Below are 72089 nucleotides of genomic sequence, written 5' to 3'. Positions count from 1 at the left end.
TCATGAGAATATGATGCTGCCTAAATTGGATACATTTGTTTTGCTTACCAATGAAGGGCCTAGCTTGGAGAAGGATGAACATTGGAGCGAGAACAAGCATGGAGTTGATGGCATGCGCACGGGAGACAAGAACAGAGTTTCAAGTGATGATTTCAGGACTTTGAAGCCACCATAATGAGTACATGAAGCCTTGGACGAAATATACAAGATGCCACTTCATAGTTTTCGTCCAGAGGCTATTCTAGGTGCCGCGTCACCTTATTTTGGGCTAGGCCTGGGAGATGTTTATGGGCTAAGTTGGGGACTAAACTGCTTTTTAGTACTACTTGTCACCCCCAAACTGATGGTCAAACTGAAGTAGTCAATAGAAGATTGTCTACTATGCTTAGGGCTGTTTTGAAGAATAATAAGAAAATGTGGGAAGAATGCTTGCCTCATATTGAATTTGCTTATAATCGTTCGTTGTATTCTACTACTAAGATGTGCCCTTTTGAAATTGTGTATGGTTTCCTACCTCGTGCACCCATTGATTTGTTGCCTCTTCCATCTTCGGAGAAGGTTAATTTTGATGCTAAACAACATGCTGAATTGATCTAAAAAATGCATGAGTTAACTAAGGAAAACATTGAGCGTATGAATGCTAAATATAAACTTGCTGGAGACAAGGGTAGAAAACATGTTGTCTTTGCACCTGGAGATCTTGTTTGGTTACATTTGCGTAAGGATAGGTTTGCTAATTTGCGCAAATGAAAGCTAATTCCACGTGCTGATGGTCCTTTTAAGGTGTCAGAGAAAATAAATGATAATCCATATAAACTTGAGCTGCCTGCAGATTTTGGGGTTCGTCCCACTTTTAACATTGCAGATTTGAAGCCTTATTTGGGTGAGGAAGATGAGCTTCCGTCGAGGACGACTTCATTCCAAGAAGGGGAGGATGATGAGGACATCAATACCATTGTTACACCCCACAACCCCTGCTACTATACATACTGGACCGATTACTAGAGCTCGCGCACGCCAATTAAATTACCAGGTACTTTCGTTTCTTGGTAATGATTCTAATGTTCATGAGAATATGATGCTGCCTAAATTGGATACATTTGTTTTGCTTACAAATGAAGGGCCTAGCTTGGAGAAGGATGAACATTGGAGCGAGAACAAGCATGGAGTTGATGGCATGCGCTAGGGAGACAAGAACAGAGTTTCAAGTGATGATTTCAGGACTTTGAAGCCACCATAATGAGTGCATGAAGCCTTGGACGAAATATACAAGATGCCACTTCATAATTTTCGTCCAGAGGCTATTCTAGGTGCCGCGTCACCTTATTTTGGGCTAGGCCTGGGAGATGTTTATGGGCTAAGTTGGGGACTAAACTGCTTTTTAGTACTACTTGTCACCCCCAAACTGATGGTCAAACTGAAGTAGTCAATAGAAGATTGTCTACTATGCTTAGGGCTGTTTCGAAGAATAATAAGAAAATGTGGGAAGAATGCTTGCCTCATATTGAATTTGCTTATAATCGTTCGTTGTATTCTACTACTAAGATGTGCCCTTTTGAAATTGTGTATGGTTTCCTACCTCGTGCACCCATTGATTTGTTGCCTCTTCCATCTTCGGAGAAGGTTAATTTTGATGCTAAACAACGTGCTGAATTGATCTAAAAAATGCATGAGTTAACTAAGGAAACATTGAGCGTATGAATGCTAAATATAAACTTGCTGGAGATAAGGGTAGAAAACATGTTGTCTTTGCACCTGGAGATCTTGTTTGGTTACATTTGCGTAAGGATAGGTTTGCTAATTTGCGCAAATGAAAGCTAATTCCACATGCTGATGGTCCTTTTAAGGTGTCAGAGAAAATAAATGATAATCCATATAAACTTGAGCTGCCTGCAGATTTTGGGGTTCGTCCCACTTTTAACATTGCAGATTTGAAGCCTTATTTGGGTGAGGAAGATGAGCTTCCGTCGAGGACGACTTCATTCCAAGAAGGGGAGGATGATGAGGACATCAATACCATTGTTACACCCCACAACCCCTGCTACTATACATACTGGACCGATTACTAGAGCTCGCGCACGCCAATTAAATTACCAGGTACTTTCGTTTCTTGGTAATGATTCTAATGTTCATGAGAATATGATGCTGCCTAAATTGGATACATTTGTTTTGCTTACCAATGAAGGGCCTAGCTTGGAGAAGGATGAACATTGGAGCGAGAACAAGCATGGAGTTGATGGCATGCGCAAGGGAGACAAGAACAGAGTTTCAAGTGATGATTTCAGGACTTTGAAGCCACCATAATGAGTGCATGAAGCCTTGGACGAAATATACAAGATGCCACTTCATAATTTTCGTCCAGAGGCTATTCTAGGTGCCGCGTCACCTTATTTTGGGCTAGGCCTGGGAGATGTTTATGGGCTAAGTTGGGGACTAAACTGCTTTTTAGTACTACTTGTCACCCCCAAACTGATGGTCAAACTGAAGTAGTCAATAGAAGATTGTCTACTATGCTTAGGGCTGTTTTGAAGAATAATAAGAAAATGTGGGAAGAATGCTTGCCTCATATTGAATTTGCTTATAATCGTTCGTTGTATTCTACTACTAATATGTGCCCTTTTGAAATTGTGTATGGTTTCCTACCTCGTGCACCCATTGATTTGTTGCCTCTTCCATCTTCGGAGAAGGTTAATTTTGATGCTAAACAACGTGCTGAATTGATCTTAAAAATGCATGAGTTAACTAAGGAAAACATTGAGCGTATGAATGCTAAATATAAACTTGCTGGAGACAAGGGTAGAAAACATGTTGTCTTTGCACCTGGAGATCTTGTTTGGTTACATTTGCGTAAGGATAGGTTTGCTAATTTGCGCAAATCAAAGCTAATGCCACGTGCTGATGGTCCTTTTAAGGTGTTAGAGAAAATAAATGATAATCCATATAAACTTGAGCTGCCTGCAGATTTTGGGGTTAGTCCCACTTTTAACATTGCAGATTTGAAGCCTTATTTGGGTGAGGAAGATGAGCTTCCGTCGAGGACGACTTCATTCCAAGAAGGGGAGGATGATGAGGACATCAATACCATTGTTACACCCCACAACCCCTGCTAATATACATACTGGACCGATTACTAGAGCTCGCGCACGCCAATTAAATTACCAGGTACTTTCGTTTCTTGGTAATGATTCTAATGTTCATGAGAATATGATGCTGCCTAAATTGGATACATTTGTTTTGCTTACAAATGAAGGGCCTAGCTTGGAGAAGGATGAACATTGGAGCGAGAACAAGCATGGAGTTGATGGCATGCGCAAGGGAGACAAGAACAGAGTTTCAATTGATGATTTCAGGACTTTGAAGCCACCATAATGAGTGCATGAAGCCTTGGACGAAATATACAGGATGCCACTTCATAATTTTCGTCCAGAGGCTATTCTAGGTGCCGCGTCACCTTATTTTGGGCTAGGCCATGGAGATGTTTATGGGCTAAGTTGGGGACTAAACTGCTTTTTAGTACTACTTGTCACCCCCAAACTGATGGTCAAACTGAAGTAGTCAATAGAAGATTGTCTACTATGCTTAGGGCTGTTTTGAAGAATAATAAGAAAATGTGGGAAGAATGCTTGCCTCATATTGAATTTGCTTATAATCGTTCGGTGTATTCTACTACTAAGATGTGCCCTTTTGAAATTGTGTATGGTTTCCTACCTCGTGCACCCATTGATTTGTTGCCTCTTCCATCTTCGGAGAAGGTTAATTTTGATGCTAAACAACGTGCTGAATTGATCTTAAAAATGCATGAGTTAACTAAGGAAAACATTGAGCGTATGAATGCTAAATATAAACTTGCTAGAGATAAGGGTAGAAAACATGTTGTCTTTGCACCTGGAGATCTTGTTTGGTTACATTTGCGTAAGGATAGGTTTGCTAATTTGCGCACATCAAAGCTAATTCCACGTGCTGATGGTCCTTTTAAGGTGTTAGAGAAAATAAATGATAATCCATGTAAACTTGAGCTGCCTGCAGATTTTGGGGTTAGTCCCACTTTTAACATTGCAGATTTGAAGCCTTGTTTGGGTGAGGAAGATGAGCTTCCGTCGAGGACGACTTCATTCCAAGAAGGGGAGGATGATGAGGACATCAATACCATTGTTACACCCCACAACCCCTGCTAATAGACATACTGGACCGATTACTAGAGCTCGCGCACGCCAATTAAATTACCAGGTACTTTCGTTTCTTGGTAATGATTCTAATGTTCATGAGAATATGATGCTGCCTAAATTGGATACATTTGTTTTGCTTACAAATGAAGGGCCTAGCTGGGAGAAGGATGAACATTGGAGCGAGAACAAGCATGGAGTTGATGGCATGCGCAAGGGAGACAAGAACAGAGTTTCAAGTGATGATTTCAGGACTTTGAAGCCACCATAATGAGTGCATGAAGCCTTGGACGAAATATACAAGATGCCACTTCATAATTTTCGTCCAGAGGCTATTCTAGGTGCCGCGTCACCTTATTTTGGGCTAGGCCTGGGAGATGTTTATGGGCTAAGTTGGGGACTAAACTGCTTTTTAGTACTACTTGTCACCCCCAAACTGATGGTCAAACTGAAGTAGTCAATAGAAGATTGTCTACTATGCTTAGGGGTGTTTTGAAAAATAATAAGAAAATATGGGAAGAATGCTTGCCTCATATTGAATTTGCTTATAATCGTTCATTGTATTCTACTACTAAGATGTGCCCTTTTCAAATTGTGTATGGTTTCCTACCTCGTGCACCCATTGATTTGTTGCCTCTTCCATCTTCGGAGAAGGTTAATTTTGATGCTAAACAACGTGCTGAATTGATCTTAAAAATGCATGAGTTAACTAAGGAAAACATTGAGCGTATGAATGCTAAATATAAACTTGCTGGAGATAAGGGTAGAAAACATGTTGTCTTTGCACCTGGAGATCTTGTTTGGTTACATTTGCGTAAGGATAGGTTTGCTAATTTGCGCAAATCAAAGCTAATTCCACGTGCTCATGGTCCTTTTAAGGTGTTAGAGAAAATAAACGATAATCCATGTAAACTTGAGCTGCCTGCAGATTTTGGGGTTAGTCCCACTTTTAACATTGCAGATTTGAAGCCTTATTTGGGTGAGGAAGATGAGCTTCCGTCGAGGACGACTTCATTCCAAGAAGGGGAGGATGATGAGGACATCAATACCATTGTTACACCCCACAACCCCTGCTAATATACATACTGGACCGATTACTAGAGCTCGCGCACGCCAATTAAATTACCAGGTACTTTCGTTTCTTGGTAATGATTCTAATGTTCATGAGAATATGATGCTGCCTAAATTGGATACATTTGTTTTGCTTACAAATGAAGGGCCTAGCTTGGAGAAGGATGAACATTGGAGCGAGAACAAGCATGGAGTTGATGGCATGCGCAAGGGAGACAAGAACAGAGTTTCAAGTGATGATTTCAGGACTTTGAAGCCACCATAATGAGTGCATGAAGCCTTGGACGAAATATACAAGATGCCACTTCATAATTTTCGTCCAGAGGCTATTCTAGGTGCCGCGTCACCTTATTTTGGGCTAGGCCTGGGAGATGTTTATGGGCTAAGTTGGGGACTAAACTGCTTTTTAGTACTACTTGTCACCCCCAAACTGATGGTCAAACTGAAGTAGTCAATAGAAGATTGTCTACTATGCTTAGGGCTGTTTTGAAGAATAATAAGAAAATGTGGGAAGAATGCTTGCCTCATATTGAATTTGCTTATAATCGTTCGTTGTATTCTACTACTAATATGTGCCCTTTTGAAATTGTGTATGGTTTCCTACCTCGTGCACCCATTGATTTGTTGCCTCTTCCATCTTCGGAGAAGGTTAATTTTGATGCTAAACAACGTGCTGAATTGATCTTAAAAATGCATGAGTTAACTAAGGAAAACATTGAGCGTATGAATGCTAAATATAAACTTGCTGGAGATAAGGGTAGAAAACATGTTGTCTTTGCACCTGGAGATCTTGTTTGGTTACATTTGCGTAAGGATAGGTTTGCTAATTTGCGCAAATCAAAGCTAATGCCACGTGCTGATGGTCCTTTTAAGGTGTTAGAGAAAATAAATGATAATCCATGTAAACTTGAGCTGCCTGCAGATTTTGGGGTTAGTCCGACTTTTAACATTGCAGATTTGAAGCCTTGTTTGGGTGAGGAAGATGAGCTTCCGTCGAGGACGACTTCATTCCAAGAAGGGGAGGATGATGAGGACATCAATACCATTGTTACACCCCACAACCCCTGCTAATATACATACTGGACCGATTACTAGAGCTCGCGCACGCCAATTAAATTACCAGGTACTTTCGTTTCTTGGTAATGATTCTAATGTTCATGAGAATATGATGCTGCCTAAATTGGATACATTTGTTTTGCTTACAAATGAAGGGCCTAGCTTGGAGAAGGATGAACATTGGAGCGAGAACAAGCATGGAGTTGATGGCATGCGCAAGGGAGACAAGAACAGAGTTTCAAGTGATGATTTCAGGACTTTGAAGCCACCATAATGAGTGCATGAAGCCTTGGACGAAATATACAAGATGCCACTTCATAATTTTCGTCCAGAGGCTATTCTAGGTGCCGCGTCACCTTATTTTGGGCTAGGCCTGGGAGATGTTTATGGGCTAAGTTGGGGACTAAACTGCTTTTTAGTACTACTTGTCACCCCCAAACTGATGGTCAAACTGAAGTAGTCAATAGAAGATTGTCTACTATGCTTAGGGCTGTTTTGAAGATTAATAAGAAAATGTGGGAAGAATGCTTGCCTCATATTGAATTTGCTTATAATCGTTCGTTGTATTCTACTACTAATATGTGCCCTTTTGAAATTGTGTATGGTTTCCTACCTCGTGCACCCATTGATTTGTTGCCTCTTCCATCTTCGGAGAAGGTTAATTTTGATGCTAAACAACGTGCTGAATTGATCTTAAAAATGCATGAGTTAACTAAGGAAAACATTGAGCGTATGAATGCTAAATATAAACTTGCTGGAGATAAGGGTAGAAAACATGTTGTCTTTGCACCTGGAGATCTTGTTTGGTTACATTTGCGTAAGGATAGGTTTGCTAATTTGCGCAAATCAAAGCTAATGCCACGTGCTGATGGTCCTTTTAAGGTGTTAGAGAAAATAAATGATAATCCATATAAACTTGAGCTGCCTGCAGATTTTGGGGTTAGTCCCACTTTTAACATTGCAGATTTGAAGCCTTATTTGGGTGAGGAAGATGAGCTTCCGTCGAGGACGACTTCATTCCAAGAAGGGGAGGATGATGAGGACATCAATACCATTGTTACACCCCACAACCCCTGCTAATATACATACTGGACCGATTACTAGAGCTCGCGCACGCCAATTAAATTACCAGGTACTTTCGTTTCTTGGTAATGATTCTAATGTTCATGAGAATATGATGCTGCCTAAATTGGATACATTTGTTTTGCTTACAAATGAAGGGCCTAGCTTGGAGAAGGATGAACATTGGAGCGAGAACAAGCATGGAGTTGATGGCATGCGCAAGGGAGACAAGAACAGAGTTTCAAGTGATGATTTCAGGACTTTGAAGCCACCATAATGAGTGCATGAAGCCTTGGACGAAATATACAAGATGCCACTTCATAATTTTCGTCCAGAGGCTATTCTAGGTGCCGCGTCACCTTATTTTGGGCTAGGCCTGGGAGATGTTTATGGGCTAAGTTGGGGACTAAACTGCTTTTTAGTACTACTTGTCACCCCCAAACTGATGGTCAAACTGAAGTAGTCAATAGAAGATTGTCTACTATGCTTAGGGCTGTTTTGAAGAATAATAAGAAAATGTGGGAAGAATGCTTGCCTCATATTGAATTTGCTTATAATCGTTCGTTGTATTCTACTACTAATATGTGCCCTTTTGAAATTGTGTATGGTTTCCTACCTCGTGCACCCATTGATTTGTTGCCTCTTCCATCTTCGGAGAAGGTTAATTTTGATGCTAAACAACGTGCTGAATTGATCTTAAAAATGCATGAGTTAACTAAGGAAAACATTGAGCGTATGAATGCTAAATATAAACTTGCTGGAGATAAGGGTAGAAAACATGTTGTCTTTGCACCTGGAGATCTTGTTTGGTTACATTTGCGTAAGGATAGGTTTGCTAATTTGCGCAAATCAAAGCTAATGCCACGTGCTGATGGTCCTTTTAAGGTGTTAGAGAAAATAAATGATAATCCATGTAAACTTGAGCTGCCTGCAGATTTTGGGGTTAGTCCCACTTTTAACATTGCAGATTTGAAGCCTTGTTTGGGTGAGGAAGATGAGCTTCCGTCTAGGACGACTCATTTCAAGAAGGGGAGGATGATGAGGACATCAATACCATTGTTACACCCCACAACCCCTGCTAATATACATACTGGACCGATTACTAGAGCTCGCGCACGCCAATTAAATTACCAGGTACTTTCGTTTCTTGGTAATGATTCTAATGTTCATGAGAATATGATGCTGCCTAAATTGGATACATTTGTTTTGCTTACAAATGAAGGGCCTAGCTTGGAGAAGGATGAACATTGGAGCGAGAACAAGCATGGAGTTGATGGCATGCGCAAGGGAGACAAGAACAGAGTTTCAAGTGATGATTTCAGGACTTTGAAGCCACCATAATGAGTGCATGAAGCCTTGGACGAAATATACAAGATGCCACTTCATAATTTTCGTCCAGAGGCTATTCTAGGTGCCGCGTCACCTTATTTTGGGCTAGGCCTGGGAGATGTTTATGGGCTAAGTTGGGGACTAAACTGCTTTTTAGTACTACTTGTCACCCCCAAACTGATGGTCAAACTGAAGTAGTCAATAGAAGATTGTCTACTATGCTTAGGGCTGTTTTGAAGATTAATAAGAAAATGTGGGAAGAATGCTTGCCTCATATTGAATTTGCTTATAATCGTTCGTTGTATTCTACTACTAATATGTGCCCTTTTGAAATTGTGTATGGTTTCCTACCTCGTGCACCCATTGATTTGTTGCCTCTTCCATCTTCGGAGAAGGTTAATTTTGATGCTAAACAACGTGCTGAATTGATCTTAAAAATGCATGAGTTAACTAAGGAAAACATTGAGCGTATGAATGCTAAATATAAACTTGCTGGAGATAAGGGTAGAAAACATGTTGTCTTTGCACCTGGAGATCTTGTTTGGTTACATTTGCGTAAGGATAGGTTTGCTAATTTGCGCAAATCAAAGCTAATGCCACGTGCTGATGGTCCTTTTAAGGTGTTAGAGAAAATAAATGATAATCCATGTAAACTTGAGCTGCCTGCAGATTTTGGGGTTAGTCCGACTTTTAACATTGCAGATTTGAAGCCTTGTTTGGGTGAGGAAGATGAGCTTCCGTCGAGGACGACTTCATTCCAAGAAGGGGAGGATGATGAGGACATCAATACCATTGTTACACCCCACAACCCCTGCTAATATACATACTGGACCGATTACTAGAGCTCGCGCACGCCAATTAAATTACCAGGTACTTTCGTTTCTTGGTAATGATTCTAATGTTCATGAGAATATGATGCTGCCTAAATTGGATACATTTGTTTTGCTTACAAATGAAGGGCCTAGCTTGGAGAAGGATGAACATTGGAGCGAGAACAAGCATGGAGTTGATGGCATGCGCAAGGGAGACAAGAACAGAGTTTCAAGTGATGATTTCAGGACTTTGAAGCCACCATAATGAGTGCATGAAGCCTTGGACGAAATATACAAGATGCCACTTCATAATTTTCGTCCAGAGGCTATTCTAGGTGCCGCGTCACCTTATTTTGGGCTAGGCCTGGGAGATGTTTATGGGCTAAGTTGGGGACTAAACTGCTTTTTAGTACTACTTGTCACCCCCAAACTGATGGTCAAACTGAAGTAGTCAATAGAAGATTGTCTACTATGCTTAGGGCTGTTTTGAAGAATAATAAGAAAATGTGGGAAGAATGCTTGCCTCATATTGAATTTGCTTATAATCGTTCGTTGTATTCTACTACTAATATGTGCCCTTTTGAAATTGTGTATGGTTTCCTACCTCGTGCACCCATTGATTTGTTGCCTCTTCCATCTTCGGGGAAGGTTAATTTTGATGCTAAACAACGTGCTGAATTGATCTTAAAAATGCATGAGTTAACTAAGGAAAACATTGAGCGTATGAATGCTAAATATAAACTTGCTGGAGATAAGGGTAGAAAACATGTTGTCTTTGCACCTGGAGATCTTGTTTGGTTACATTTGCGTAAGGATAGGTTTGCTAATTTGCGCAAATCAAAGCTAATGCCACGTGCTGATGGTCCTTTTAAGGTGTTAGAGAAAATAAATGATAATCCATGTAAACTTGAGCTGCCTGCAGATTTTGGGGTTAGTCCGACTTTTAACATTGCAGATTTGAAGCCTTGTTTGGGTGAGGAAGATGAGCTTCCGTCGAGGACGACTTCATTCCAAGAAGGGGAGGATGATGAGGACATCAATACCATTGTTACACCCCACAACCCCTGCTAATATACATACTGGACCGATTACTAGAGCTCGCGCACGCCAATTAAATTACCAGGTACTTTCGTTTCTTGGTAATGATTCTAATGTTCATGAGAATATGATGCTGCCTAAATTGGATACATTTGTTTTGCTTACAAATGAAGGGCCTAGCTTGGAGAAGGATGAACATTGGAGCGAGAACAAGCATGGAGTTGATGGCATGCGCAAGGGAGACAAGAACAGAGTTTCAAGTGATGATTTCAGGACTTTGAAGCCACCATAATGAGTGCATGAAGCCTTGGACGAAATATACAAGATGCCACTTCATAATTTTCGTCCAGAGGCTATTCTAGGTGCCGCGTCACCTTATTTTGGGCTAGGCCTGGGAGATGTTTATGGGCTAAGTTGGGGACTAAACTGCTTTTTAGTACTACTTGTCACCCCCAAACTGATGGTCAAACTGAAGTAGTCAATAGAAGATTGTCTACTATGCTTAGGGCTGTTTTGAAGATTAATAAGAAAATGTGGGAAGAATGCTTGCCTCATATTGAATTTGCTTATAATCGTTCGTTGTATTCTACTACTAATATGTGCCCTTTTGAAATTGTGTATGGTTTCCTACCTCGTGCACCCATTGATTTGTTGCCTCTTCCATCTTCGGAGAAGGTTAATTTTGATGCTAAACAACGTGCTGAATTGATCTTAAAAATGCATGAGTTAACTAAGGAAAACATTGAGCGTATGAATGCTAAATATAAACTTGCTGGAGATAAGGGTAGAAAACATGTTGTCTTTGCACCTGGAGATCTTGTTTGGTTACATTTGCGTAAGGATAGGTTTGCTAATTTGCGCAAATCAAAGCTAATGCCACGTGCTGATGGTCCTTTTAAGGTGTTAGAGAAAATAAATGATAATCCATATAAACTTGAGCTGCCTGCAGATTTTGGGGTTAGTCCCACTTTTAACATTGCAGATTTGAAGCCTTATTTGGGTGAGGAAGATGAGCTTCCGTCGAGGACGACTTCATTCCAAGAAGGGGAGGATGATGAGGACATCAATACCATTGTTACACCCCACAACCCCTGCTAATATACATACTGGACCGATTACTAGAGCTCGCGCACGCCAATTAAATTACCAGGTACTTTCGTTTCTTGGTAATGATTCTAATGTTCATGAGGGGTCCGAAGATGGAAGAGGCAACGTGCTGAATTGATGGTAGCATTATAAGATGATCTCTCACTATGAGATTATGCAACTCCCGTTTACCGGAGGAACACTTTGTGTGCTACCAAACGTCACAACGTAAATGGGTGATTATAAAGGTGCTCTACAGGTGTCTCCAAAGGTACTTGTTGGGTTGGCGTATTTCGATATTAGGATTTGTCACTCTAATTATCGGAGAGGTATCTCTGGGCCCACTCGGTAATGCACATCACTATAAGCCTTGCAAGCATTGTGACTAATGAGTTAGTTGCGGGATGATGTATTACGGAACGAGTAAATAGACTTGCCGGTAACGAGATTGAACTAGGTATCGAGATACCGACGATTGAATCTCGGGCATACCGATGACAAAGGGAACAACGTATGTTGTTATGCGGTTTGACCGATAAAGTTCTTCGTAGAATATGTGGGAGCCAATATGAGCATCCAGGTTCCGCTATTGGTTATTGACCGGAGAGGTGTCTCGGTCATGTCTACATAGTTCTCGAACCCGTAGGGTCCGCACGCTTAACATTACGATGACAGTTTTATTATGAGTTTATGTACCGAAGGAGTTCGGAGTCCCGGATGAGATCGGGGACATGACGGGGAGTCTCAAAATGGCCGAGATGTAAAGATCGATATATTGGACGACTATATTCGGACTTCGGAAAGGTTCCGAGTGATTCGGGTATTTTTCGGAGTACCGGAGAGTTACGGGAATTCGTATTGGGCCTTAATGGGCCATACGGGAAAGGAGAAAAAGGCCCCAAAGGGTGGCCGCACCCCTCCCCATGGGCTAGTCCGAATTGGACTAGGGAGGGGGGCGCCCCCTTCCTTCTTTCTCCTTCCCCCTTCCCTTCTCCTACTCCCACAAGGAAAGGAGGAGTCCTACTCCCGGTGGGAGTAGGACTCCCCCCTTGGGCGTGCCACCTCCCCTTGGCCGGCCCTCTCCTCCTTGCTCCTTTATATACGGGGGCAGGGGGCACCTCTAAACACGACAATTGATATACGATATTTTAGCCGTGTGCGGTGCCCCCCTCCACCATATTACACCTCGATAATATCGTTGCGTAGCTTAGGCGAAGCCCTGCGTCGGTAGAACATCATCATCGTCACCACGCCGTCGTGCTGACGAAACTCTCCCTCAACACTCGGCTGGATCGGAGTTCGTGGGACGTCATCGAGCTGAACGTGTGCTGAACTCAGAGGTGCCGTGCGTTCGGTACTTGATCGGTCGGATCGTGAAGACGTACGACTACATCAACCGCGTTGTGATAACGCTTCCGCTTTCGGTCTACGAGGGTACGTGGACAACACTCTCCCCTCTCGTTGCTATGCATCACCATGATCTTGCGTGTGCGTAGGAATTTTTTTGAAATTACTACGTTCCCCAACAGTGGCATCCGAGCCTGGTTTTATGCATTGATGCTATGCATGAGTAGAACACAAGTGAGTTGTGGGCGATATAAGTCATACTGCTTACCAGCATGTCATACTTTGGTTCAGCGGTATTGTGAGATGAAGCGGCCCGGACCGACATACGCGTACGCTTACGCGAGACTGGTTTCACCATTGCGAGCACTCGTTGCTTAAAGGTGACTGGCGGGTGTCTGTCTCTCTCACTTTAGTTGAACCGAGTGTGGCTACGCCCGGTCCTTGCGAAGGTTAAAACAACACCAACTTGACAAACTATCGTTGTGGTTTTGATGCGTAGGTAAGAACGGTTCTTGCTAAGCCCGTAGCAGCCACGTAAAACTTGCAACAACAAAGTAGAGGACGTCTAACTTGTTTTTGCAGGGCATGTTGTGATGTGATATGGTCAAGACATGATGTGATATAATTTGTTGTATGAGATGATCATGTTTTGTAACTGAGTTATCGGCAACTGGCAGGAGCCATATGGTTGTCGCTTTATTGTATGAACTGCAATCGCCATGTAATAGTTTTACTTTATCACTAAGCGGTAGCGATAATCGTAAAAGCAATAAGTTGGTGAGACGACAGCAATACTATGATGGAGATCAAGGTGTCGCGCCGGTGACGATGGTGATCATGACGGTGCTTCGGAGATGGAGATCACGAGCACGGTGCTTCGAAGATGGAGATCACAAGCACAAGATGATGATGGCCATATCATATCACTTATATTGATTGCATGTGATGTTAATCCTTTATGCATCTTATCTTGCTTTGATTGATGGTAGCATTATAAGATGATCTCTCACTAAAATTTCAAGATAAAAGTGTTCTCCCTGGGTATGCACCGTTGCGAAAGTTCTTCGTGCTGAGACACCACGTGATGATCGGGTGTGATAGGCTCTACGTTCAAATACAACGGGTGCAAAACAGTTGCACACGCGGAATACTCAGGTTAAACTTGACGAGCCTAGCATATGCAGATATGGCCTCGGAACACAGAGACCGAAAGGTCAAGCGTGAATCATATAGTAGATATGATCAACATAGTGATGTTCACCATTGAAACTACTCCATCTCACGTGATGATCGGACATGGTTTAGTTGATTTGGATCACGTAATCACTTAGATGATTAGAGGGATGTCTATCTAAGTGGGAGTTCTTAAGTAATATGATTAATTGAACTTAAATTTATCATGAACTTAGTCCTGATAGTATTTTGCAAATTATGTTGTAGATCAATAGCTCGCGTTGTTGCTTCCTTGTGTTTATTTTTGATATGTTCCTAGAGAAAAATTATGTTGAAAGATGTTAGTAGCAAAGATGCGGATTGGATCTGTGATCTGAGGATTATCCTCATTGCTGCACAGAAAAATTATGTCCTTGATGCACCGCTAGGTGACAGACCTGTTGCAGGAGCAGATGCAGACGTTATGAACGTTTGGCTAGCTCAATATGATGACTACTTGATAGTTTAGTGCACCATGCTTAACGGCTTAGAATCGGGACTTCAATGATGTTTTGAACGTCATGGACCATATGAGATGTTCCAGGAGTTGAAGTTAATATTTCAAGCAAATACCCGAGTTGAGAGATATGAAGTCTCCAACAAGTTCTATAGCTAAAAGATGGAGGAGAATCGCTCAACTAGTGAGCATGTGCTCAGATTGTCTGGGTACTACAATCGCTTGAATCAAGTGGGAGCTAATCTTCCAGATAAAATAGTGATTGATAGAATTCTCTAGTCACCATCACCAAGTTAGTAGAACTTCGTGATGAACTATAGTATGCAAGGGATGGCGAAAGTAATTCCCGAGCTCTTCGTGATGCTGAAATCGACGAAGGTAGAAAGCAAGTAAAACATCAAGTGTTGATGGTTGACGAGACCACTAGTTTCAAGAAAAGGGCAAAGGGAAGAAGGGGAACTTCAAGAAGAACGGCAAGCAAGTGGCTGCTCAAGTGAAGAAGCCTAAGTCTGGTCCTAAGCCTGAGACTAAGTGCTTCTACTACAAAGGGACTGGTCACTGGAAGCGGAACTACCCCAACTATTTGGTGCATAAGAAGGATGGCAAAGTGAACAAAGGTATATTGGATATACATGTTATTGATGAGTACTTTACTAGTGTTTATAGCAACCCCTCGGTATTTGATACTGGTTCAGTTGCTAAGAATAGTAACTCGAAACGGGAGTTGCAGAATAAATAGAGACTAGTAAAAGGCGAGGTGACGATGTGTGTTGGAAGTAGTTCCAAGATTGATATGATCATCATCGCACACTTCCTGTACTTTCGGGATTAGTGTTGATACTAAATAAGTGTTATTTGGTGTTTGCGTTGAGCATGAATATGATTTGATCATGTTTATTGCAAAATGGTTATTCATTTAAGTTAGAGAACAATTGTTGTTCTGTTTACATGAATAAAAACCTTCTATGGTCATACACACCAATGAAAATGGTTTGTTGGATCTCGATCGTAGTGATACACATAATCATAATATTGAAGCCAAAAGATACAAAGTTAATAATGATAGTGCAACTTATTTGTGGCACTGCCGTTTAGGTCATATTGGTGTAAAGCGCATGAAGAAACTCCATACTGATGGGATTTTGGAATCACTTGCTTATGAATCACTTGATGCTTGCGATCCGTGCCTCATGGGCAAGATGACTAAAACGCCGTTCTCCGGAACTATGGAGAGAGCAACAGATTTGTTGGAAATCATACATACAAATGTATGTGGCCCGATGAATATTGAGGCACGTAGCAGGTATCATTATTTTCTGACCTTCACAGATGATTTGAGCAGATATGGGTATATCTACTTAATGAAACAGAAGTCTGAAACATTTGAAAAGTTCATATAATTTCAGAGTGAAGTAGAAAATCATCGTAACGAGAAAATAAAGTTTCTACGATCTGATCGCGGAGAAAAATATTTGAGTTACGAGTTTGGTCTTCAATTAAAACAATGTGGAATAGTTTCACAAATTCATGCCACCTGGAACACCACAGCATAATGGTGTGTCCGAACGTCATAACCGTACTTTATTGGATATAGTGCAATCTATGATGTGTCTTACCAATTTACCACTATCGTTTTGGGGTTATGCATTAGAGACAGCTACATTCACGTTAAATAGGGCACCATCAAAATCCGTTGAGACGACGCCTTATGAACTGTGGTTTGGCAAGAAACCAAAGTTGTCGTTTCTCAAAGTTTGGGGTTGTGATGCTTATGTGAAAAAGTTTCATCCTGATAAGCTCAAACCCAAATCAGAGAAATGTGTCTTCATAGGATACCCAAAGGAGACAGTTGGGTACACCTTCTATCACAGATCCGAAGGCAAGACATTCGTTGCTTAGTATGGATCCTTTCTAGAGAAGGAGTTTCTCTCGAAAGAAGTGAGTGGGAGGAAAGTAGAACTTGATGAGGTAACTGTACCTGCTCCCTTATTGGAAAGTAGTTCATCACAGAAATTTGTTCCTGTGACTCCTACACCAATTAGTGAGGAAGTTAATGATGATGATCATGGAACTTCAGATCAAGTTATTACTGGACCTCGTAGGTCAGCCAGAGTAAGATCCGCACCAGAGTGGTATGGTAATCCTGTTCTGGAGGTTATGTTACTAGACCATGACGAACCTACGAACTATGAAGAAGCGATGGTGAGCCCAGATTCCGCGAAATGGCTTGAGGCCATGAAATCCGAGATGGGATCCATGTATGAGAACAAAGTATGGACTTTGGTTGACTTGCCCGATGGTCGGCAAGCCATTGATTAAATGGATCTTCAAGAGGAAGACGGACGCTGATAGTAGTGTCACTATCTACAAAGCTAGAATTGTCGCAAAAAGGTTTTCGACAAGTTCAAGATGTTGACTACGATGAGAGTTTCTCACTCGTATCTATGCTTAAATCTATCCGAATCATGTTAGCAATTGCCGCATTTTATGAAATCTGGCAAATGGATAAACAAAACTGCATTCCTTAATGGATTTATTAAAGAAGAGTTGTATATGATGCAACCAGAAGGTTTTGTCAATCCTAAAGGTGCTAACAAAATATGCAAGCTCCAGAGATCCATCTATGGACTGGTGCAAGCATCTCGGAGTTGGAATATACACTTTGATAAGTTGATCAAAGGATATAGTGTTATACAGACTTGCGTTGAAGCATGTATTTACAAGAAAGTGAGTGGGAGCACTACAGCATTTTTGATAAGTATATGTGAATGACATATTGTTGATCGGAAATAATGTAGAATTATTCTGCAAAGCATAAAAGAGTGTTTGAAAGGAGTTTTTCAAAGAAAGACCTCGGTGAAGCTGCTTACATATTGAGCATCAAGATCTATAGAGATAGATCAAGACGCTTGATAAGTTTTTTCAATGAGTACATACCTTAACAAGATTTTGAAGTAGTTCAAAATAGAACAGTCAAAGAAAGAGTTCTTGCCTGTGTTACAAGGTGTGAAATTGAGTAAGACTCAAAGCCCGACCACGGCAGAAGATAGAAAGAAAATGAAAGTCATTCCCTATGCCTTGGCCATAGGTTCTATAAAGTATGCCATGCTGTGTACCAGATCTATTGTATACCCTACACCGATTTTGGCAAGGGAGTGCAATAGTGATCTAGGAGTAGATCACTGGACAGCGGTCAAAATTATCCTTAGTGGAATAAGGATATGTTTCTCGATTATGGAAGTGACAAAAGGTTTGTCGTAAAGGGTTACGTCGATGCAAGTTTTGGCACTAAATCTAGATGACTCTAAGTCTCGGTCTAGATACATATTGAAAGTGGGAGCAATTAGCTAGAGTAGCTCCGAGCAGAGCATTGTAGACATAGAAATTTGCAAAATACTTACGGATCTGAATGTGACAGATCCGTTGACTAAAATTATCTCACAATCAAAACATGATCACACCTTAGTACTCTTTGGGTGTTAATCACATAGCGATGTGAACTAGATTATTGACTCTAGTAAACCTTTTGAGTGTTGGTCACATAGAGATGTGAAATATGGGTGTTAATCACATGGTGATGTGAATTATTGATGTTAAATCACATGGCGATGTGAACTAGATTATTGACTCTAGTGCAAGTGCGAGACTTAAGAAAATATGCCCTAGAGGCAATAATAAAGTATTATATATTTCCTTATATCATGATAAGTGTTTATTATTCATGCTAGAATTGTATTAACCGGAAACATAATACATGTGTGAATACATAGACAAACAGAGTGTCACTAGTATGCCTCTACTTGACTAGCTCGTTAATCAAAGATGGTTATGTTTCCTAGCCATAGACATGAGTTGTCATTTGATTAACGGGATCACCTCATTAGGAGAATGACGTGATTGACTTGACCCATTTCGTTAGCTTAGCACTCGATCGTTTAGTATGTTGCTATTGCTTTCTTCATGACTTATACATGTTCCTATGACTATGAGATTATGAAACTCCCGTTTACCGGAGGAACACTTTGTGTGCTACCAAACGTCACAACGTAAATGGGTGATTATAAAGGTGCTCTACAGGTGTCTCCAAAGGTACTTGTTGGGTTGGCGTATTTTGATATTAGGATTTGTCACTCCGATTATCGGAGAGGTATCTCTGGGCCCACTCGGTAATGCACATCACTATAAGCCTTGCAAGCATTGTGACTAATGAGTTAGTTGCGGGATGATGTATTACGGAACGAGTAAAGAGACTTGCCGGTAATGAGATTGAACTAGGTATCGAGATAAATGGTTAGAAAATCACTTAATTGTCTTTGAAAGGTCAAATGGCCCATAGAATTTTCCAAAATTTCACATTACAGTTGTAGTAGTGCACGTTAGACGTAGAAAAAATTTGAAGGCCATAAGAGGAAGCTATCTCCCGTTCGTCATCAAACATGGATTGTTCCCTCTCGAAACCACGAACCTTCTAGAGAGTTGCTCCGGTTTGCGAGGGGTGTATGTCCAAACTTTCGTCAAACATGCCAATTTCTTTACCACATCATCTTGGTGGCATGACTTTAAATCAAGCAAGGTTTCATGTTTTTTGATCATTTTTAAACTTTTTGGAATTAAAATGCCATGGCATGCACTCCTTGCATGTGCCCATGCCTTGACACCAATATGTTTGAAAATTCCTTCTAATTTACTGCACATGGAATTAACTCGCACACAAGTACACGAAAATATTATTTTTCAAACATTTATGGTTAGGCGTTGCATGTAGATGTAGTTCAAATTTGAATTACGGTCATTAAATGGCTAGAAAATCACTTAATAGTCTTTGAAAGGTCAAATGGCCCCTAGAATTTTCCAAAATTTCACATTACAGTTGTAGTAGTGCACGTTAGACGTAGAAAAAATTTGAAGGCCGTAAGAGGAAGCTATCTCCCGTTCGTCATCAAACATGCATTGTTCCCTCTCGGAACCACGAACCATCTAGGGAGTTGCTCTGGTTTGTGAGGGGTGTGTGTCCAAACGTTTGTCAAACATGCCAATTTCTTTACCACATCATCTTGGTGGCATGACATTACATCAACCAAGGTTTCATGTGTTTCTGATCATTTTTCTATTTTTTGAATTAAAATGCCATGTCACTCCATGCATACGTATGCATGTGTCCATGTCATGAGACCAATATGTTTGAAAATTCCTTCTAATTTACTGCACATGGAATTAACTCGCACACAAGTACACAGATATGATTTTTCAAACCGTTCTGGTTACGCGTTGCATGTAGATGTAGTTCAAATTTGAATTACGGTCATTAGATGGTTAGGAAATCACTTAAATGTCTTTAAATGGTCAAATGACCCCTAGAATTTTCCAAAATATCACATTACTGTTGTAGTAGTGCACGTTAGACGTAGAAAAATTTGAAGGCCGTAAGAGGAAGCTATCTCCCGTTCGTCATCAAACATGCATTGTTCCCTCTCGGAACCATGAACCTTCTAGCGAGTTGCTCCGGTTTGTGAGGGGTGTGTGTCCAAACTTTCATCAAACATGCCAATTTCTTTACAACATCATCTTGGTGGCATGACATTACATCAACCAAGGTTTCATGTGTTTCTGATTTTTTTGGAATTAAAATGCCGTGCCACTCCATGCATACGTATTCATGCATATGTGTCCATGTCGTGATACAAATATGTTTGAAAATTCCATCTAGTTTACTGCACATGGAATTAACTCGCACACAGGTACACAAATATGATTTTTCAAACCGTTTCAGTTACGCGTTGCAAGTAGATGTAGTTCAAATTTGAATTACGGTCATTAAATGGCTAGAAAATCACTTAATTGTCTTTGAAAGGTCAAATGGCCCCTAGAATTTTCCAAAATTTCACATTACAGTTGTAGTAGTGCACGTTAGACGTAGAAAAAATTTGAAGGCCGTAAGAGGAAGCTATCTCCCGTTCGTCATCAAACATGCATTGTTCCCTCTCGAAACCACGAACCTTCAAGCGAGTTGCTCCGGTTTCGAGGGGTGTGTGTCCAAACTTTCGTCAAACATGCCAATTTCTTTACCACATCATCTTGGTGGCATGACTTTAAATCAAGGAAGGTTTCAAGTTTTTTGATTGTTTTTTAATTTTTTGGAATTAAAATGCCATGGCATGCACTCCATGCATGTGCCCATGCCTTGACACCAATATGTTTTAAAATTCCTTCTAATTTACTGGACATGGAATTAACTCGCAAACAAGTACACGAAAATATTATTTTTCAAACATTTATGGTTAGGCGTTGCATGTAGATGTAGTTCAAATTTGAATTACGGTCATTAAATGGATAGAAAATCACTCAAATGCCTTTAAAAGGTCAAATGACCCCTGAAATTTACCAAATTTTGACATGACAGTTGTATTAGTGCACGTTAAAAGTAGGAAAAAATTTGAAGGCCGTAAGAGGAAGCTATCTCCCGTTCGTCATCAAACATGCATTGTTCCCTCTCGGAACCACGAACCTTCTAGGGAGTTGCTCCGGTTTGTGAGGGGTGTGTGTCCAAACGTTTGTCAAACATGCCAATTTCTTTACCACACCATCTTGGTGGCATGACATTACATCAACCAAGGTTTCATGTGTTTCTGATCATTTTTCTATTTTTTGAATTAAAATGCCATGTCACTCCATGCATACGTATGCATGTGTCCATGTCATGAGACCAATATGTTTGAAAATTCCTTCTGCACATGGAATTAACTCGCACACAAGTACACAGATATGATTTTTCAAACCGTTCTGGTTACGCGTTGCATGTAGATGTAGTTCAAATTTGAATTACGGTCATTAGATGGTTAGGAAATCACTTAAATGTCTTTAAATGGTCAAATGACCCCTAGAATTTTCCAAAATTTCACATTACTGTTGTAGTAGTGCACGTTAGACGTAGAAAAATTTGAAGGCCGTAAGAGGAAGCTATCTCCCGTTCGTCATCAAACATGCATTGTTTCCTCTCGGAACCATGAACCTTCTAGCAAGTTGCTCCGGTTTGTGAGGGGTGTGTGTCCAAACTTTCATCAAACATGCCAATTTCTTTACAACATCATCTTGGTGGCATGACATTACATCAACCAAGGTTTCATGTGTTTCTGATTTTTTTGGAATTAAAATGCCATGCCAATCCATGCATACGTATTCATGCATATGTGTCCATGTCGTGATACAAATATGTTTGAAAATTCCATCTAGGTTACTGCACATGGAATTAACTCGCACACAAGTACACAAATATGATTTTTCAAACCGTTTCAGTTACGCGTCGCAAGTAGATGTAGTTCAAATTTGAATTACGGTCATTAAATGGCTAGAAAATCACTTAATTGTCTTTGAAAGGTCAAATGGCCCCTAGAATTTTCCAAAATTTCACATTACAGTTGTAGTAGTGCACGTTAGACGTAGAAAAAATTTGAAGGCCGTAAGAGGAAGCTATCTCCCGTTCGTCATCAAACATGCATTGTTCCCTCTCGAAACCACGAACCTTCTAGCGAGTTGCTCCGGTTTCGAGGGGTGTGTGTCCAAACTTTCGTCAAACATGCCAATTTCTTTACCACATCATCTTGGTGGCATGACTTTAAGTCAAGGAAGGTTTCAAGTTTTTTGATCGTTTTTTAATTTTTTAGAATTAAAATGCCATGGCATGCACTCCATGCATGTGCCCATGCCTTGACACCAATATGTTTTAAAATTCCTTCTAATTTACTGCACATGGAATTAACTCGCAAACAAGTACACGAAAATATTATTTTTCAAACATTTATGGTTAGGCGTTGCATGTAGATGTAGTTCAAATTTGAATTACGGTCATTAAATGGATAGAAAATCACTCAAATGTCTTTAAAATGTCAAATGGCCCCTGAAATTTACCAAATTTTGACATGACAGTTGTATTAGTGCACGTTAAAAGTAGGAAAAAATTTGAAGGCCGTAAGAGGAAGCTATCTCCCGTTCGTCATCAAACATGCATTGTTCCCTCTCGGAACCACGAACCTTCTAGGGAGTTGCTCCGGTTTGTGAGGGGTGTGTTTCCAAACGTTTGTCAAACATGGCAGTTTCTTTACCACACCATCTTGGTGGCATGACATTACATCAACCAAGGTTTCATGTGTTTCTGATCATTTTTCTATTTTTTGAATTAAAATGCCATGTCACTCCATGCATACGTATGCATGTGTCCATGTCATGAGACCAATATGTTTGAAAATTCCTTCTAATTTACTGCACATGGAATTAACTCGCACACAAGTACACAGATATGATTTTTGAAACCGTTCTGGTTACGCGTTGCATGTAGATGTAGTTCAAATTTGAATTACGGTCATTAGATGGTTAGGAAATCACTTAAATGTCTTTAAATGGTCAAATGACCCCTAGAATTTTCCAAAATTTCACATTACTGTTGTAGTAGTGCACGTTAGACGTAGAAAAATTTGAAGGCCGTAAGAGGAAGCTATCTCCCGTTCGTCATCAAACATGCATTGTTCCCTCTCGGAACCATGAACCTTCTAGCGAGTTGCTCCGGTTTGTGAGGGGTGTGTGTCCAAACTTTCATCAAACATGCCAATTTCTATACAACATCATCTTGGTGGCATGACATTACATCAACCAAGGTTTCATGTGTTTCTGATTTTTTTGGAATTAAAATGCCATGCCACTCCATGCATACGTATTCATGCATATGTGTCCATGTCGTGATACAAATATGTTTGAAAATTCCATCTAGTTTACTGCACATGGAATTAACTCGCACACAAGTACACAAATATGATTTTTCAAACCGTTTCAGTTACGCGTTGCAAGTAGATGTAGTTCAAATTTGAATTACGGTCATTAAATGGCTAGAAAATCACTTAATTGTCTTTGAAAGGTCAAATGGCCCCTAGAATTTTCCAAAATTTCACATTACAGTTGTAGTAGTGCACGTTAGACGTAGAAAAAATTTGAAGGCCGTAAGAGGAAGCTATCTCCCGTTCGTCATCAAACATGCATTGTTCCCTCTCGAAACCATGAACCTTCTAGCGAGTTGCTCCGGTTTGTGGGGGGTGTGTGTCCAAACTTTCGTCAAACATGCCAATTTGTTTACCACATCATCTTGGTGGCATGACTTTAAATCAAGGAAGGTTTCATGTTTTCTGATCGTTTTTTAATTTTTTGGAATTAAAATGCCATGGCATGCACTCCATGCATGTGCCCATGGCTTGACACCAATATGTTTGAAAATTCCTTCTAATTTACTGCACATGGAATTAACTCGCAAACAAGTCCACGAAAATATTATTTTTCAAATATTTATGGTTAGGCGTTGCATGTAGATGTAGTTCAAATTTGAATTACGGTCATTAAATGGTTAGAAAATCACTCAAATGTCTTTAAAAGGTCAAATGACCCCTGAAATTTACCAAATTTTGACATGACAGTTGTATTAGTGCACGTTAAACTTAGGAAAAAATTTGAAGGCCGTAAGAGGAAGCTATCTCCCGTTCGTCATCAAACATGCATTGTTCCCTCTCGGAACCACGAACCTTCTAGGGAGTTGCTCCGGTTTGTGAGGGGTGTGTGTCCAAACGTTTGTCAAACATGCCAATTTCTAGATCATCTTGGTGGCATGACATTACATCAACCAAGGTTTCATGTGTTTCTGATCATTTTTCTATTTTTTGAATTAAAATGCCATGTCACTCCATGCATACGTATGCATGTGTCCATGTCATGAGCCCAATATGTTTGAAAATTCCTTCTAATTTACTGCACATGGAATTAACTCGCACACAAGTACACAGATATGATTTTTCAAACCGTTTTGGTTACGCGTTGCATGTAGATGTAATTCAAATTTGAATTACGGTCATTAGATGGTTAGGAAATCACTTAAATGTCTTTAAATGGTCAAATGACGCCTAGAATTTTCCAAAATTTCACATTACTTTTGTAGTAGTGCACGTTAGACGTAGAAAAATTTGAAGGCCGTAAGAGGAAGCTATCTCCCTTTCGTCATCAAACATGCATTGTTCCCTCTCGGAACCACGAACCTTCTAGCGAGTTGCTCCGGTTTGTGAGGGGTGTGTGTCCAAACTTTCATCAAACATGCCAATATCTTTACAACATTAACTTGGTGGCATGACATTACATCAACCAAGGTTTCATGTGTTTCTGATTTTTTTGGAATTAAAATGCCATGCGAGTCCATGCATACGTATTCATGCATATGTGTCCATGTCGTGATACAAATATGTTTGAAAATTCCTTCTAGTTTACTGCACATGGAATTAACTCGCACACAAGTACACAAATATGATTTTTCAAACCGTTTCAGTTACGCGTTGCATGTAGATGTAGTTCAAATTTGAATTACGGTCATTAAATGGCTAGAAAATCACTTAAATGTCTTTAAAAGGTCAAATGACCCCTAGAATTTTCAAAAATTTCACATGACAGTTGTAGTAGTGCACGTTAGACGTAGAAAAAAATATGAAGGCCGTAAGAGGAAGCTGTCTCCCGTTCGTCATCAAACATACATTGTTCCCACTCGGAACCACGAGCCTTCTAGTGAGTTGCTCCGGTTTGTGAGGGGTGTGTGTCCAAACGTTCGTCAAACATGTCAATTTCTTTACCACGTCATCTTGGTGGCATGACATTACATCAACCAAGGTTTCATGTGTTTCTGATCATTTTTCTATTTTTGAATTAAAATTCCATGTCACTCCATGCATACGTATGCATGTGTCCAAGTCGAGACCAATATGTTCGAAAATTGCTTCTAATTTACTGCACATGGAATTAACTCGCACACAAGTACACAGATATGATTTTTCAAACCGTTTTAGTTACGCGCTGCATGTTGATCTAGTTCAAATTTCAATTACTGTCATTAGATGGTTAGGAAATCACGTAAATGTCTTTAAAAGGTCAAATTACCCCTAGAATTTTCCAAAATTTCACATTACAGTTGTAGTAGTGCACGTTAGCCGTAGAAAAAATTTGAAGGCCGTAAGAGGAACCTATATCCCATTTGTCATCAGACATGCAGTGTTCCCTCTCGGAACCACGAACCTTGTAGTGAGTTGCTCCGGTTTGTGAGGGGTGTGTGTCCAAACTTTCATCAAACATGCCAATTTCTTTACAACATCATCTTGGTGGCATGACATTACATCAACCAAGGTTTCATGTGTTTCTGATTTTTTTGGAATTAAAATGCCATGCCACTCCATGCATATGTATGCATGTGTCCATGTTGTGAGACCAATATGTTTGAAAATTCCTTCTAATTTACTACACATGGAATTAACTCGCACACAAGTACACAGATATGATTTTTTGAACGGTTTTGGTTAGGCGTTGCATGTAGATGTAGTTCAAATTTGAATTACGGTCATTAAATGGTTAGAAAATCACTTAGTTGTCTTTGAAAGGTCAAATGGCCCCTAGAATTTTCCAAAATTTCACATTACAGTTGTAGTAGTGCACGTTAGACGTAGAAAAAATTTGAAGGGCGTAAGAGGAAGCTATCTCCCGTTCGTCATCAAACATGCATTGTTCCCTCTCGAAACCACGAACCTTCTAGAGAGTTGCTCCGGTTTGTGAGGGGTGTGTGTCCAAACTTTCGTCAAACATGTCAATTTCTTTACCACATCATCTTGGTGGCATGACATTAAATCAAGGAAGGTTTCATGTTTTCTGATCATTTTTTAATTTTTTGAAATTAAATGCCATCGCATGCACTCCATGCACGTGCCCATGCGTTGACACCAATATGTTTGAAAATTCCTTCTAATTTACTGCACATGGAATTAACTGGCACACAAGTACACAAAAATATTATTTTTCAAACATTTATCGTTAGGCGTTGCATGTAGATGTAGTTCAAATTTGAATTAGGTCATTAAATGGTTAGAAAATCAATTAAATGTCTTTAAAAGGTCAAATGACCCCTGAAATTTACCAAATTTTCACATGACAGTTGTATTAGTGCACGTTAAACGTAGGAAAAAATTTGAAGGCCGTAAGAGGAAGCTATCTCCCGTTCGTCATCAAACATGCATTGTTCCCTCTCGGAACCACGAACCTTCTAGCGAGTTGCTCTGGTTTGTGAGGGGTGTGTGTCCAAACGTTTGTCAAACATGCCAATTTCTTTACCACATCATCTTGGTGGCATGACATTACATCAACCAAGGTTTCATGTGTTTCTGATCATTTTTCTATTTTTTGAATTAAAATGCCATGTCACTCCATGCATACGTGTGCATGTGTCCATGTCGTGAGACCAATATGTTTGAAAATTCCTTCTAATTACTGCACATGGAATTAACTCGCACACAAGTACATAGATATGATTTTTCAAACTGTTTTGGTTACACGTTGCATGTAGATGTAGTTCAAATTTAAATTACGGTCATTAGATGGTTAGGAAATCACTTAAATGTCTTTAAAAGGTCAAATGACCCCTAGATTTTTCCAAAATTTCACATGACTGTTGTAGTAGTGCACGTTAGATGTAGAAACAATTTGAAGGCCGTAAGAGGAAGCTATCTCCCGTTCGTCATCAAACATGCATTGTTCCCTCTCGGAACCACGAACCTTCTAGCGAGTTGCTCCGGTTTGTGAGGGGTGTGTGTCCAAACTTTCATGAAACATGCCAATTTCTTTACAACATCATCTTTGTGGCATGACATTACATCAACCAAGGTTTTATGTGTTTCTGATTTTTTTGGAATTAAAATGCCATGCCACTCCATGCATACGTATTCATGCATATGTGTCCATGTCGTGATACAAATATGTTTGAAAATTCCTTCTAGTTTACTGCACATGGAATTAACTCGCACACAAGTACACAAATATGATTTTTCAAACCGTTTCAGTTACGCGTTGCATGTAGATGTAGTTCAAATTTGAATTACGGTCATTAAATGGCTAGAAAATCACTTAAATGTCTTTAAAAGGTCAAATGTCCCCTAGAATTTTCAAAAATTTCACATTACAGTTGTAGTAGTGTACGTTAGACGTAGAAAATAATTTGAAGGCCGTAAGAGGAAGCTGTCTCCCGTTCATCATCAAACATGCATTGTTCCCTCTCGGAACCACGAGCCTTCTAGTGATTTGCTCCGGTTTGTGAGGGGTGTGTGTCCAAACTTTGGTCAAACATGCCAATTTTTTTACCACATCATCTTGGTGGCATGGCATTACATCAACCAAGGTTTCATGTGTTTCTGATTTTTTTAATTTTTTGGAATTAAATGCCATGTTACTCCATGCTTAATTGTGTCATAGCCGTTAGACCAATATGTTTGAAAATTCCTTCCAATTTACTGCACATGGAATTGAATCGCACACAAGTACATGAAATATGAGTTTTCAAACCGTTATGGTTAGCTATTGCATGTACATGTAGTTCAAATTTCATTTACGATCATTAAATGGCTAGAAAATCACTTATATGTCTTAGAAGGTCAAATGACCCCTGAAATTTTCCAAAATATGACATTACAGTTGTATTAGTACTACAAAATTTCTCGTTCATTTAAAACACCATCCATTGGAACTTTATTCCAAATTCGTCTTTCACAGCTAATAAAAGATATCTACAACATCACACACAGTTGTTTTCTAGGAACCGTTTGCGATGAAAATATCTGGGTCTATTTAAGTCTCCCTCCTTAAGCTTCACCGGCTCGTCTGCTCTAGTGCCGGCAACCCCCGAATCCATGAATCCCAATCCCCATTCCCGTACCCCCTTCTTGCAAAGATGAGGCCGTGGAAACGCTCCGAGAAGGCCCGTACGATGGCCGCGTCCCCCCCGAGCGCCACCACCTGCACCGAGAGCGCCGCCGCTTACACCAAGAGTGTCGCCGCATCCGCATTGAGCGCGGCCGCTTCCGCTGAGAGGGCGTCTGCGACAGCCGAAAGGGCAGCTGCAGCGACGGCGGCTGCAAACGCTGAGAGCACTCGAGCTGCCGTCCGTGCCGCTCATGTCGCCCTGGCCTGGGTCGAGGCCATCTACGCCAAGATAGAGGATGCACATGCCAAGATATTCTAGGCCACCTCAGACTCCAGCATTCCACCCACGTCTAAAAAGGCGGCGGTGGACATGGAGCACCTGCTTCCTCATGAGGTCGCCGAGCGGGAGCTGGAGCTACAGGAGGCAGCGGAGATCGAGGAGCGCTGGGAGGAGGAGCTGCGTGTGGCCGAGGTCGAGGTAGAGAAGAGTTTGTCCGTCGAGGAATCGGTGGGGGAGTACCAACGCGAGCTCTGGCGCAGCCACTACCACAAGTACTACAACCTTGAGGGCGGCGCCGAGGACGAGGACACGGTCAACTTCAGCAGGGGGGACGCGGAGTCCACCAACAGCGGCATGTCGCCAGGACAAGTCATCGACGTCTTATCTCACACCGGTGATGCATAGGCCGCCGTGGCGGCGGATTTTTAATTATGCGTACTTAGGCTTTGTTTTTAATGATGGTATTTTGTTAGAGCAATGTTTAGGTCAACTGGCTCTGTGTAATTACTAAAATTGCTCGATTCAGTAAGTGTGGTATGTCTGTTGTACGCTCTTTTGTGTGCCCAAATTAGCAAGTGATGTTAAATTATGCAATGACGTACCCGGGGAAATTTCCACCAAAATTTGAATTATCAAACTCATCCCATGCACATAAAGCAGAAGAATCGTTTGCGATGCACACAATCGTTCAAAGTGAATGGTCCGGCGGCACCACGCGCGTTCAAAGTGAATGTGCCCATGCCTTGAGACCAAAATTTGAATTATCAAACTCATCCCATGCGCGTAAAGCAGAAGAATCGTTTGCGATGCAAACAATCGTTCAAAGTGAATGGTCCGACGGCACCACGCGCAAAGTTTCCCTCCACATTTCCAAAATTTTTGCCTACCGCCAAAATATCTACCCCCGACCCCTTCCCCACCCCCTTTTCTCCCCGACCACAAGTCACATTTCCCCTTGTTTCCTCCTTCCTTCCTTCCTTGCTACGCTATAGCTGCTTCCTCGCTCTCGCCGTCTCGCATCCTACCGCCGGGGTCGCCATGGTCTTCTTCAAAGACATCTCCAGTGGTTCCTCCTCCGGTGACTACTCCTTCACGACCCGAGTATGCCTCTCTTCTCTCTCTCAGGCTATGACTTGGAATGAAGTATTTTTACCCAGAGGTCGATTTGAGTCGTTTCTTCCTCTTGTAGCTCCCTAAGATCATCAGTGGTAACGAATGGAGCGGGGTGGCTGAAGATCTATCTGCTCGTTGTCACCATCAATCTCCATGCGTGAAGCTACTTGCGTTTGATTCTGTGGACACTGGGAGGAAGTTTCTGGCATGCGTAGAGAAGGTCAGACCCTCTTCCGTTGTTACAAATCATTTCTTAGATGTGATTCAGACACTGTCACGGTCCCAACCCATCCATACCACACCTTCAACCAAACGCATCCTAAGACAATGTCACAGTTTGTACTTAGTATCTTAAATTGTTGCCATCTCATCAACGGTGCCATTAGAAATTATTTGGCACCGCTTCAGCAGTTTGTGCAGCCAACTTTGGTCCACACATCCGAGTAGCCAAGCAGTAAAATACTAAATCTTTATGGCATGAAGGAACTGGGCATCGGAGCAACTACGTGCTCCAGAGTCCGGGTCCCTAATTTTTTTTCCGCTGCATCGGCTCGCCAATTCAGGGCACCGGTGTGAAATGTAGCAACAGTTGTCTTTACACCAGTTTTGGCATACATAGTGGACAGCCTTAGTGCTATTAGTTCTATGTTAGTAAATTTGTACATGTACACACCTGTTAGTATCAATTTGCTGTCATCCAGACACTGTCGCTATGCTGTTGCAGTTATATTTGCCTTCCTCATAAAATGTTCAATTTGTTATTTATTGTACATGAGTAAGAACTTGTAGCGTCGTTGTAGTTAATTATAGCTTCTGATGTTCCAGAATTTGGATGTTGTCTTAGTACCAATTATTTCATTTGCACATTGATCTTTTTGAGAAGATATGTCATAATTAACATGTTTCTTCAGGTTTTCAAAATAATCATTGGTGATTTTCTATGTTGCTATAAACCCATTTCCCCTACAATTGTTACTGATCTAGTTTTAAATATTATAGGATGAACGGAAGTGTTCTTACTTGGAGTGGGTTGATCAAGATTTGCCACAGTCTTTGAAGATGTGCCTAATGAAGCTCTGGAGCATGTATGAGGAAGTGAACACAGCTAGGCTTAGAGAAACTATTGTCAACACTGAAGCATATTTCAAGATGCGGGATAAAAAGTTGAAGGTGGAGAATGAGCTCAGATTTTTTTTAAAAGACTATGCTAAGATGGTGTTGGCGAAGGAGGAGGCACTTTCCCAGTTGGCCCGTGCAAAACGGGTTCTTACTAAACTGAAAGCAGAGGTGGATAAGACGAGCCTAGATGATCTCGATTAGGGAAAGGAATATATTGTTCTTATGAAGTTGAACTAGCTATATGTTGTACTGTGTTGTTTTCATGTAGCTACCATACTGTGATGTTATAATATATTTATGTGCCTGATATGAAATTGGCAAATAGTTGTTCGATATGAAATGTGAATTTGCGTAATACTGGAATTATTAATTGTAAACTAATAAACCTGCTAAATGTGTTATGGACCTTTGCAAACGGTTCTAGCAGTAAAAGCGCTTGCGATGGATAGCCCAATGCCACACAGTTTTCTACATCAAATCGTGTGTGATGTAGTTAATGAAAGCAAACAGTTAACCAAGGCAGAGTGTGTGTGATAGTTACACCTTTCACACATGAGTGTATACAGAAAACCGTGTGGGATGTACATCCGAACGGAAACGTTTTCTCTGGATTGACTGTGTGGGATGTACATAAGAACGAAAATGTATTCCTTGGATTAACTGTGTGTGATATATATACGAACAGAAATGATTTTCTGGGATTCACCGTGTGGGATGTACATACCTACGGAAATGATTTCTGGGATTTACCGTGTGGGATGTACATACCTACGGAAATGATTTCTGGGATTCACCGTGTGGGATGTACATACCTACGGAAATGATTGGGTTTCGATGCCTCGCCCAATCGCACACGGCCCCATCCTGGGTCCCAGGAGGGCCTATCCCCGACGATTTCTAGGTCATGTGGGAAGGACACCCTATCGCACACACTCACTTGGCAATGGTTCCAAATGCCATCGCGGGAAGGGGTAAAAAACCGTTTGTTTAGGACCGACGCGCACCAGTGACAACTCTCATCCACTAACAGGAGATCTTGTCCTGAGATCTTAGGAACGAGACGGAAGAAAAGAGGAAGAGGTGAAACAAGAACGCAAGAGAGAAGGTGAACAAAACCGAGAGCACTCGGGTAGAAAAGAGGAATGATGATTATGACGAGAATCAAACGCTCAAGGATAAAATAGACTCTGAAGCCACTCCGGTTAGAGCAAGAGAGAAGAGGAACAATAACGAAGGAATTGGGATAACATCTCGGTTGGACATGGAATGGAATATAACATGAACTTGACAAGATTGAACGATACTTGACGAGAGGGACAACACAACGCCTCCGGAAGAATTGAAAGAGTGGAATGAAAAAACGAAGATGAAAATGACATCTTCTACCACCATTGAGTTTGAAAAGCATCTTTTCAAGGAAGGATTGAATGGAGTTGTTGGAAATAAACAACAAAAGAATTGATTTGGGTGGGCTTATGTAAACATCACAAAACTTGAGGTGCATTTTTGCCACTACCAAATGATTGAATCGCTGAGAAGAACGAAGAAATGCAAAACTCCACTTCAAAAGAATATGGAGAATGAATTGCACTTCGAGATGCAAGAAGAAAAGATACTTGAGCTCCTCCAGCAAGAATCTTGATGAACAATTGAAGAATGAATTAACTCCTTGACGAGAATGAGTTAAATCCTTAATGAACCACCATGAAGAACTCCGGTAACAAAAGGATGATGAGATAGAATTGAAGGTTGAAAAGAATAAGATGACGCCTTGCGATGATTTAGATTGAGCTTCGCGACAAGACAAGCGAGAAAACTTGGAACTCCAGAAGAAATATAAGATGAACAACTTAGAACCCAGAGATTATTCATCATGAAAAATCTCCGAAGAAAGGAATTAATCAACTTGATGAAAGAACAATAAGAATTATGTTATGCTTATCCATCATCAATTAAATTGATGAGTAGCAATGGATTTGCATAATACTTATTCGCATTGGAAAATTTTAACGGGAGATATAGCGGAAAACTTTGGGAAGGTCTTCATGAACCACCGGTAGGATTAGGAAGAACGAATGAATTGATACGGTAACAAACGTGAAGGAATCATGAACGAACCACCGTAAGAATTTGAAAATGAATGAAGAAATAGAATGAATCACCGGGAGGAATTAGAAAACAAACGAAGATACTTGAGTGAATTTAGATGCGAAAGAACGAAGATGTCGCGAACTGATTAAAGAATGCTTGAACGAAGCACCAGTACAAATATGGGAACGAACGAAGCTGAAAACTTGGAACGAAGAAATATTCTGAAATGGTGGCCTATGGATAATCGAAACGGAAAACCACTCCTGAAATACTCCGGATGGGTAAGAAAAGAATAGCACGAGTGGAAAGAATTTGAGAGGATAACATGAAACTAGCACCACAAATCTCCGACAAAACAGACAAAATTTAGAGGAAAACTATTCTTCGGTCTTCAAATGTTGAGAATGACAACGAGAAACACCACCCAAAATTGTTGAGATACTCCGAGAGAATGAAAAGCAAAGAGGTTGAGCCAACAATGAAAATAATTTGAAATCAATCTTGGAAAAACATCTGACCGATGAAATTCATTCTTATGTCAAACTTCGAAAAGAATTTGAGAATAATCCCGGGGAAATTAGAAGAGTTAGGTAAGATCCTGGGAATAAACCTGTGGGTTAGGGCCAACTCAGAAAAAACACCGTTGGAAAGGATTGTTTGAATGAGAAATGATGCACTAGAATGATTGAAAGACTCAAATGAGGTGACATCCTCGAATTAATTTGAACACGAACACGAATCTTCTAAGATGTCTTCATCACTCCGGAATGATAAAATGGCGAGAGGCGAACGAGCAAGAGGAAACATTTCAGTCAAGGAAATGAATGTGATCAACCCAAAAAAATTTGAATTGAATCCACCGGGAAGGAAAACGGGACAAACAATGATTAACTAGACGAGAATTCACCGGGTTGAGACAATTGAGGAAAGACTAAAGAGGCTTCGCAAGAATGAAATTGATGCTCGAATAGAGGCTCGGACTCCGGGAAGAAAAAGGGTGGGAGGGCAGAAAAACAAAGGCAACTTGGAACGGGGAACTAACGAATTACTTGAATAGAAAAGCACCGGTTGAATTAATTGAGGAAATAATGCAAAGGCTTCACATGAGTAGGATGGATACTCGATTAAGAACTCCGGCTCGGAGAAGAAAAAGGGTGGGCGGGTGGAAAAAAGAAAGACAACTTCACATGGGGTAACAACGTCATTGAGGAAGAACTCAGGATTGGTCTTGCAACAACAAAGAGGGTCGAATCAACTCAAAGAGAAGTGCGCCGGATGAAAAGAGCAGACAACACAACGAACGAAAACTAACTGCGTGATCCTAAAAGAATTGAAGGGGAAGAGGAGTATATAAAAACACCTACGTCAAGATTTCTCACTAGAGCGACGAAGGGACTCAGGGGTAAAAAGAATTCCTACTCTCCCATATAACTAGACTCCAAAAAAGTTTTCTTATACACTCGACAACGGCCAAACTATGCGATCAAACAAGGGGGCTCCTATGGTCGGTCGAGGCTCTGATACCAACTTGTCACGCCCAATATGCGACTCTATCCTAAAGGAACTCGAAGGTCCCACCAAGGATAGTAGCGCATTTCGGAGACGCTTTTGCAAGGTGGATATCATTACATCGTACCATTACATAATAGTTGGGGATACATACAAAGGCACACAATGCCACAAGAATACATCAACATCATACATGAGAACAACATCCGACTACGGATGAAACTCAAACAAAAGCTTAAACGACATCCACCCTGCTAGCCCAGGCTGCCGACCAGGAACCTATCCCAAGATCAACGAAGAAGAAGAAGAACTCCAAAACAGGCAAACATCGCTCTCACGTCATGATCATCATATTACCTGTACCTGCAACTGGTGTTGTAGTAATCTATGAGCCACGAGGACTCAGCAATCCCATTACCATGGGTATCAAGACTAGCAAAGCTTAATGGGTATGGAAAGGATAAGCCGTGAGGTTGCGGCAAGCGACTAAGCATTGTATGGTCGCTAACTTACGAGTACAAGAATAAGATGAGAAACTACGCAACGGTCGCAAACTAGTAATGATCAATAAGTGATCCTGAACTACTTACATTCAAACATAACCCAACCGTGTTCTCCTCTCGAACTTCCCCGAAAAGAGACAGTCACGGTTACGCACGCGGTTGGTGTGTTTTAGTTGAGTTTACTTCAAGTCTTCTACAACCGGATATTAACAAATACCCATCTGCCACATAACCACGGGCACGGCTTTTGAAAGATTAAACCCTGCAGGGGTGTCCCAACTTAGCCCATGACAAGCTCACGATCCGCGGAGATAATCCTCCATCGCGGGACCCTTCGACTAGACTCGAAATCCCGGTGCACAAGACATTTCGACAATGGTAAAACAAGTCCAGCAAGACCTCCCGATGTGCCGACACCCTGATAGTAGCCGCGCGTATCTCGTCTCAGGCCACGATGGATGAGCTAAGCGTACAGGTACCAAAATACCCCAAGTTGCTAAGAGGCGGACCCGCACGGTGCTCTAGTTTGGGACCAACATCATCAGCACTGGCCCCCTGCTATGTAGAAAGAATCCTCGGGTTCATGACGCCCTATGCCAATTAATTATTTAGTTCAAGTATTATTATGCCAAATGTTAAAACCAATGTTGGGCCTTGCTGGAAGAGTTTTATTTAAAGCGAACTGTCAGGAGGGGCCCATAAACCCTCGCCGTGTTAGGGACGCAAAATCAAGGAACATAACACCGGTATGACGGAAACTAGGGCGGCAAGAGTGGAACAAAACACCAGGCATAAGGCCGAGCCTTCGACCCTTTACCAAGTATATATGTGCATTAATTAAATAAGAGATATTGTGATATCCCATGATATCCATGTCCCAACATGGAATAACCTGCAACTACACTTGCAAGTAGCAACGCTATAAAGGGGGCTGAACAAAGTGGTAACATAGCAAAACAACGGTTTGCTAGGAAGAGTGAAAAGTGGTAGGTAGCGCGACATAGACATAGCATCGAGACAACTAGCATAGCAAAATAGTAGTGAGATCCAAGGTGACGGTCATCTTGCCTGAAATCCCGCTAGGAAGAAGAACGAGTCCATGAAGAAGACGATCCCACGTAGTCGAACAAATCCTCACAATCGCAACGAAACAGGAACTATCGAGAACGAGCACAACCGGAAAGAAGCAAACAACATGGTAAACACACAAGCATGAACAAGACATGATGCCCAACCAAATATGAGGCATGACAAGGCTACATGAAGCTACTCATGGCAAGAGATGATGCATACAAGAACAACACATCAAAGCAAGTTTAAATGAGGCCGAAAAGAACATATAACAATTTCGGTAAGGCGTCATATGCAAATTTCGAAATTGGTCCAGATCTGAAGATAACATTAAGTTAAAGTGCACCATGATGATCTACATGGTTTTCTAGTCAAGTTACATATGCAGTTCGTTTAATTCGGAGCTACGGCCTAGAAGATATGAGAAAAACAAGTTAAACATGGCATTGATGCAAAAGCAAGCAAAACAACTTCACAAACACTCTCCAAAACATGGATGCAACAAGGCATGAAGAAACTACATGCATAACTAGGCAAGTTTCATATAGAGCATGCTAAAACGGAGCAACCGTTCAACACATACACTCAATACAAGTTTCAAACACAATCTGCTCAAAACAGCAACTAAGCACTTTGTAATCAAGGAAACAACATGCTACAGGAATCATATGAGCACAAACATGACATGCACTCAAATTAATGATTACAAGCTTCAAATAACAAGGTTCGGGTTCATAGGCGTCAATATTAATCCAACATGATCAATGCAAAAAGCAACTTAATAACATAGATTAATGACAGTGAAAAACAGAGCATACATGAGCAGAGTTAACATGTTAACATGTTGGAGGCATGAAACAAAGATGATATAGTGCAAGATCATAGCAAACAAAAGCATGGCATGCTAGTAAATATCATGGAGCGCAAAACACACAACATGGCATAACCATATGAGCAACAGGTTCATGGTAATCATCAAGACAAGATGCAAACATGATATAAGCTGATTCTCGGGAAATCTGGGAATGCAAAACAATAACATTATGATGCTGACTTTGGAGGCACATCACAGCAAGCATAGCAACTTTAATAAGCATGAAAAGAAATGGGAATGTAGTAGAGATGATATACTTCAACTTAGTCGAAGGGCGCAAGTTCATATGATGCATTGAGTAATTACTATGATGCTTGCAAATGGAACATACTATTAACAGGATGACAGATTAGCATGAAGGCCACTTGAGAGCAAGAAAGAGAAAAACTACAGCAAGTTATTTAGCAACCAAGGGCATGGAATCGAAGTACTCATAGCAAAGAGCAAATAACATCAAGGCATCATAAACATATGGCTCATGTACTAGTGGGAACCATCAAGACAAGTTTGAAAGTTTTTAACAGTTTCAGCAAGTGTAAAACAACAACTCATCATAGCATGTATGCAAGCTTGGAACATATGTCAAATGATGTCCAAAATTATCAAACTTGACATGTGGACAAATTACTCATAGCATACTTTAAATCATGTAATTGGAGCATCTCCAATAGAAGCATAGATTAATCAATAACAAGCTCACCACATGGCATCATGAAGTTAATAGAAAACTGGAACATCATTTAGGCATGTTCATGGCAATGAAAACATATGCTACAGGACATATATGAGGCATCAAAAGGCATGTAATGAATGAGCATAACATGGTCATCAAAACATGTCAACTAGGCATCTCCAGATTATGCATGGAATTGATGGTAGCATCAAGTTAACAATGGCACATAATGTAACAGTTACAGATAGCAAAAATCACTAAGTCTCAGAAATCAGCAACATTAGGTAGCACACTTTGCAAGCTTGTTCTAGTCACCACAAGGCACATAAAAATACATGGATTGCACCACTGTAAAGATGGCACTCCTAAAACATGTAGACATGATGCACAAAAGATGAACACACAAAATGCTATGAAAAAGACAAATCAACAAGTTGTGACAAACTCCAGTAGGTTATAACACTTAGCACTCTTGCAACGATGATAATGGCATCAATATGAACAGTAACATGCATGAAAATGACACTAGAATGAAGAGCACTCAGAGGTGAACAATTTGACATATCATGCACGCAAAACGGAGCAACGAGCATGGGGTTATGGAAGGTCAAACAAGCACACATGATGTGAACAAACTGGGACGGTGGAAATATACCCTCGCGAAACTGGACGGGATGGATCCGGGATGAAGTGGTGCGGGGACGGGGAGACGTTTGCATCATCGAGTTGGTGGATCTCATCCACCCTGGAGGTTCCGGGCCGAATCTCGCCGGATCCGGCCGGAGTCGGCGACGGCAGGCGACGGGGAGGAGGCTGGGGCGCAGCGGCGACGAGCTCCCGCATGGTCGCGGCGGCAGCACGAGCAAGCAGCAGCTGGCGGTGATGGGCGAGGCGCGGCGAGCAGCGGTGGTGCGGCACGATGGAGGCAGGCGCGAGGCGACGGGGGTCGCCGGCGGCGCTCGGGGAGCGGCGGCAGATGGGCCGGGCGGGCCCCGCCTGGGCCCGGCGGGCCGCATGGGCGACGCGGTGGAGGGGGCGGCGCGGGATGACGTGGCAGACGACGATTGGGCAAGGGCGGCGGCTGGACGCGTCTGGCTGGCGGCGGATGTGTCCGGCGCGGAGGGAGAGATGGATCTAGGGTTTTTGCCCGAAATTTCGGAGTGGGAGGCTTATTTATAGGTAGAGGGAGCTAGGAGTGTCCAAATGAGGTACGGCTTTCGCCCACACGATCGTGATCCAACAGCGGAGAGCATGGAGGGGGTTTAGATGTGCTAGTGGGCTGTTGAGGAGGGGTGCTGGGCTGCAAAGAGAAGGGGGTTTTGGCGGTTACACGGTTAACCGTTGGGGCATCAAACGACCTCCAAATGGAATGAAATTTGACAGGCGGTCTACCGGTGATATACCACGAACACTCGACAAATCTCGGCCCATTCTGAGAACGTTTTTCTTCCGCTCACGAAACAAGATCTGAGAGGTGCAACGGGTGCATGTGAGAGTGCTAGATGCCGAAACGGACAACTGAGAAAAAGACCGGATGCAAGTTTTGAAAACATGAGGATGCAATGCACATGATGACATGGCAAAGACGGCGAATAACTGGAAGACACCTGGCACATTGGACTCGGGGTGTTACACTCATCCTCTTGTTGGCGTAGACGTTGCCGTTCTTGTGCTTGCACAAATGTAGCCTGATTTTGGCGATGTCGATGTGCTTGCTCGTCAAGTTGTTCTTGTGTACGATTATCGTGTAGATGATTGTGGTTTTGCATGACGGTCTTGGCGCGCGGCTTGGCGAAGAGTGTTAGACATCGGTATACTTGAGTTGTCGGAGGTGTGTCGACTTGAGTGGCTCCGTCTTGAATATGACGAAGTGGTAGAAGAGCGGTTGACCAACAAGGTGTGAATCTCATCCATTCTTGCATCGTTCTCTTGTTTGTGTTCGTCGAGCTTGTTGTCGAAGTAGTCTCTTGTAAGTTGCTCAGAGAGACGCAAGTCGGTGGTGAGGTTGTCGATGCGATCACTCAATGCTTGTTGTTCTTGATGCAAAGCTCGTTGTGCACTGAAGAGGTGGTTCTTGGTGACGTAGGTGTTCGGGTCGTCGTCTTGCTCGATGAAGAGTGGGTTGGTAGAAGAACTTGGCCTATCCATCATTCCAAGCAAATACGTGAGAGTGGGAGAAAGAGAAGAACTATACCAAATGTACCTTGACCGATGTATGTACCTTGACCGATGTTGAGGATGGATCAATGATCACTCAAATGTGTAACAAGGAAATAGCACAATTGGTAACAATTCTTGTCGGTTCTCACACCTACACAAGTAAAAGCTTATGGTGGAGCTCGGTTAGGATGGTGGCACAAAATTTATGCAATTATTAGTGAGACTCAATAATGTTGAAAAAGATTCACAAATTTGCAAATGCAACAAGTAGACCAATAGCAAAATGGAAGTACACGGAAACACACACAGAGGTAGATAAATGGGGTCGTGCAACCAAGGAATGAGCCAAAATGTGGAATCCACGAAAATGCTCTTGTTGCTCAACTCTAGAGAGACACTAGCACGATTGCACAATAGGCGGATACGAAACTTCTGCACAACCTACTAAGCAAAAATGCAACGAATTCTATCCCAAGTATGCTATATGTATGGTGTTCTGATGATATGATCCAAGATGATCGAGTATGACAATCTTAATGTAGTATGATGCTATGGTTCTTGCTTATAAGCTCTTTGCTTATCTTTCCCTTTTTGCTTAAAATCTTGTTTGGCTCTTTCACTTGTGAGCTCTTTTCTCATGCAAAACTTCACAAACCAAGATAGCAATTGCATATGCGATGACAACTTTGTGACATAAGAGATGATACCAAGATATGTACCAAGATGATATGGTATGTATGCAATGGGAGCTATTATCTCTAATGTGCACAAGTAACGTTGTCGGCAATACTCAAATGGCTAGTCTCGATAGGTAAGGTACGCAAAATGGTCTATGGGTTTATCAATGCAGTGGCAAGAATGATGATATACCTCAATACCAAGATGATTTGGAAGTTACCGTTTTTGCTTACGGTGAGGGTGTCAAAATTGTAGAGCGGTTGTTGCCGATGATGAGTCCGTGGCGAAGACGAGGGGCGGTGATGTTGATGTCGAACCGTCCCTAAGTTGCCGAGCATTAGGAAACGGAAACCGCAACTCAAATTCTCAAAGCAAAATGTGTCAAAATTGTCGGAGTTGGTGGCGGGTAAGCGGTGGTGGTTGCGGAAAGCGGTGGTGGTATGAGCAAGTGACGGTGGTATGCCCGGACAAAAATTAACGAGAGTTAGGCGAAAAACTGAGCGGTGGATGGAAGTGATGCTGCTGGGGCCCAGATATCCGGGCTTGAGGGCCGGATGTCCGGGGTGGCCGGATGTCCGGGGTTCACGGCCCGGATGTCCGGGTTCTGGATCCATTGATGAACTCGATGAACTCATGGAGAAATCGAAATTTCAGGGCAAAATTTGAGAGATACCGTGGATGGAATAGGGAGAAAAGTTAAGGGAACCTAGATCTACCTACTACACACGAAATCCGCTGATCAAATCCAACAGAACTTCATCACACCAACAAATCATAAAAAAATTGGGAGGCTCTTTTTGTGAGGAATATTTGAAATTGGGACAAAATCAACAAAACAAGGCTAGAAAACGAAGAGGGGAGGCTCCAAAATCGTGATCAACATGGCTCATGATACCAAGATGTTGTAGGGTAGAACCCTAGATGCCTGATCTTTCATGATAGGAGCGGATCCCGCGATGAACACAAAGAACACGAGGGGAAAACAAGAGGGAAAACACGAGAGAATCACTCAAACCAACAAGATTCGATTACACATGTGGTAGATCCTCGAAACACAAAGAGATACACGATTCGCGATCAACAAGGGACGATACAAGTAGCAAGTTCTTCTCTGTGAGGAGGTCTTGAGGGTCTTCCCGTTAGGGGTCTTGAATCCAAGATGGATCTTCTTCGTAGAGGTCGCGGTCTCTCTCGTGGAGTAGATCTGGATGGATGAGCAAAGCTCTATCTCACGTATGAGCTAAACCAATGCTAACCCTAGATAGAGGGAGGGGAAGGAGTATATATAGTCTAGGTCGGAAAAGGGGTACATGGGCCTTGGCCCTTTACTGTGCGCAGACAGGCGGGGCCGGATGTCCGGGCGTCTGGCCGGATGTTTGGGCCTTCAGGAGGAGCCGGATGTCCGAGCAGGGGGCCGGATGTCCGGGCTGGCGGGGTCGGTCTTGAAGCTCTCTGGATAGGCGGTGTCCGTATTTCCGGGGAGGAGGCCGCATGTCCGGCGGCTCGGGAAGAGCCGGATGTCCGGGTTGCGGGATCCAGCTTTGGGTGTGTCCTGTGATGGGCGCCGGATTTCCGGGCGGGGGCCGGATGTCCGGGCTGGCGTGGGGCCGGATGTCCGGGGCCTGGGTCGGATGTCCGGGCCCTATAGCTCTGTCTGGCCTACGGCTGTGGTAGATGCTCCAGGGGCCGGATGTCCGGGTCTTGGAGACTTCTCTGGTTCCTTCCGTTGTTCCTCTTCATCCGTGAACTTGTGTGCTTGTCCGTCTTCACGTGCATCTTCGGGAGGGCCTTCTTGGAACCTGATCATGCACAACATTCCGGACTTAGGTAGTAGCCATGTATCGAGAGGGTCATATGGAATATCACTAAGGAAGTCACCTCGGTCTCGAGAGCTCTAGCTCGTGCCCGTGTCATCAGTCCTCTTGGCACTTAGTGAGACGATGATAGGTCCATGGGGATGACCATAGGATGCTCCGCATCAAGTCCTCGAAAGGATGATTTCTTCAGTTGATAAAAAAGGCAAAGCTGCAGTTATTGATGAAGGCACTTGTCCATTGGATGGTCAATTTTGTAAGGTTGCATCTTACTCCACCAATGATGACTCTGCTGCTAAAGCCACCAAGCAAAATCCTCAAGCCACTTCCCCTCGTGTGATGACTGATCGTGAACTTCTTTTAAGTCTTCACCAAAAAGTCGATCGCAATCACAAGTGGGTCAAGTGTCAAGGCTCAATTCTTCAGAACATGACTGTCACTCAGAACACTGTGAAGAAAAACCATTACTAAGTGCATGAAATCTTCGATCGCACTTGGGCTATACTTTCTCATATATACAGTGATGAAGACCTCAAGCAGATGGACTTTCAGCTGAACTTTGACTGGTCTCATCTTCCTTTGAGGAAATTCAAGAAGGTCAAAGTTCCTCAGGTGGTCACAAGTTCATATTCTTCATCGCGTGAGATGGATGAAGCTGAGGATCTTGACGAAACTACGGCAGGCCCTACATTGACAGATGACCCCGACAACGCTGGCGCTCCTCCACCGACCTCAAGTTGTTTCTCTTCAGGGGCGTTAGTCCTCAAGTTTCATCCCTTTTGGTCATTTGATGACAAAGGCGGAGAAACTAGAGTTAGTCTTCAAGAGGGTCTCTATATATGGGCTGTTTTTCGTTAAGTTACAACTCTCGTTCTTCTGAAGGTTTGTTTGATGAGTTGTAAACTTAAGTCCTATGGTGGTCTGATACTTTTGAACTGCTTTCTGCATACTTATTTCCTCAAGTACCTTAATGCATGCATGCTGAATTCCATCAAACACCATTTTCCATCATGCATTTCAAATTCGTCATATTACATGTTAAATGCATGAATGGATTACAAGATATAGGGGGAGATCTCCCAGATTTTATCCTACCATGTGCATTTGCAGTCCAAAGTAAATTCCTCAAATAGGCACATCTTCAGGGGAAGTTCTTCTATATCTTGCAATCAAATTCCTCAAAAATCAGTATTTACACTTCATATGTTTATTCTCGTTGAAAACTTAACCTATTTGTCATCAATCACCAAAAAGGGGGAGACTGTAAGTGCATCTAGTGCCCCTTAGTGATTTTTGTGTATTGAAGAATTATGGGCTAAGGGACTAATGTGTTTGTGAGTGTACACAGGTCTTATAAGTCTCTGAGGAGTTTGATATTTCCGAAGAAAGTCAACCCTTGAAAATGAATGTCTTCATCTAAAGATTTTTTTGAAGACTTTGAAAATGAGGAAATTGGTGTGCCCTTGAAGATATTGATATTGATGCGAGGACTATGAAGCGTGAAGACTTTTGTTTTCGTAGTTTTATTTCCTTCCATTAGAGTCATAGGAAACACATATGGCTTGGTTGAGGTAGAAGGTGTTGGAGTCGTCGAAGCTTGATTGTTGGAGAGGCCATAGGACTTGGATGAGAACTTGGCATACTTGAAGTCGTCTTGTACTTGCCGTTCCGGTTTGGTAGCTTGATGCACTAGCTCGATGAGGTTCGAGTATGGTTGGAAGTCGGCAATCTTCTTGATAGGGTGATTGAGTCCATCCAAGAAACGTGCCATAGTTTGCTCATCATCTTCTTTGACATTGGCTTGTATCATGGCAATCTCCATTTCCTTGTAGTACTCTTCAACGCTCTTGGTTCCTTGCTTGAGTTGTTGGAGTTTCTTGAAGAGGTCGCGGTTGTAGTAGTTTGGCACGAATCGTGCTCTCATGACATCCTTCATTTGTGTCCAAGTGGTGATGGATGGTTCACCTCTAGCCGCTCGGCGCTCAATGACTTGTTCCCACCAAATGAGGACGTAGTCTTGGAATTCAAGGGATGCCATTGCGATCTTCTTCTCTTCCTCGTAGTGGTGCAAGCGGAAGATTTTGTCAACCTTCAATGCCCATGATATGTACTCTTCGGGGTCATTGCTTCCGGTAAACTTGGGCATGGTGAACTTTAGCTTGCCATATCGTTGCTCTTCATTGTGTTGGGGTCGGGGATGATGACGCCCATGTCGGTGAGGATTGGAAATCTCATGTTGCTCTTGGCGAGGAGGGTTGTCTTCCTCATATTGCTCTTGGCGATGAGGGTTGTCGACCTCATGTTGCGCTTGGCGAGGAGGGTTGTCGACCTCATGTTGCTCTTGGCGAGGACGGTTGTCGATCTCATGTTGCTCTTGGCGAGGAGCTTGTCGATCTTGACGAGGAGCTTGACGATGCACACGTGCTTGGTAAATCCTTTCTTGAGATTCGTCGCGAAGTGCTTCTTGATGTAGTCGAGCTTGTCGGCCTCGATTGGCTACAACATAACTTGAATCTTGAAGGGCATGTTGCGCCTCAAGTGCTTGAGCTTCACGTAGTTGTTGTTCTTGACGTTGTGCCTCGGCGTCTTGTGCATCTTGATGTTGTCCCGCTCGCTCCTCTTGTTCTTGTTGTCGTTGGCGTTGCCGTTCTTGTGGTTGTGCGAAAGCAGCTTGGTTTTGACGATGTCGATGCTCTTGAGAGTCGGTGTCGTGTAGTGGATTGCGGTTAGCTTGACGGTCTTGATGCGCGGCACGACGAAGAGTGTTCGATGTCGGTGTACTTGAACCGGAGATAGTGTCGTCGGAGTGTCGACTTGAGCGGCTCCGTCTTGACGAGGACGAAGTTGTAGAAGAGCGGACCATCATGGTTTGGATATGTTCTTTGAGGGAACTCGTGGATGTGTCGAAGTAGTCTCTTGTACGTTGCTCGGATTGTCGTAGGTCGGTGGCGAGATTGTCGATGCGGTCGCCCAAAGCAAGTTGTTCTTGATGCAAAGCTCTGTGTGCACCAAATAGTTGAGTCTTGGTGACGTAGGATGACATGTCGTCGACTTGCTCCAAGAAGAGTGGGTTGGTAGAAGTACTTGGCTTATCCATCATTCCGAACAAAGATATGTGAGTGGGAGAAAAAGAAGAACCAATACCAAATGTACCTTGACCGATGTTGAAAATGGATCAAAGATCAATCCAATGTGTAGCAATGAAATAGCAAAATTGGTACCAATTCTTGTCGGTTCTCACACCTACACAAGTAAAAGCTTATGGTGGAGCTTGGTTAGGATGGTGGCACAAAATTTGATTCAATTGTAAGTGAGACTCAATAATGTTGGAGAAAATTCACAAATTTGCAAATGCAACAAGTAGACCAATAGCAAGATATGATACACGGAAACAGACACACAAATAGATAAGTGGGGTTGGGCAACCAAGGATGAGCCAAAATGTGGAATCCACCAAGATGTTCTTGTTGCACAACACTAGAGAGACGCTAGCACGATTGCACAATAGGCAGATACGAACTTGTGCACAACGTACTAAGCAAAAATGCAACGACTTCTATCCCAAGTATGCTATATGTATGATGTTTCTATGCTTTTGATCCAAGATGATCGAGTATGACAATCTTAATGTTGTATGATGCTATGGTTCTTGCTTATCTTTCTTCTTTTGCTTAAAAGCTTGTTTGGCTCTTTGTTGTTTGAGCTCTTTTCTCATGCAATGCTTCACGAACCAAGATAGCAATTGTGTATGCGAAGACAACTTTGTGACACAGGACATGCTACCAAGATATGCAACACAATAATGGTATGTATGCTATGGGAAGTATGAACACTAATGTGCACAAGTCACGTTGCCCGCAATACTCAAAGGCTAGTCTCGATGGGTAAGCTACGCAAAAGTAAGGCTATGGGGTTATCAATGCAAATGCAAGAGAGTATGATGATATCACGATACCAAAGTGATACCAAGGTGATGTTGATACCACAATTGTGATGTAGCCATTCGTAGTAGTCAAGATTTGCGGTGGTGATGTTGATGCCGAACCGTACCTAGATAGCCGAAACACAATAGGACACGGAAACCACAACTCAAATTCTCAAAGCAAAATGGGTCAAAATTGTTGGAGTTGGTAGTGGGAAAGGCTATGGTGGTGCTATGCGGAAGTGGTGGTGGTATGCGGAAGTTTATGTGGGCACCGGGACAAAATTGGACGAAAGTTAGGCGGTAAACGGAGTGGAGGATGGAAGTGATGCTGTCAGGGGCCGGATGTCCGGGCTGATGGCCGGATGTCCGGGTCGGGCCGGATGTCCGGGCTCGGGATTCGTGGACGAACTTGAAGAACACAACGGGGAGAGGTCAAATCCGGGGCAAAATTCGGAAGATTTTGTGGATGGAATTTGGGGAAAAGATGGGGAAAAGCTAGATCTACCTGCAACACACGAAATCCGCGGATCAAATCCAATAAAACTTCATCACACCAACAAATCACAAAAAAAATTGGGGCGTGGGGCAATTTTCAGATTAGGACGAAAAACAACAAAATCAAGCTAGAAAACAAAGAGAGGGGGCTCCGAAATCGTGATCAACGTGGCTCATGATACCAAGATGATGTAGGGTGGAACCCTAGATGGCCGATCTTTCACGAAAGGAGCGGATCCCTACGAAGAACGCGATGAACATGAGGGGAAACACGAGGGAAACACGAGAGAAATCACTCAACCAACAAGAATTGATCACACATGCGCCAGACCGATGAACACAAAGGTAAAATACAAGATCCAAGTCCAACAAAGGATGATACAAAGGTAACCGGTTCTTCTCCGTAAGGAGGTCTTGATGGGGGCCACCCAAGAGGGGGTCTTGAATCCAAGGTGATCTTCTCCGTAGAGGGGCCGCGGTCTCTCTCGTGGAGTAGATCCGTAATGGATGAGCAATGCTCTATCTCACATATGAGCTAAACCAATGCTACCCCTAGAAAGAGGAAGGGGATGGAGTATATATAGTCTAGGGGGGCGAAGAGGTACATGGGCCTCGGCCCTTTACTGTGCGCAGACAGGTGGAGCCGGATGTCCGGGCGTCGGGCCGGATGTCCGGGCCTTCAGGTGGTGCCGGATGTCCGGGCTGGCGTGGAGGCGTTATGTGCTCTCTAGATAGGCGGGGCCGGATGTCCGGGCGAGAGGCCGGATTTCCGGGACTTCGGGAGGAGCCGGATGTCCGGGGCATGGGACCGGATGTCCGGGCCCTGTAGCACTTCGATGGCTGGGCTGCTGCTGTTGTTGACATCTTCAGGGGCCGGATGTCCGGGGCCTTGGCCGGATGTCCGGGGCCTGGAAGGTGAACTTGCCTTCTTCCGTTGGTTCTCTTCATCCATGGACTTGGTGGCTTGTCCGTCTTCACGTGCATCTTCGTGAGGGTCCTCTTGACACATGATCATGCATAACATGTCGGACTTAGGTGGTAGCCATGTCTCGAGTGGATCATATGCGATATCACTAAGGAAGGAAGTCACCTCGTTCTCGAGAGCTCTAGCTCGTGCTCGTGTTATGGGTCCTCTTGGCTCTTGATGAGATGATGGTAGGTCCATGGGGATAATCATGGGATGCTCCGCATCAAGGTGGAAAGCGACTCCCCTCATAAGGGGAGGGAGAAGAAGAGGGCGAACTATGAAGACTCGAAGGGGGAGGCGCCCAAGAGGGGGAAGGTGATCCTCTAGGACAGTTCGGACTAAGATGCCGAACTGGCCCCCAAAAAGCCTCCCAGTGCGAAACCCCTGGCCAAATCGTAAGTATTCAGATACTCACTGTCCATCTTCAGTTCTCCCTTTCTATTATATAAGCCATTTTGCAGCGTGCCTTTTAGCCCTCCACGCGAGCTTCCGAACACTCCGTTATCGGAGGGAACTCTCTGCCGCCCGAGATGGCAGAGAGCGAGACGCCGCCACGAGGCCCCTCGCCTATCACCATGGATGACACCGAGGTGTTATCCCGAAGGACCTCTCCTGGCCGCAGAGGGGTGGACGAGGCTGTCGAGAAAGTGCCCGAGCTAATACCTCGGTCGCCGAAGACATAGAGGAGGCGACCCCTGTGTCAACCGACGATGGGGATCCCCAACAATCCGGGCCCCAGCCGGACACCATTTCGGAGAACAATGCGGCTCTGGGATCAGGTGAGCAGCCCCCTTTAAAAGAGGGGGGAGGAGCATCAGCTCCGTTGGCGACCTCCGATAATCCGGAGGAACCGAACGCTCTAGCGGAAGCACTACAACGTGCTTCCATCGTGGAGGAGCACCGCGCCTTGATGGGTGATGTGGTGGAAAAGGTTTAGTCTGCAAAAAGCGTATTGAACGAAGCCTTCACCAGCCTACTGACAGACTTTGAGGTATGCGACGTAATGTCGTAAACATTTTTGTTTCATTTAGGGGAATGTACCTGTATACAGACAGTAGCCCCTGAGTCTCTGTCCAGTTTTAAAGGAACCGGACAGAGGATCCACATAGTATTCGGGAGAGTTAACATACTACTCTGCTGTTGCAACAGGCTTCCCTGTTGGCGGCGACCGCCCAGGCCGCCAAAGTTTCCAAACTCAATCGGAAGCTTCGGGTGGCCGATGAAGAAATCAACCACATTAACAAGTGGTTCGATGAAACGCAAGGTAAATGTTTTCAAAAATTATTTGTATATCATACATGATATATATATATAGAGAGAGAGAGAGAGTTTAACTCAGTTAATGCTTTGATTATGAGCACAGTTGGTGCAGCCGAGGTCGAGACCCTCAAAGGCGCCCTTGCCCAAGCCCAGAAAGAGGCGAAGGCAAACAAGGCAGCCGCTGACAAAGTGGCTGCAGTACTGAAGACCAAGCAGGCCGCCCGCCGCCAACACGAAGCTCGGGAGGCCGAAGTCGAGCAGGAGCTGAAGGATGCCATCAGCAAATGCCAGGCTTTGGAGGAGAAGACTTCGGCCCAATCGTCCGAACTCGCCAAAGCCCTCCAGGAGGCTAAAGAAGCGTGGGTCGAGTCCCGGAGTGCTCACGAAGAGATCCATCAGGAGAAGTAGATAGCGGCTGGTAAGGCCTTTCTTTTGTAGAGTATTTTTTCCAGTCAAAGACATGCTTTGCTCACTCGAGTGTGGAGTTCTCCAGACGTGTTTGCGGATGTTCCGAGGAGTGCCACCAATGCCGCACAGTTCTTTTGAGCCCAGGAGGGGAACTTGATACGTCTCCAACATATCTATAATTTTTGATTGTTCCATGCTATTATATTATCTGTTTTGGATGTTCAATGGGCTTTATTATACACTTTTATATTATTTTTGGGACTAATCTATTAACCGGAGGCCCAGCCCAAATTGCTGTTTTTTTTGCCTATTTCAGTGTTTCGAAGGAAAGGAATATCAAACGGAGTCCAAACGGAATGAAACCTTCGGGAACGTGATTTTCGGAACAAACGTGATCCAGAGGACTTGGAGTGGACGTCAAGCAATCAACTAGGAGGCCACGAGGCAGGGAGGCGCGCCTGCCCCCCTGGGAACGCCCCCCACCCTCGTGGGCCCCTCATAGCTCTCATGACTGACCTCTTTCGCCTATATATACTCATATACCCTGGAAACCACAGAACAGGAGCCGAAACCCTATTTCCACCGCCGCAACCTTCTGTTCCTGTGAGATCCCATCTTGGGGCCTTTTCTGGCGCTCCGCCGGAGGGGGCATTGATCACGGAGGGCTTCTACATCAACACCATAGCCTCTCCGATGATGTGTGAGTAGTTTACCTCAGACCTTCGGGTCCATAGTTATTAGCTAGATGGCTTCTTCTCTCTCTTTGGATCTCAATACAAAGTTCTCCTCGATCTTCTTAGAGATCTATTCGATGTAATCTTATTTTGCGGTGTGTTTGTCGAGATCCGATGAATTGTGGGTTTATGACCAAGATTATCTATGAACAATATTTGAATCTCCTCTGAATTCTTTTATGTATGATTGGTTATCTTTGCAAGTCTCTTCGAATTATCAGTTTGGTTTGGCCTGCTATATTGATCTTTCTTGCAATGGGAGAAGTGCTTAGCTTTGGGTTCAATCTTGCGGTGCTCAATCCCACTGGCAGTAGGGGAAACGACATGTATTGTATTGTTGCCATCGAGGATAAAAAGATGGGGTTTATATCATATTGCTTGAGTTTATCCCTCTACATCATGTCATCTTGCTTAAAGCGTTACTCTGTTCTTATGAAGTTAATACTCTAGATGCATGCTGGATAGCGGTCGATGTCTGGAGTAATAGTAGTAGATGCAGGCAGGAGTCGGTCTACTTGTCACGGACGTGATGCCTATACACATGCTCATGCCTAGATATTCTCATAACTATGCTCAATTCTATCAATTGCCCGACAGTAATTTGTTCACCCACCGTAATACTTATGCTCTTGAGAGAAGCCACTAGTGAAACCTATGGCCCCGGGTCCATTCTCCATCATATTAATCTCTCGTCAACTAGCTATTTCTGGCGTTGTTTATTTTGCAATCTTTACTTTCACTCTTTATCATAAAAATACCCAAAATATTATCTTATCATCTCTATCAGATCTCACTTTTGCAAGTGGCCGTGAAGGGATTGACAACCCCTTTATCGCGTTGGTTGCAAGGTTCTTATTTGTTTGTGTAGGTACGTGGGACTTGAGCGTGGTCTCCTACTGGATTGATACATTGGTTCTCAAAAACTGAGGAAAATACTTACGCTACTTTGTTGCATCACCCTTTCCTCTTCAAGGGAAAAACCAACGCAGTGCTCAAGAAGTAGCAAGAAGGATTTCTGGCACCGTTGCCGGGGAGTCTACGCACAAGTCAAGACATACCAAGTACCCATCACAAACTCTTATCCCTCGCATTACATTATTTGCCATTTGCCTCTTGTTTTCCTCTCCCCCACTTCACCCTTTCCGTTTTATTCACCATCTTTCCGTTCGCCTCTTTCCCGTTGTTTTTCTTGTGCCATGGCCGAATCAAAAAGGGCTAAGGGCTCTCTCCAGGGTTTTAATCCTTTGGATAGTCCCTCTGTCCTCTCTAAGCTCATAAATAATGATGCTATGGAAAGACCTACCGAGGTTATCAATGAGTGTTTGAATAATATCGATGAAGATGATCCTGGAATTTTTCGTTATTTACTTGATGAGTCTTTGAAAGATGCTTGGTATAGGCTTTTAAGGATCCGAGCTAGCTATGTGCCCCAATATCAAATTGAGATTTACCTAAAAAGCTTTTATGTTGGGTTGCCCACTTCGTTCAAGCAAGTTTTAGATTCTATTTTTGAAGAGGGTTTTCTTGAAGGGGATCCCAGAGATACCTATGAAAAGATGAAAACTATATTTGGGCACCCTATGAGTGAGAAAGTTGAATCCACCTCTCTTTTGTGCTTTTACCAAAACAAAATTATCAAAGAGATGAAGGCTAGCTTAGATGCAAATTTCCGTAGCGTTCTTAATCTTTCTTCCACCATTAATGGCCACGTGCTTTCTAAAAATAAAAAGATAAATGCTATAGATAATAAATTTTCTCTTTTCTTTCCCAATGCCAAAGATGGCAATACTTAGATCTATCCTCGCTTTTATGCCTAGCTAGGGGCGTTAAACGATAGCGCTTATTGGGAGGCAACCCAATTTTATTTTAGTTTTCTTGCTTTTTATTTCTGTTTAGTAATAAATCTTTGATCTTTCCTCTTATTAGATGTGTTTTTATGTTTTAATTAGTGTTTGTGCCAAGTGAAACTTATAGGATCTTCTTGGATGATAGTTATTTGATCTTGCTGAAAATTGCAGAAACTTTCTATTCACGAAAACAATTGTTTAAAATCACCAGAACGTGATAAAATACTGATTCCAATTGCAGTAGATCAATAAACAAATTGTCTAGGTCTTCCTATTCTGGTAGATTTTTCTGAGTTCCAGAAGTTTGCGTTAGATACAGATTACTACAGACTATTCTGTTTTTGACAGTTTCTGTTTTTCGTGTGTTGTTTGCTTATTTTGATGAATCTATGGCTAGTAAGAGAGCTTATAAACCATAGAGAAGTTGGAATACAGTAGGTTTAACACCAATATAAATGAAGAATGAGTTCATTACAGTACCTTAAAGTGGTGGTTTGTTTTATTTCGCTAACGCTGCTCATGAGATTTTCTGTTGAGTTTTGTGTTGTGAAGTTTTCAAGTTTTGGGTAAAGATTTGATGGATTATGGAACAAGGAGTGGCAAGAGCCTAAGCTTGGGGATGCCGAAGGCACCCCAAGGTAAAATTCAAGGACACCAAAAATCTTAAGCTTGGGGATGCCCCGGAAGGCATCCCCTCTTTCGTCTTCATCTATCGGTAACTTTACTTGGGGCTATATTTTTATTCACCACACGATATGTGTTTTGCTTGGAGCGTCTTGTATGATTTGAGTCATTGCTTTTTAGTTTACCACAATCATCCTTGCTGTACAGACCTTTTGAGAGAGACACACATGATTCGGAATTTATTAGAATACTCTATGTGCTTCACTTATATCTTTTGAGCTATATAGTTTTTGCTCTAGTGCTTTGCTTATATCTTTTAGAGCACGGTGGTGGTTTTATTTTATAGAAATTATTGATCTCTCATGCTTCACTTATATTATTTTGAGAGTCTTAAACAGCATGGTAATTTGCTTTAATTGTGAAATTAGTCCTAATATGATAGGCATCCAAAATGAGTATAATAAAAACTTCCATATTGAGTTCATTAAATATCATGAGAAGTTTGATACCTTATAAGTGTTTTGAGATATAAAGGTGGTAATATTAGAGTGTGCTAGTTGAGTAATTGTGAAATTGAGAAACACTTGTGTTATGGTTGGCAAGTCCCGTAGCATGCACGTATGGTAAAAGTTGTGTGACAAATTTGACGCATAAGGTGTTCTTTTATTGCTTTACTTATGAGTGGCGGTCGGGGACGAGCGATGGTCTTTTCCCACCAATCTATCCCTCTAGGGGAATGCGTAGTAGTACTTTGCTTCGAGGGCTAATAAACATTTGCAATAAGTATATGAGCTCTTTATGACTAATGTGAGTCCTTGGATTATACGCACTCTCACCTTTCCACAATTTTCTAGCCTCTACGGTACCGTGCATTGCCCTTTCTCACCTTGAGAGTTGGTACAAACTTCGCCGGTGCATCCAAACCCCGTGATATGATACGCTCTATCACACATAAACCTCCTTATATCTTCCTCAAAACAGCCACCATACCTACCTATCATGGCATTTCCATAGCCATTCCGAGATATATTGCCATGCAACTTTCCACCGTTTTGTTTATTATGACACGCTTCATCATTGTCATATTGCTTTGCATGATCATGTAGTTGTCATTGTATTTGTGGCAAAGCCACCATCCATAATTTTTTTATACATGTCACTCTTGATTCATTGCATATCCCGGTACACCGCCGGAGGCATTCACATAGAGTCATATTTTGTTCTAAGTGTTGAGTTGTAATTCTTGAGTTGTAAGTAATAAAAGTGTGATGATCATCATTATTAGAGCATTGTCCCATGTGAGGAAAGGATGATGGAGACTATGATTCCCCCATAAGTCGGGATGAGATTCTGGACTAAAAAAAGAGAAAAAAAGGAGGCCAAAGAAAAAAAAGGCCCAAAAAAAGAAAATAAAAATGAGAGAAAAAGAGAGAAGGGACAATGTTACTATCCTTTTTCCACACTTGTGCTTCAAAGTAGCACCGTGATCTTCGTGATAGAGAGTCTCCTATGTTGTCACTTTCATATACTAATGGGACTTTTTCATTATAGAACCTGGTATAATTAGATTTATGCCCCTAGTTGTGTCCCACTCGTCTATTTTACCCCTAATTCCCAAAAGTCACCGGTTCTGTCCAAGTCACTTTCCTCTTCTTATGCTTTTGCCCTTTGACCGTTTGACCGTCAGTTTGAAAAATTCATAACTAATTCATACTAAATCAGAAAAATGCAAATAAGATACCAAAATGTTCGGAAAAACATCACCTATATGCCAGTGTCATTTGCATTCATTAAAAAAGTGTTGGAAAATGCACATCCGAGTTTTAGCTCTTTTGATACCACCATGAATAGTAAAATCTAAAAAATTCAGAAAAAACAAAACAAATAGGAGGGCAAAGAACGACAAATGTTCTAAGTGCATGCCAAGTTTCATCAGGGAATAACATTCGTGGGTGCCGCGGCAAAAAAACAACCAGCACTCCAAAATAGTTTATTTTTTTGCCACGACTTCCATGAATGTCATTCCCTGATGAAACTTGGCAAGCACTTAGAACATTTATCGTTCTTTGCCCTCCTATTTTTTTGATTTTTTTTGAAATTTTTTAGATTTTACTATTCATGGTGGTATCAAAAGAGCTAAAACTCGGATGTGCATTTTCCAACACTTTTTTCATGAATGCAAATGACACTGGCATATAGGTGATGTTTTACCACACTTGTGCTTCAAAGTAGCACCATGATCTTCATGATAGAGAGTCTCCTATGTTGTCACCTTCATATGCTAGTGGGAATTTTTCATTATAGAACTTGGCTTGTATATTCCAATGATGGGCTTCCTCAAAATGCCCTAGGTCTTCATGAGCAAGCAAGTTGGATGCACACCCACTTAGTTTCTTTTGTTGAGGTTTCATATATTTATAGCTCTAGTGCATCCGTTGCATGGCAATCCCTACTCCTCACATTGACATCAATTGATTGGCATCTCCATAGCTTATTGATTAGTCGCGTCAATATGAGACTTTCTACCTTTTTGTCTTCTCACAAAACCCCCATCATGATACTTTATTCCACCCATAGTGCTATATCCATGGCTTGCGCTCATGTGTTGCGCAAGGGTTGAAAAGGCTGAAGCGCCTTAAAAAGTATGAACCAATTGCTCGGCTTGTCATCGGGGTTATGCATGATGAGAACATTTTGTGTGACGAAGTTGAAGCATGGCCTAACTATATGATTTTATAGGGATAAGTTTTCTTTGGCTATGTTATTTTGATAAGACATAATTGCTTGGTTAGCATGTTTCAAGTATTATTGTTTTTATGTCAAAATTAAACTTTTATCTTGAATCTTTCGGATCTAAATATTCATGCCACAATAAAAAGAATTACGTTGAAAATTATGCTAAGTAGCATTCCACATCAAAAATTCTGTTTTTATCATTTACCTACTCGAGGACGAGCAGGAATTAAGCTTGGGGATGCTTGATGGGTCTCCCGCGTATCTATAATTTTTTATTGTTCCATGCTATTATATTATCTGTTTTGGATGTTCAATGGGCTTTATTATACACTTTTATATTATTTTTGGGACTAATCTATTAACCGGAGGCCCAGCCCAAATTGTTGTTTTTTTGCCTATTTCAGTGTTTCGAAGGAAAGGAATATCAAACGGAGTCCAAACGGAATGAAACCTTCGGGAACGTGATTTTCGGAACAAACGTGATCCAGAGGACTTGGAGTGGACGTCAAGCAATCAATGAGGAGGCCACGAGGTAGGGAGGCGCGCCTGCCCCCCTGGGCATGGCCCCACCCTCGTGGGCCCCTCGTAGCTCTCCTGACCGACCTCTTTCGCCTATATATACTCATATACCCTGGAAACATCAGAATAGGAGCTGAAACCCTATTTCCACCGCCGCAACCTTCTCTACCCGTGAGATCCCATCTTGGGGCCTTTTCCGGCGCTCCGCCGGAGGGGGCATTGATCACGGAGGGCTTCTACATCAACACCATAGCCTCGCCGATGATGTGTGAGAAGGTTACCTCAGACCTTCGGGTCCATAGTTATTAGCTAGATGGCTTCTTCTCTCTCTTTGGATCTCAATACAACGTTCTCCTCGATTCTCTTGGAGATCTATTCGACGTAATCTTCTTTTGCGGTGTGTTTATCGAGATCTGATGAATTGTGGGTTTATGATCAAGATTATCTATGAACAATATTTGAATCTCCTCTGAATTCTTTTATGTATGATTGGTTATGTTTGCAAGTCTCTTCGAATTATCAGTTTGGTTTGGCCTACTATATTGATCTTTCTTGCAATGGGAGAAGCGCTTAGCTTTGGGTTCAATCTTGTGGTGCTCGATCCCAGTGACAGTAGGGGAAACGACACGTATTGTATTCTTGCCATCGAGGATAAAAATATGGGGTTTATATCATATTGCTTGAGTTTATCCCTCTACATCATTTCATCTTGCTTAAAGCATTACTCTGTTCTTATGAACTTAATACTCTAGATGCATGCTGGATAGCGGTTGATGTGTGGAGTAATAGTAGTAGATGTAGGAAGGAGTCGGTCTACTTGTCACGGACGTGATGCCTATATACATGATCATGCCTAGATATTCTCATAACTATGCTCAATTCTATCAATTGCTCGACAGTAATTTGTTCGCCCACCGTAATACTTATGCTCTTGAGAGAAGCCACTAGTGAAACCTATGGCCCCCTGGTCTATTCTCCATCATATTAATATCTCGTCAACTAGCTATTTCTGGCGCTGTTTAATTTGCAATCTTTACTTTCACTCTTTATCATAAAAATACCAAAAATATTATCTTATCATCTCTATCAGATCTCACTTTTGCAAGTGGCCGTGAAGGGATTGACAACCCCTTAATCGCGTTGGTTGCAAGGTTCTTATTTGTTTGTGTAGGTACGTGGGACTTGAGTGTGGTCTCCTACTGGATTGATACCTTGGTTCTCAGAAACTGAGGGAAATACTTACGCTACTTTGCTGCATCACCCTTTCCTCTTCAAGGGAAAAACCAACGCAGTGTTTAAGAGGTAGCAGAACTCAACCGAGAAGCTGTTCTGGTCGCAGTTTCTTGCACCGGAGCCCCCGATGCCCCTGAACGACCAGCTTAAGCAACTGATGGAGCTGCATAGGGTGGCCAGTTTGTCCATGAAGGACTTAGTAGTCCGAGTTTGGCCGGCCGAAGCAATTCCCAGTAGCTACTTCGGTTTGGTGAAGCGGCTCGTCGACGCGCTACCTCAGATTGATGCTGTGAAGCGCTTGGCCTGCATAGAAGGTGCCCGAATGGCCTTCGCCCGCGTCAAGATGCAATGAGCAAAGATGAAGGCAATTGACGTGGCGACCGCAGACCCGCCCGAAGGCAAATATCATCGGAAGCTGGAGAGATATTTCGATGATGTCCTAGAAGGGGCCCGAATAGTAGAGGTCCAATGCTCGAAGGATGTTATATTTGAATAGATGTATTCGGCTTGTAACAACTATGTTATGAACAAATGCTTGTAATATATCTATGTATTGCGCCTTTTGTTTCAAGCGATGTTTACCTCCTGTGCGGCCGTTTTACTTAGAAAAGTTGCCAGTCATCGGCTTCAGCCCCCACGTAGATTGTACGGGGGTGTTCGTCGTGACGCGTGACCACGCTTTATCCAACGTCTTGGTCCATAAAGGAGGTGTCCACGAGGTGAACTAGGCAATCAGACTATGAGGCTTTATTACTTTCACTTAGCCATAGGAGTTTGACGGTGGGGCTAAGTACTAGCCCGTTGTGCGTGTGCGGCAATCTGAGCTAAAGTGCCATTTCCTCGCGGCTGGACGAAGACCATCCCCTCATATAACACGGTGTGAATCGCTAACGATTTGTAGTAAGTCACCGAATCACCGACCAGCTCTCGCTTTATCATGACAGTCAGTTTTCGGCTTTCTCTACCGAGGTATTTGTCCGGACGAACCAGAAATACAATCGCAGTAGTTCTCCCTTTACTACCTTTGCCGAACGAATGGAACGTAAGGTAGTAAGCACAGGAGCCGGGCAACCCAACTATAGACCAAAGACATGATTCGGAGCCGATGCATATAATGCAATATCCGGGACGCCGAAGAGTACCCGATAGGAGTTCGGACTTGAAAATGTGCAGGGCCGGATATAGCCCCCGGTGTTTAAGGCCGGACTAAAGCATGTGTGGCAGTCGGACGTGGGGAGGGAATACAGATGATAGTATAAAATAGTTGAGTAACAAACAAAAGTGGTGTTCAACTGCTTCCTTTATGCCCTGATTAATATGTCAAGACGTGTCATAACAGATAATGCCCAAAGGCCAAGGCCATTTTACATGCCTAAAGTTTACACAAGGGAAAGGTTTATACAGGGCTTTTGAGAAAATAGTGCCTTGAAGGTCCTAATGTTGGCCTACTGCACGTCTGCGCCGTTTCTCCTTGGTTAGAAATCCTTTGATAGGAGGAGTTGATGGCCGACTATAAGAAAGGGGAGCTTAGAAAGGAGCCCCTGTACAACCATGGAGTAGGTAGGTTTTTAATGAACCTATAGTGAAAAAAAGAAAAAAAGGAAAAAAGGTTAAGGTCCGAATAGGGTCAAGCCACACTATAGACCTTTTCCGCAGTATGCCTCCAGCGCTGCCCAAGGTATTTTAAGTGCATAATTGTGCGCGCGTGGTACGTATGTCGTAACCTTATGGGGCGATCGGCGGAGGCTGAACTGCTATTCAAGCTCCGGATCCGTCGAGCTGTCGTGCTGTAATGTGGATCGGACTCGCTTAGCGGTGTCATGGGTCTTAATGACTGATGAGCTATTCGGCTTGATGAGTCCGTTCTGCACCTCGGCTGCTAGGGTCGCGGTGTGCTTCTCAGTACGGAGGGAGCGATCCATATTTCCATTGACTGTGATGGCGCCGCGCGGTCTGGGCATTTTGAGCTTTAAATAAGCATAATGTTGGATTGCATTAAGGCAGGCGAAAGCAGTTCAATAACCACTTCAGTAAGGGATGATATCGAAGATCAATTCTTCACTTCAAAAGTTATCTGGAGAGTCGAATACCACTTCTAGTGTTAAGGATCCCGTGCAGTGGGCCTCTACGCCAGGTATCACTTCTTTAAAGGTAGTGTTACTAGGCTTGATTATTGACGGGTCAATACCCATCTTACGGACAGTGTCTTGGTAATCAAGTTGAGACTGTTGCCACCGTCCATGACTCTAGTGAGATGGTATCCGTCGATGATGGGATCGAGCACCAGGGCTGCCGAACCTCCGTGACGGATAATGGTTGGGTGGTCCCTGCGATTGAAGGTGATCGGACAAGTCGACCATGGGTTGAATTTTGGGGCGACGAGTTCTACGGTGTAGTCGTCCCTAAGTGCGCACTTGTGCTCCCTCTTGGGGATATGTGTGACATATATCATGTTCACTGTTTTCACATCGGGCGGAAACTACTTCTGTCCCCCTGTGTTCGGAGGGCGGGGCTCATCATCGTCCTCGCTTTGAGGTCCTTTCATTTATGTTCGGTATTTATTTACCGGCCTGTTTAAAAACCCAGCAGTTTCCGTTGGTGTGGTTGGCAGGCTTGTCAGGGGTGCCATGAATCTGGCAAGGCCTATCCAGTATTTTATCCAAGTTGGACGGGCCATCTCTTTTTCCTTTGAATGGCTTCTTCCGCTGACCGGGTTTAGAGCCGCTGAATCCGGCGTTAACCGTCGTATCATCGGTTTCTTCATTGTTGTTCCGACGCTTATTTTTGCTACGTCGTGGCCTTCCATTGCCATCCCCGGCCACAAAGGAGCCAGGGGCACTAGTACTGTTGCTTCTACAAGGCAACCAGCTATATTCGCCCGCATAGAAGCGGGTCATAAGTGCAGTGAGAGCTGCCATAGTCTTCGGCTTTTCCTGATTGAGGTGCTGGGCGAGCCATTCGTCGCAGAAGCTGTGTTTAAATGCCACTAAGGCTTCGACGTTCGGATATTCGACAATTTGGTTCTTTTTAATTAAGAACCGAGTCCAGAGTTTGCGGGCTGACTCTCCGGGTTGCTGGACTATGTGACTTAGGTCATCAGTGTTCGGTGGTCGAACATAAGTGCTCTGAAAGTTGTCCCAAAAAGCGTCCTCTAAGTCCTCCCAACTGCCAATGGAGTTCTCTAGGATGCTATTCAACCAGTGCCGTGCTGGTCCTTTTAGCTTTAGAGGGAGATATTTGATGGCATGGAGATCATCTCCGCGAGCCATGTGAATGTGGAGAAGAAAATCTTCAATCCATACAGCGGCATCTGTCATGCCATCGTAAGGCTCGTTGTTCACGGGTTTAAACCCTTCCGGAAATTGGTGCTGCATTACCTCATCGGCAAAGCACATGGGGTGTGCGGCATCACGATAGAGCTCGGATGACATCTGTGTTCGAGGCTGACCCCGGGTTTGGTTATGTTTGTCGTGCCAGGCCTGATGGCCGTCATCTCGTGCTGGAGCGCATCCTCTTGATCCATAGATTGATCTTGTCTAGCCGGCTCTAATGTCCATGTCCTGACATAAGTCGTACGTGTAGCTCGGAGCCGCTGTCTCCTTGCCTCTATGTCGAGGGGGCGTGTGCTGGTATTCGGCGTAATTAGCCGCTTTGTCTCGTCCATGTGGTGGTCGGTCTGGTTGATCAGCATGATTGTATTTTGATGGTATTGGCTCAAAGGCCTCGTCGTCAAATTGTGGCAGCAACATGCATTTGGGGTAACTTTTTGTTTGGTGCTCAAAGGCTTATCCTTCTTCGGCGGCCAGGACCTGGGTCCATCTGTCGTTGAGCGTATCATGTTCGGCTTGGAGCTAGTGCTGTTTCTTTTTCAGGCTCCTTGTAGTGGCGATGAGTTGTCGCTTGAAGCGTCCTTGTTCAAGGGGTTCCTCTGGTATGATGAAATCTTTGTTACGGAGGCTAACATCCACTTCGGAGGCAGGTAAATAGTTACTATCTTCCAAATCCTCATGATCGACAAGTTCGTCGGGGTTGACTTGTCCCTCTTCCCTCTCATCCTGCTCGAATGCATGTTCGACGGGGTGGTTGGGGTCTTCGGCATTGTCCGGAGTGTCATTATCTCTGGTGCCCGTGTTGCCGTCCCTCGCCCAACGCGATCGAGAGCGGCGCCACTGGTGCTGGTGCTTTGGTGGTTCATCAACGGGCTTATCCTCATCTGGGTCTTGAGTGCCATCGTCGTCCTTCTCGGGTATGTCCACCATGTATACATCGTAGGTAGAAGTGGTCGTCCAGTGCCCAGTGATAGGCGGGTTTTGACTTGGTTCGGCTCCGGCATCATCGTCCGTACAATCGATGTTTTCTAAGGCGTAGTCTTGCATGTCGGTTAGATCCTCAATATTGGCTATTAAGTGGGCGGTGGGTGGGACGTAAAATTCCCTGCTCTCAGCCCCCAGTTTAGGTTGGGCGTAGTTCGGAGGTGATACTTCCGTGTTGGCGAGAGATCGCATTAGGTCCAGTGTCTCGTTTAAGAGCGAAAGCCGGGCAGGCGTATGAGGTTCTGCGAAGATGCATACCTCGAGAGTTCGGGGTTGACGTCCAGAGGCGGGTCCGGCTTCCCGATGACAGGAAGAGTCATGTTTAACTCCGGGCCTGCTGACAGCATAGTCGCCTCTGGGTCTCCGGCAGGAAGCTCCATAATGGGAGAAAGTCCGGCGGTGTTTATCCTCCCGTCTTCGGACAGAGTGGTCCGCTCTGGATCTAAGGCCAGGGCAGGCACGAGAGTCGATCCTTGAATGAAATCTAATGGTGGATTCGACGGGCTTCCTTCATGTGGATGAAGAGCGGCGGCCGAGGCCGGGAACCCTTCGAAGACAAAGTCTCCTCGGATATCAGCGATGTAGTTCAAGCTTCCAAACCTGATCTGGTGACCAGCGGCGTAGATGTCGATCTGCTCGCGGTGACCAATTGAATTGGCACGCAGAGCGAAGCAGCCAAACGCAAAGAGTTGACCAGGGAGAAAAGTCTCCCCGGAAATAGCATCATTGCCAATGACAAGTTGAGCCGTCGATCGTTCTGTTGATGACACAGTGGAACTCTCAATGAAAGCACCAATGTCGGTGTCAAAACCGGCAGATATCGGGTAGGGGGTCCCGAACTATGCGTCTGAGGATCAATGGTAACAAAGGATAATGGGATACAATGTTTAGCCAAGTCCGGGCCCTCTTAAAGGAGGTAAAAGCCTACGTCTTGCTTGATTGTATTCAATGAGTATAGGGGTTAGAAGAGTTGATCTACGTCGAGATCGTAATGACTAAACCCTAGCTGTCGAGCCTATGATAATTCTGATGATCTCTACGGACTAAACCCTCCGGTTTATATACACACCGGAAGGGGCCAAGGGTTATACGGAGTTGGTTTGCAGGGGAAGGAAATAACATATCCGGACATCAAACTTGCCATCCACGCATATTAGAGTCCTATCTAGACACGGGGGGAAAGTCTTCTACTTTTATCTTCATGGCCCATCAGTCCGGCCCATATCAAATAGTCCGGACACCCGAGGCACCCCTAATCCAGGACTCCCTCAGCAACCAAATCCCATTCGAGTTCATGTGCAAGTCAAGTAGGAATGAGTTCACCTCGGTTTCCATTGCGCGCGCTCGAGCTCTTGTCATAGGTCCACGTGGGGCTTGATGTGTTGGTGTAGAATCCATGGGGATGATGGAAGGATGCTCCTCATCATCTCTCCCCTTGGGAGAGATCCGTCCGTGGATCGTCATCTTCATCACCATGGTACTTGGCCAAGTCTTTGACATTGAAGATGTCGCTTACATTGTACTTGTCGCATGGGATGTCAATCTTGTACGAGTTGTCGCTGTAGCATGCTAGCACCTTGTAGGGTTCGTTGGCTCGTGGTAGTAGCTTGGACTTGCGCTCATTGGGGAAGCATTTCTTGCGAAGATGAAGCCATACGAGATCGCCAGGTTGGAACACCATTGGTGTCTTGTTGAGTTGATCTTGGTGGCGATGGAGTGTACTTGATGCTCGATCGTCGCCCTTGTATCTTCATGCATCTTCTTGAGAAAACTTGCCCTCGCACTTGCATCCATGTTTGTGTGTTCTTGGAGAGGAAGAGGTAGGATGTCCAATGGGGACAATGGGTTGAAGCCATAGACAACCTCAAAGGGGGACTTGCTGGTAGTAGTGTATCAAGCTCGATTGTAGGCATACTCGGCGATGGGTAAGTACTCCTCCCACTCTTTGAAGTTCTTCTTGATCAACACGCGTAGGAGAGTAGATAGCGTCCAGTTGGTGAATTTTGTTTGGCCATCCGTTTGGGGATGATAGGCCGTGGAGAAAAGAAGCTTGATGCTGAGCTTGGTGCGTATGGTCTTCCAAAAGTAGCTTAATAACTTGACGTCCCGGTCCCACAAAAAGGTCCTTGGTACTCCATGCAACCGCAAGATTTCCCTACAAAAATTATTAGCAATATGTGAAGCATCGTCTATCTTATTGCATGTGATGAAATGTGCCATTTTTGAGAATCGGTCCACAACAACAAATACGGAATCCTTTCCATTTCTAGTCCTAGGAAAACCAAGCACGGAATCCATACTAATGTCTTCCCATGGTTGATATGGAATTGGAAGTGGCATATGTAAACCATGAGATTGAGCTTTGGACTTAGCTTTGCGGCATGTAGAGCATTTGGTGGTGAAACGTGCCATGTCGCGGAACATCTTTAGCCAAAAGTACTTGAAGTAGAGTGTGGTGAAGGTCTTGTCGCGCCCAAAATGTCCCATGAGTCCACCTCCGCGAGCCTCTTGCAAAAGTAACAAACAAAGAGAAGACTTGGGTATACAAAGTTTGTTAGCACGCATAAGGTAGCCGTCCTTGAGAAATAAGTGTGAGTATGACATTTTGCGTAAGGATCTTTAATATCCTCAAAGCCAATAATATTTAACTCAAGTTGAGTAACAAGCATGCATATGCGGGAAAGAGCATTCGCCACAACATTTTCCTTGCCCTTAATGTACTTGATCACATAAGGAAAATACTCAATGATGAGGACATCAATACCATTGTTACACCCACAACCCCTACTACTATAAATACTAGACCAATTACTAGAGCTCGCGCACGCCAATTAAATTACCAGGTACTTTCTTTTCTTGGTAATGATTCTAATGTTCATGAGAATATGATGCTGCCTAAATTTGATACATTTGTTTTGCTTACAAATGAAGGGCCTAGCTCGGAGAAGGATGAACATTGGAGGAAGAACAAGCATGGAGATGATGGCATGTGCAAGGGAAACAAGAACGGAGTTTCAAATGATGATTTCAAGACTTTGAAGCCACCTTAATGAGTGCATGAAGGCTTGGACGAATGCCACTTCACAAATTTCGTCCAGGGGCTATTATAGGTGCTATGGCACCTTATTATTGGGCCAGGCCCATGTAATTTCGAAATACATAAGTATAGGCTATTTTTAGAGTCCGTATGTGTGTGGAAACGAAGTTAGGGTTGTTTTCGGACCCCTCCTACAATGGGTCATGAAATTCTCCCTACTCCTCCATATATACAACCCTTAGGGCGTCGTTTAGACTTTGGGTTTTGTTTAGATTCAAAGTTCGCCATAGCTGCAACTTCGCGTACATCGTTTGTGTTCAACGACCAGACCAAGACATCATAGAACCCCACATGATCAATAAAGCTTTCCTCTTTTATTCAAAAATCCAGATTGCAATTTTAGTTTCTTGCTTGTTCTTCGTTTGCTTGCAGGAAATAGACCCTCGTGGTCAGGTTGACCGTGCTCCGGCGTGGTCAATATCTCTCGGAGTTGGTTTAGTGATTGCTAAGGCGCGACGTCCTCGCACATTCGTAGTCGAATCGTCAAAGTCTACTCCACAATAAAGATAGCCACCATGTCATCGGAAGACGGGACACCTTTCCCTCTATCAAGTGGTATCAGATTTCCAGGTTGCTTGGTGAGATTTTACAGTTTTTCGTAGTTTAGATCAAGTTTGTTCTTCATACCTACAGTCCGCAAAAAAGCCAAAAAATAACTAGGGTTAGTTCATCATATTCGAACCAATCTGAGCCTCTGCATAATCTTTTTAGGGTTTTGCTTTGTTGAATTTGCGGTTGCATCGTCGTGTCTAGTTGCTGGTCTTAGCGTCTAGTCCTTTAGATTTTCGAGTTCTGTCACAGTTTGTCACGCCGCCGCCGCACCATCTTCATCGCTGTTGCCATATACCACCACCACTGCCATATCCTACCACCTATCCACCACCAATCCGAGTTCTTTACATATTAGGTTTGTTTTCAAGATCCATCTAATTTCTGATTCGTATTCCCTTGCTTGAGTAGGTTTCGAAAAAAAACGGCCAGCTTTCAGGCCAAATTTTCGGCGATCCCCGGGCAGTTTTTAGGCCAAAATTTCGGCGATCCCCGACCAGTTTTAGGCCAAAAATCTAGAGAGCCCCGGGCAGTTTTTAGGCCAAAAGTTCGACGATCGAAAATATTTTTTCTATCCTGTTTTTAGGTCATAGTGATTTTTTGTCGCATTTTTTCATCGTCGCTGCCCTGATTTCCAAAAAAAGTCAAAACAATTTCATCCCTATCCTGTTATTTTTACTTGGGAAGAGTTTTGAGACACTCGCCATTACAGTTATTTTTCGCAAAAAAGAGCAAAAAAATTCCAGAGTGGGCTTTTCCCTTGTTTCTGTGCCGCCCCGTAATTTTCTTTGTGTTCTAGGCTCATGTCTCTAGTATGGTCTAGCCTAGGACCAGCACAGTACCGTCGCTGAGTGTTTAATCAACTTTGCATCTCTTAATTGATTCTTGCTGACCCTTTTTGCTACCATATTATAAGCCTTCCCAGCTCCACATACATCTACGTCATGCGTCTGACTCTCCCTGGTAATCACTCTATCCAAGCTTTGAGAGTTTTCACTACAATGGTTCCCAATCAGCACCTGCTGCTTGGTAAGACCTGGTAAGAATTTGAGATTCTCTTGACGGATTTGTGACATTCCACAACACCAAAGCCACTTCCTAGTAGTATATAGGATCATATTCTTGTGTTTTTATCTTGCTGCTAACCATGCCAGGATCACAAGCGGATGAGCTGGACTGGGAGAACATGACGAACAAGGAGCTCCATCATAAATTCCAGGAAATGTTGGGTCAACAGGTGGAAGACGTGATGGCTAGTTTTGGCAAGGCATTAGCAAGGATTGATGACATTGAGAAGACAATTGACACCAAGTTTGATGCCAAGTTCGCTAAAGTGCTTGCGCGTCTACCTCCACCTCCTGCCTCTGCTACACCATTGCAACAACAACAACCACCTCCACATCACGAAACAGCCCTCCACCGAGCGAGCCGTGTTCCTCTTGAGCCTGGCCAAGATTTTGGTGTAGCTATTACTGCTGTTAATGCTTCTGTGGCTCCAGCTGCGGAGGAGGAGGAGGACGATTACGTGGGTGATTATGAGGATGAGGTTGATCGAAATCAGAACTACGTGCAACCAGCACCACCACCAGGTCATCCACATGCAAATAATCGCAATGGTAGGCCTGCACCACCACCTCAAGTACGAGATCATGACCATCTTCCTAAATCCAAATTGAATATTCCACCATTTGAGGGTAGATATGTTCCAGATATATATCTTACTTGGGAGTTAGAAACTGAACAACATTTTACATGTTTACAATATCCCAAGGAAAGACGTGTTACTGTTGTTGCTGTTTGTGCTTTCACTAGTTTTGCATGTGTTTGGTGGTCTGAACATTGTAGATTATATCCTATTCCACCTACTTGGGCTGCTTTGAAAACTGATATGCGTACTCGTTGGGTTCCACCATATTATCAACGTGAATTACTTCAGAAATTGCAGTGCTTAAGACAAGGAAAAAATTCAGTAGAAGAATATTATCAGGAATTACAAACTGGCATGATAGATGTGGTATTGTTGAGGAGAATGAAGCTATTCTTGGACGTTTTATGGGTGGATTAAATGGAGAGATTCAGACCATTCTAGAGTATATGGAGTATAACAATATCACTCGTTTATTCCATCTTGCTCATAAAGCTGAACGTGAAGTGCAGGATCGACATTCATTGGCGCGAACTAACTTTTCTGCAGGTCGACCTTCCTCATGGACACCGCGTGTATCCTCTACTTCCACACATTCTACTCCACCGACACCTCCATCAACTGCCACCTCCAGCCATGATACAAGGAAGTAGGCACCACCACCACCACCACCTACCAGGAGTAGACCTTCCGGTTGCGCACAGAGATCTTCTTCATCCATGGCATCAACAGGGCAAACACATGATATTATTTGTCGTCGTTGCAAGGGTAGAGGGCATTATGCGAGAGAATGCCCGTCTAAAGCGTGTAATGATTGCTACTAAGGATGGTGGGTATGAGTCCGCTAGTGACTATGATGAGGAGACTTCGGCTCTTATTACAAGTGAAAAACACGGTGGAGATGATTCTGATCAGGAGACGTAATACATGGCTACTGAAGATGCTGACAGGTATGAAAGTTTAGTTGCTCAACGTGTTTTGAGTGTGCAGGTCACAGAAGCTGAGCAAAATCAGAGGCATAATTTATTCCATACAAAGAGAGTTGTGAAGGAACGTTCTATCCGCGTGATCATAGATGGAGGGAGATACAACAACTTGGCTAGCATGGAGATGGTGGAGAAGCTCTCTCTCTCACCACCAGACCACATCCGCATCCTTACTACATCCAGTGGTTCAACAATAGCGGCAAAGTTAAGGTAATACGTACTGTTCGTGTGCATGTTAGTATCGCTACATATGCTGATTTTGTTGATTGTGATGTGGTACCCATGCAAGCATGTTCCTTATTACTTTGTCGACCATAGAAATTCGATAAAAATTCTGTACACCATGGTAGAAACAATCATTATACTCTTGTTCATAAAGATAAACATATTACTTAGCTTCCTATGACTCCTGATTCCATTTTGAAAGATGGTATTAATCCAGCTAGTAAAGCAAAACAGGAGCAAAATAAGAGTGACAATCAGATAGTGGCAAAAGAATTTGAACAACAAATGAAACCTACTAATAAACTATCTAGTGTTGTTTCTGAAATTAAATGGAAAAGTGGATGTTTACTTGCCACCAAATCTGACACTACTAGGAAACGGGCTATAGATGGAATGGCCACTAATGGCGCACCAAACATGTGGTGCGCCATTGCTATATAGCAGTGGCGCACCATGTGCTGGTGCGCCATTAGTGTGAAAGACACTAATGGCGCACCAGACACACGGTGCGCCATTAGTAACAAAAAAAATTTATTTTATTTTTCCAAACATACTAATGGCGCACCAGGGCACAGTGCGCCATTACTAGTTCTAACTAGTAATGGCGCACCAGCCACATAGTGCGCCACTACTATTTTTTTTTGCAAAACTACTAATGGCGCACCGGAGAACAGTGCGCCATTACTAGTTAAACTAGTAATGGCGCACTGTTCCCTGGTGCGCCATTAGTGTCTCTTTTTTTGCAAAACTACTAATGAATGCAACTAAAATTGCAAAAAAAAAACAAATTTGATTATATTTTCAAATAATAAATTTGATGATTTTTTTCATATTCATAAATATTATTACTGTTTTTATAAAAAAATATTACTGTTTCATATTCATATTCATTTTCTAAAAAATTATTAGATGCAACAAAAAATAATAATAATAAAATATTACTAATGGCGCACCTCTGGCTGGTGCGCCATTGCTATGTAAAAAAACATTCTAATGGCGCACCGCTTCGTGGTGCGCCATTAGTAAGCTTCCCCCCACACTAAGCTGCCCCCGCCGCACCCGACCACCACCGCCCCCAACGCCCCCTCCCTGAGCCGAGCGCCGCCTCCCTCGCCGTTCCCCCTCCGCCCGCACCCGCGCCCTCGACGTCCTCCCGCCCAACCGCCCCCTCCGCCCGCGCCCACGCCCTCGCCGTCCCCTCCCCCCGCGGCCCCACCTGCATCAACCTCGTGCTCGCCGTCCAACACCGCGCGGCCTGCCCAGGAGGACCGCCTCCATCTTCCTCTTCTTCACCTCCCCGGCATGAGCTCGGCGGCGACAAGGAGTGGCGACCGCAACGACCCCGTCGCCGGCGTGATTCTCCCCCGCCGGACTCCACCCCCGCCGCCCCCGCGCCCCCACCACTGCAGCCAGCCGGCGCCGTGTACGCCCTGGACTGCAGGTGAGCCCCTCCCCTCCACTTCCTTCTTCTTCCTCTTGCCCTCAACCTCTGCTCTGAGTCTCGACCGCTGTGCAGGGCCCGTCCATCTCCGCCGAGCTCACCACACCGCGCGAGCTCAACGACCGCTGTGCAGGGCACCACCACGCATGTGACCCTCTGAATGTCAAAATTTCAACATTTTGATAGAGTACAATTGTTATAGTACAGTTAGAATTGTGTATGATTGTGCCTAAAGTAGATAATAGTGGACTTTAGGCTTTTTTAGAGGCAATACTAGTGAATTTCAGTTAACTCCTTACAGTTCAGTTAGGTACAGAAAAATTCAGTTAGGTATAGTTATAGAAAAATCTAGTTAGGCTTTTTTAGAGGCAATACTAGTGGATTTTAGGTATCTATTTGCTTGTCCTTCAAATAGGGGCAAGACTGTTACAGAAAAATTACTAAATATAGTTAGCTACTGTCAAAAAATTCAGTTAGGTACAGTTAGCATCAGTTAGGTACAGTTAGCTACTGTCAGGCTTGTTAGATTAATCTTCAGTTTACTTGACTTTTGAGCCGCTGTATCTGAAGGGAGGGAGACAGGGAGTGATGCAGTTGTGCAGTTGCTTGCTGCTGAACCCTAATTAGTTTGTTTGGCTTATGTATAAGACCATAGGGCACACCTTAATTGGAACCACAGCTGCACTAGAGCAATTATGTTTCAGAATGCCCAATCATGTTCTCCAAGTGCACCAAGTGCAAGTGCACTAGGATTTTAGAACCACAGCTGCTCTAGGATTTGGTGGTGGTGACTGAATGCAAGTGCACCAAGTTATAAGGGTCCATAAGCAGTGTTGTCATCAGGTCCAGACATAAGCTCCTGTAGTAAGTAGCTTTTGGTTTTATCTTTGTAAGATAACTGGTTCTTGTAGTTTGCTGTTGGTTTCTCTTAATGGAAATCGAAGGGGTAAACCCTTCCTTGATAAAAATTAAAGTGTCTGGTTTGTCGATTGCAGAACTGAACTTCTCTTTGAGAATGTGTACTCTGTGCTCTTGACATTTGCGCTTAAAGTTCTGAGAAAATCCACATGGTCTTTCATTTCTGTTGCATTGTTTTATCTATATGGTCTTTCATTTCAGAGTTACACTTATATCATATTAATCATTGACAAATCCACATGCTTAATCAATCGAGTATGTAAGTTGTTTAGGCTTGGCCATTTCCACTCATTGTAGATAGATAGAGTTACACTTTTGTTACATTGCGTTATCTTTCTGTAGAGTAGTAATGCTCCACTTCCATTGGTACTACTTGTGATGCTAACAGCAAGTCTATAATACTGAAATTTTGTCAACTTGTGATGTTGCTGCTATACCCCGAGAGGCCCTTGAGTTTGCTGGAATGTCGATTAACTTTCGTTCCGGCAAATTCGGGTACTCCATATGTCCTATTTTCAGCAAAGGTCATGCTGAAAATTTCCATGAATTTTAGCATGACTTTTCCATGAAATAGAACATATGGGGTATTTGTGACTAATGCATGGGCCGGGGTCTTAGTACTTAATTAAGTAGGAACCACTCATCCTAACCATTTGCTCTCAAAATTACCACTTCACTTCTTACTACTGAAAATCTTAGACCATCTCCATTCACCAATTGCTCAAACCAGTTCAAAGGGCGTGTTTTCACCACACTGTGGATTATCTTATTGGACCCAACAGAAATGATGTAGTTTTGAATTATGAACATAGGAAATGTCGTCATCGGACGACGAAAGTCTCCCGGGGGAGTGCGACTGGTTCCACGACGGTCGAGGTCCGTGCGACAGGCCTCACTTGGACGATGATCGGCGCTTCAGCATTAAGCTCGAGGAGACCTTCGAAGTTGAAACGGTACGCAATGACGACAAGTGTTTTTTTCATAATTAAGCATGACTTCAACTATTTCAACGTGTAATTTCATCTTTTACAATTCGAGTATAGTTTATCCCATGCCATGCAAGACGCTATGTCTTGGAGAGGATGGATTTTGAAGATCATGAAAATTTTGAAACGAAGAAAATTCACCTAAGGACACATCATGATGTGGATTTTGAAGTAAATCTGTATAATGCTGAGAGCGTAACCCATTTTGGTTGCAAAAATTGGGAAGCATTTTGCAAGATGTATGGTTTTGATGAGGGTATGCTTGTCACCATGGATCTTGGTGATCCTCACACCGACCATGACAATATTGACATTTGGGTCCTTGTTGATACGCCTCCAGTTCTACCGCTATGTGAGTTTCTCAAACATAGTTAATTATTAACTAATTTATATTGTTTATTTCAAAATAGTTGACAACTTATTTCCATTGACAGCTTATTTTGATTGTTCAAAAAATGTGCGGAACATGGTAGACAAAACCCACTACATCGATGGCTCCGAGTTAACTTATCAGGAGAAAAATCATCTGGTCGGATTTTGTACTGATCTTGAGAATTACAATATCTACAATCAAACTCCTCAACATTATGGTCAATACGTGCCACTAGTGCATGTGTTGAACTACGGTAACTACCATGGAGATACCCTGGTAAGATTTTTTACTATTACGACATCCGTGCATCTTTTGCATACTTCTAAAACTAGTACATCATTGCTAACTATGAAGTTATTACTATGTTTTTCAACAGAGAATCCCTGAGGATTGTGTGCCTCATTTGATGTATCAGAATGGCAGCCTTCGTGTTTTCAACTTATATCCAGGTCATCCTACGTATCTCAATTGTCCATATCGGATTTCTAGAAGAAATGCAGACATGCTAATCAGAGAATGGAAAAAATGTATGGACAGT

Source organism: Triticum aestivum, chromosome 4D (assembly GCF_018294505.1).
Source record: "Triticum aestivum cultivar Chinese Spring chromosome 4D, IWGSC CS RefSeq v2.1, whole genome shotgun sequence".
Lineage (NCBI taxonomy): Eukaryota > Viridiplantae > Streptophyta > Magnoliopsida > Poales > Poaceae > Triticum > Triticum aestivum.
This window is presented reverse-complemented; position numbering follows the sequence as displayed.